The sequence below is a fragment of the Caretta caretta genome, chromosome 9 (genome assembly GCF_965140235.1).
Source record: "Caretta caretta isolate rCarCar2 chromosome 9, rCarCar1.hap1, whole genome shotgun sequence".
Taxonomy (NCBI): domain Eukaryota; kingdom Metazoa; phylum Chordata; order Testudines; family Cheloniidae; genus Caretta; species Caretta caretta.
The window spans coordinates 59,706,106-59,776,325 of NC_134214.1; the positions used below are offsets into that span (position 1 = coordinate 59,706,106).

The 70,220-nt window shown below is 56.6% G+C and overlaps 1 protein-coding gene across 2 annotated transcripts; it reads right to left on the reverse strand.

Annotated features, from left to right (window-relative positions):
• Window positions 1-8,946: 8,946 nt before the first annotated feature.
• TSC22D3 (TSC22 domain family member 3) lies at window positions 8,947-58,964 on the reverse strand. Of its 2 annotated transcripts, none has more exons than XM_048863522.2 (3): window positions 58,518-58,964; window positions 11,131-11,182; window positions 8,947-10,235 (listed from the first exon to the last, which is right to left on the reverse strand). In XM_048863522.2, exons 1-3 carry the CDS (start codon window positions 58,829-58,831, stop codon window positions 9,990-9,992), a joined length of 612 nt encoding a protein of 203 aa, XP_048719479.1. In that variant the 5' UTR covers window positions 58,832-58,964; the 3' UTR covers window positions 8,947-9,989. The 2 variants fall into 2 exon arrangements, with proteins under 2 accessions (XP_048719479.1, XP_048719480.1); XM_048863523.2 differs by lacking the exon at window positions 58,518-58,964 and adding an exon at window positions 11,311-11,606.
• Between the last annotated feature and the right edge of the window lie 11,256 nt (window positions 58,965-70,220).

Below are 70,220 nucleotides of genomic sequence, written 5' to 3' on the forward strand. Positions count from 1 at the left end.
TCACTCCTGGGGGCCTGGACACAGCCAGGACGCTGAGCAAAGGCCGGGTCCCCAGCAGGAGCTGTGCAGCAGGGCTGGGAGCGCAGCCGCAGGCTGCACTGGCTTAGGCATCCGCCTTAGTGAACTCGTTTCCTGTTGCCAGCCCTGGTGGTGTTCCTGGGCCAGCTGCCAGCGCTAGGCTACACACAGGCGGCACCCTCATGTGGGGACATGTGCAGCCAGCAGGAGAGTGACGGGATTGCTGCGCCATGGGCCATTGGCTGGCACCGAGTCATGCCACGCCTGGAAAATAGCAACCAAGCTGCAAGTATGTGTTCTCACAAACAAGCCGTTTCTGAGAATCCAGATACGGCAGATTAACCCTTCGGGGCCTGGACGCTGCCTGGGTACTGGGAGGGACAGGTGGCTGCAGCCTGGGCTGGTGAATGACACAGGGACAGCCATTAACCCTACCTAGCCTAGTGTGCCAGGACAGCGCGGTCCCTTGGTAACAGGGCAGATGTCATTTTGGGGACTACAGACAGATGTCTCCAATGGCTCTGTGAATGGGACAGTGGGGGGCGGGAGCAGAACGCAAAGTCCCTGACACATGTGGGCAGTCCTGGCCCCCTGCAGGCTGGTAAGGCCAATGCCCAGAGCGCGAGCTGGGAGCTGGGCAGTGCCACCTGGGCCAGGGGGTGATGCTCAGGGCAGAGGGCACTGCCCATGGCGTGGAGGGCTGCCCTGCCTGGCCCCTGCACTTTGGCCACTGCTCAGCTCTGAAAACCCATCCGTTTTGCCCGTGGCCTGCTGTGGTGAGCCAGAGCCGACGGCTGAGCCGGGGCTAGCTGCCATGCTCAGCTACGCACACCCGCATGTGGGCACACGTGCAGCCAGCAGGAGGGCCATCTGCTCCGTGGGCCATGCACCGTTGGCTGGAGCCACATCATGCCAGGCTGGAGAACATTGCCCAGGCTCTGGGTATCTTGTGTTTTCTAAATCAAGCCACTTCTAAGCATCCCCAAGCCGGCAGGTAAACCCTTCGTGGCCTGCTGATATCCCAGCCTCTGTGGAGAGCAGCACTAAACCACCAGAGCCCAAGATCTCCAGGGGACATTCTGGGGAGAGGGCAGAAAGGGGCGGGAAGCCGGGCTGGGCAGGCACAGGCGGGAAGAGCCTTGCAGCACTACAGAGACACGCCCCCTGCAGGCTGCTCTGCTGGAGCCATCCCCTGGGGTGAGCAGATCCCCCCACAAACCCCCCCCCGCCCCCGATGCTCCCCTGAGGCCACTCAAAGATAAGTGTGATCTGGGGCAGGCTGACAGCCCTGGGGCCAGCCTGGGCAGCCTTGTAGTCCATGTTGTGCCAAGCCTCTGCCCCCTCCCGCACAGTGGGAGCTGGGGATGTGGGCTAGCGCTCCATCTGTGGTGGGCAGGGCCACGCTAGACCCTGGATCACTGCTGCTGCCTCTGAGAGCCTGGCAGCCGCTTACCCATCTCCTGCCATGCAGTGAAGCAGCAGCCACATTGCTGGGGCTGAGCCAGGAGCGCTGTGCAGCGGGGCTGGGCAGAGCTGCCAGCCACATGGGGGACACGCGCAGGCAGCAGCAGGGCGGGGTCAGGCAGTGTCAGGCCAGGCAGCTGGTTGGGCTCAGCTGGAAATACCAGTGAGGGCGTTCCTGGGGCTGTCCTGTCCTGCCAGCACCTGCCTGGTGATGCTACTGCCCTGGGAACACCCAGCAGGGAAGGGGCTCAGGACCGGCAGTCAGAGGAACAGCTAGTGCAGAGGGCATGGAGGGTGGGAGGGACACACAGGGTGCAGGAAGGGGTTGGGGGCACAGGCAGCAGTGGGGTAAAGAAGTGAGTGCTGGGAGATGGAGAGAAGTCTGATGGGGTGAGTGTGGTGACTGAACTGATCCCCCAAACCATATGGCTTCACTGTAGGGGCTGTATGTGAGTGGCTGGACAGACAGACAGACAGCGGGGGGTGGAGGGGTGAGCAATGGACAGTTGGACAGTTGAAGAGTATGGATGGACAGATGGACAGCATGTGTGTGTGGATGGACAGATGGACAGTGTGTGTGTGTGTGTGTGTAGATGGACAGATGGACAGTGTGGGGGTGGATGGACAGACGGTCAGTGTGTGGATGGACAGACGGAGAATCTCGAGGTCATGGAGACACGAGGGGGGGCTGGTTACAGTCTCAGGCTGGGAGGGCGCCACAACCCCTCCAGAACGTGCCATGTTCCCCAACCGGCCAGGCTGGCCAAGCGAGCAGCACAACTCCAGGATGCAGATCCCAGGCCTGAGCCCCAACCCATGCTCCTGTTGGTTCAGGGGCTTTCCACAGCCCCCCCAAAACAATGCACCTCCGGCTTAGCACCCCTCTTTGTGCACAGTGTGAGTACCAGCGTGTGTGTGCTGGCAGCAGTGGGGGCGGGGATGCACCAGCCCGGGGGCAGCAGGGGAGAGGCTGCATTGGCGTGTGGCACCTGGGTGCTGCAGAGCCATGAGCAGTGGCGGGTGGGGAGTGTCCCCTCCAAATCCGCAGCGAGCGCAGCTCCCCTCCCCAATGCCCGTGGCTGGGCCTGGGTTTGTCTGTTTGCGCAGCATTGCCCAGGGAACTAATGATCTTGGAGCTCTCTGGCTCTTCTGCCACTTCCCCTCCTGGCATCACTGACTCCCCAGGGCTGGCTCTGAAACCTCCCTGGGCCCAGCTGTGCTGGATGTGGCATCAGAGCCCAACAGCAACAGGAGAGGGGCTGCCAGGTGCCAGCAAGAGCCCAGCCACCTACCAGCGCCCCCAGGCCCGGGCACTGCCAGCCCCACAGGTGAATCCCCAGCCAGCCTCGGAAATGCAGCCTCTGCTTATAACAATGGATGTAATTCTAACTCCTAGTGCCCACCCAGCCCTGGGCACCCCCGAGCTCTGCCGATGCCCCTCAACCTCTCTGCTATCCCCGCGCTGGGCTCCACAAACAGCTCTAGCCTCTGCTGATGCCCCTCAGTCCTGGCCCACAGCCCACCCCTAGTCTAGCCTTGGGCCTTACCCAAGCTATGACTGACACCCTCTGCACCCCCACTGTGCTGCGTTTTTGCATTAGAAACTGTCTGCAAGGGACTCTCTAGGCCCACTTGCCCCTGTGCTGCATTGCGCTCAGCCCTCAGGCAGTGCCCAGCATGCATGACTGGCATTCATGAGCCAGGGGCTCTACGGTTCCCTGCCATTGGACCCCTCACCTTTGGGGCATCTGTAAATTGCCTGACCTGGGGCTGGGCTGTCAGCCTCCAGCCTGAGCAGGGCTGTGCTGGCTCCTGCACCTCGGGATGGGGGGTGACAGCACTCAGGCATGAACAGGGAAAGGGGAACATGGGATTGGCTGGAAGGCAAAGCCACCTCTGTCCCGCAGCGTGAGTGGGGTGGAGCCCCTCCCTGTGCAGGGGAAGGGGAGCCTGCCCGGACATGCAGGGCTGGCTGCTCACCAGCTGCTTGGGGAGCACCATCCCCACTGTGTTGGGTCCCCCATTTGCAGCTGCATTGTCCAGCACCTCCTGCCAGGTGCAGGGCTGAGCATGTGCTGCCTCCCAGCGCCATGCACTTCGAGGGGCTGCAGGCCTGGAGCCAGGGGACTGGGAAGCTGGGAGCCAGGAGAGTTTAGCTGGGGGGCTCAGCCTGGCTATGGGCCCTGGTGACAAAGCCAGCTGGAGCCGGGGACGCTCTGAGCCGTGGGAGCTAGTGTGGCCTGCCACCATCACTACATGCAGGCTGGCCGGGAATCAGGAGTGACACACCCACCTGGGATGTCTGTGAGACCCCCCCTGGGGCACCTGCAAACCCAGCTCCAGCAGGCACAGCCTGTCTCGCCCATGTGCTGAGCCCAAGGGCAGGAGGACGCATGAGCCACATGCCTGCAACTCTTCATCAGCCACTCGCTAGGGCGAGCACAACCAGGGTTCAAGCCTCGTGGGGCATTTCAGGGGGTGTTTCCCATGGGGCTGCGACTCCCACCTGCGTTACGCCTCCCACCCTTACAATCACTCTGTTGTGGAGGGGACATCAGACCCGGGCAAAATCATGGCAAAGCTGATATAGGATTCAATCGAAAAAGCCTTAAGGCTGGACCAGGGTTTTGCGGCGACTTGTCAAACCAACCTGCTGTCTGTCTAGGGTGCATTCGGACCATGTAGCTGGACTAGACCTTTGTAACGCATTTGATTTAGTACTGCACAATGGTCAGCTTACAAAACGATCATTGCAAGTTTGCCCTAAACCCATGTGGGGTAGTGATTAAGAACTAGGGACCTGACAGATCTCACCATGTAGTTCTTGCTGCAGAGCCATCATGAACTAGGGTGTTGAAGTGGGGCACATAGGGCTCCATTCTGTGTTCGGTGTGTTCAGTGCCAACATGGGCCATTTGCAGCTGAAATGAAGCTGGGCAGCGCAGTAATGAGCACTGAGTCACATAGCAGGTGCAGAATCACTGGGAAGCTGGGCCCAGTCAAACAAAATGCAATGCCAAGTCATGCACCAAGGAGCGCAGGCTGCACCCCTAGGCTGGGGACCAGGAGAGCAGTGACGGGGAAGGATTTAGGGGACCTAGTGGACAAGCACCCGCACACAAACTCCTAATGCAACACTGTGGCAGGAAAAGGGCTCGCGCCCTGAGGGCCCAGGGGAGTAGCGCATAGGCGTTGGGAGGTGACCCCCCCGGGGAGCAGCAGAGCACCCCCTGGTTCTTTCTGCTTGTCATTCCCTGGGAAGCTCGCCCTCTACCCCAACCCAGCCTCACCACCCCATGCCTTGCCTCTTTCCATGACCCATCGCTCCAGGTGTCCCCGCAGCCAAGCCCCACTGAGCACAGAGGTGGCCGTGCCTGCATTTGTTACCCTGGAGCCGCTCTCCCGAAGGTGCCCAAAGCATTCCCTCCAGCCCTGCGGGGACGGCTGCCACTGGCTGCACAGACAGCTGCAGCCTCTGGGCACCACGTGCGGCTGCAGCCTGGCAGGTCCCCGTGTGCATGGCGCAGGGGGCTTGGCTCAGCATGGACGGGGGTAGAGTGCAGAAGGGGGCAACTGGGTGACAGTCTGGCAGGATGCTGCAGCCCAGTCCTGCCCTGGAGTGATGCCAGTGCGGAGTCCCAGGACCCTAAGCAGGAGTGAGGGTGGGTGGGGATGGGATCGAACAGACCTGGCTAAGCAGAGCCGTCTTGACCCTGAAGCTGAGAGCAGCTGTGGGGGAAGGTGGCTGGGGCTGGAAAGCCCCTTTCTGGGCAGCTCCCTGGGCAGCGTGGTAGGTGCCAGCTGGTCATGGGCTGGGAAGTTGGGCAGCGGGTGGAGGGGGAGGGGTGGGCACCACACTGCTAAGCCAGCCCACTGCAGGGCCTGGGGCACTGTTGCCCCAGGTAGGTCAGAGGCTGCACTGGAGGCTGAGGTGCTGGGAACAGAAGAAGTGGGGTCAGCATCTTTGCCAGGTGCCCTTCCCCCGCTGGGGACTGAAGGGAAGGGGTGCTTTGGCTGTTGGGGGGTGGGCTCTGGAAATGGCAAAGCCCTGGCTGCTCATTTGGCCCCCAGGGGCCAGGACAGGGTTGTTCCCTGGCGGATAGGATCCCTCAGAGCTTGCCCAGGGGTGTGCCTCCCAATCAGCCTGAGTCGCAGTGCATCCTGATCCCTGCACCCCCTTGTATCCCCAGATTGCTGCCCTCCCTGGGCTCCTGGCTCCAGCACAGGGACAGTCCAGCCCTTTCCAACCTGCACACAATGGTCTTTTTGCTTTCTTCCCAGCAGGACCCATCCTGGCATGGCTCCCCCAGGTTCATCCCAGCAACATCCACTGATGATCACAGCTAGAGAGGAGCACCGGTAAGGGATGATAGGGGGACATTCTTCACCCCATAAGAACAGCCATCCTGGGTCAGATCAAAGGTCCATCAAGCCCAGTATCCTGTCCTCTGACAGTGGAAGGTGCCCCAAAGGGAATAAACCGACAGGTTATCATCAAGCGGTCCATGTCCTGTCACCCAATCCCAGCTTCTGGCAAACAGGCTAGGGACACCATTCCTGCCCATCCTGACTAATAGCCATTGATGGACCTATCTTCCATGAATCTATCTAGCTCCCTTTTGAACCCCGTTATAATATTGGCCTTCACAACACCCTCTGGCAAGGAGTTCCAGAGGTTGACAGTGCATTGCATGAAAAAATACTTTCTTGTGTTTGTTTTAAACCTGCTACCTACTAATTTCATTTGGTGGCCCCTTGTTCTTGTATTATGAGAAAGCGTAAATAACACTTCCTTATTTACTTTCTCTATATCACTCATGATTTTATAGACGTCTATCATATCCCCCCTTAGTCGCCTCTTTTCCAGGCTGAAAAGTCCCAGTCTTATTAATCTCTCCTCATACGGAAGCCGATCTATACCCCTAATAATTTCTGTTGCCCTTTTCTGAACCTTTTCCAATTCCAATATATCTTTTTTGAGATGGGGTGACCACATCTGCACGCAGTTTTCAAGGGGTGGGCGTACCATGAATTTATACAGAGGCAACATATTTACTGTCTTATTATCTATCCCTTTCTTAATGATTCCCAACATTCTGTTCGCTTTTTTGACTGCTGCTGCACATTGAGTGGATGTTTTCAGAGAACTATCCGCAATGACTCCAAGATCTCTTTACTGAGTGGTAACAGCTAATTTAGACCCCATCATTTTCTATGTATAGTTGGGATTATGTTTTCCAATGTGCATTACTTTGCATTTATCAACATTGAATTTCATCTGCCATTTTGTTGCCCAGTCACCCAGTTTTGAGAGATCCTTTTGTAGCTCTTCTCAGTCTGCTTTGGACTTAACTATCTTGAGTAGTTTTGTATCATCTGCAAATTTTGTTTACCCCTTTTTCCAGATCCTTTATGAATGTTAAATAGGACTGGGCCCAGTACAGATTCCTGGGGGACACCACTATTTACCTCTCTCCATTCTGAAAACTGACCATTTATTCCTACCCTTTGTTTCCTATCTTTTAACTAGTTACTGATCCATGAGAGGACCTTCTCTCTTATCCCATGACTGCTTATTTTGCTTAAGAGCCTTTGGTGAGGGACCTTGTCAAAGGCTTTCTGAAAATCTAAGTACACTATACCCACTGGATCTCCTTTGTTCACATGCTTGTTGACCCCCACAAAGAATTCTAGTAGATTGGTGAGGCATGATTTCCCTTTACAAAAACTATGTTGACTACATCCCAACAAATTGTGTTCATCTATGTATCTGACAATTTTGTTCTTTACAATAGTTTCAACCAATTTGCCCAGTACTGAAGTGAGGCTTACTGGCCTGTAATTGTCGGGATCACCTCTGGAGCCCTTTTTTAAAAATTGGTGTCACATTAGCTATCCTCCAGTCATTTGGTACAGAAGCTGATTTAAATGATAGGTTAGAGACTACAGTCAGTAGTCCTGCAATTTCACATTTGAGTTCCCTCAGAACTCTTGGGTGAATACCATCAGGTCCTGGAGACTTATTACTGTTTAGTTTATCAATTTGTTCCAAAACCTCCTCTAATGACACCTCAATTTGGGACAGTTCCTCAGATCTATCACCCCAAAAGAATGGCTCAGGTTTGGGAATCTCTCTCACATCCTCAACAGTGAAGACCGATGCAAAGAATTAACTTAGTTTCTCCGCAATGGCCTTATCGTCTCCTTTAGCATCTCAATCATCCAGTTGCCCCACTTGCTGTTTAGCAGGCTTTCTGCTTCTGATGTATTTAAAATAAATTTTGCTATTACTTTTGGAGTCTTTGGCTAGCTGTTCTTCAAATTCTTTTTTTGTCTTTCCAATTATATTTTTACACTTCATTTGCCAATGTTTATGTTCTTTTCTATTTTCCTCATTAGGACTTATCTTCCACTTTTTAAAGGGTCCCTTTTTGCCTCTCACTGCTTCTTTTACTTCGTTGTTTTACCCCAGGAGCTGTGACCCTCTCATTGCACCCTCATACAGCCCCCCTCTCCTCTCCCCAACGCCAGCTCCATGCAGCGCCTGCAGCCCAGCCCAGTGCTCGTCTGGCTTCTGACCGCACCGTCTGAAGGATCTTCCTCCAGGGGCACCAGTCCCCTTCTGTGGGCTTGAAAATCCCTCTCAAACTGGATTTGAGCTGTTTGGGAGCCCAGGCCTGGGACAGCAGGGGCTGCGGGTCAGGACTGAGGGGCACTGATAAAGCTGTGTGGGAGCCCAGGGCTGGGACACTAAGAGGGTGCCGGTCAGGATTGAGGGGCACCAGCAGAGCTATGAATGAGGACTCCAATGCATCCGTGCTCGTCTCTCACTTTCAGTCCCTTTCCAGGCCCCCGTGTCTCCCTTTTGTAACAGCCCAGCACCCAATGCCCCTGCACACCTGTCCCCTCCCCCACCACACACTCCAGGCCCCCTCGGCTCACCCCTGCTCTCATCTCGCAGGCTGCAGTGAGGATGGGGCCCCCCTACAAGGCTCCAAGCCTTAGCCCATTAGGCTGAAATGCAGAGGGGGCTGGGATCACTGACTCCCCCACTCACCCCCCCCCATCCCCCGACTCAGGGGCTTCATGTTGGAAGCCAGCAGCATCCAGCGCTAAAGGGAGTTTCCAGTGACTGGCTGAAGGCACTGCATCCCATGCTGCATCCCACTGGAGAGCAGCCCAGGAATGTGTGGGTGTGGGCAGGGGGAGCTCCCTGACAGAACCACACCACAAATGTCACCAGCTGGCCTGTATCTGGTCACTGCACACAGGGGCCAGGGTGTCCCTCCCTGCGCAGCCTGAACCTCAGCCCACATCCCACCAAAGCTTTTGGAGTCTGTCCCCCCCCCCCCATCCATTCCCCTTCCCCACGGGGCACTGATCCTCTCCCATCAACACTGTTCCACCCCCACCCTTCCCACTACCCAGCCCCTCCCCCATTACAAAGACACGCCTCTCTGCATGTATTATCAAAAGTAGAGTTTATTGCCATTTCTAGCTAGATTCACACAGTCATGTTAATGCTCTGACAGTCTAAATCGAGAGTGACGCCCTGTCCCCTCCGCGAGAGCCGTCTCGAGGGGGGGACGCTCACGGAGCAAATAACCTCGGCTCTCGGCCCCCGAGGGGCCGGGCCATCCCGTCCACGGCAGGCGGGTCTCATTGGCATGTTTCATTATAAAATCTCTGCTGTGGGTGTCCTGTGGCCCTGCTCTGGGCGGGCTGGGGGACGGGGAATCTCCCTCCTGGAGGGGTCTGTACACAGACCGAGCTATGTATAAAAATCTATCCCACAGCGAGACAGCTCCAGTCACCCATTTCCAAACACCATCCAAGCGGCCCGCCTCCACACTCAGCTGGAATCCCCAGCGGGCCCCAGGCATATAGCTATGGGCAGCAGCATCCATAGAGCCCCCCACGAGCCCCAGGCTTCGGTAGCCATCCCCAGCAGTGGTTGTGTGTATACGTTCCTTAGATGCAGCTAAGGATATAAAGATCCCTGCACTAACGAAACAAAGCTTTCCTTGTAATCCCCAACCTGTGGTGTGCACAAGCCATGCACTGTCCACAGCCGCCAACACAAAGGTGCTGACGAGGTCAGTTTTTGGTTCCTACCCCAGGCCCATTCCAGGGTGGCAGGAGGGGCAGATTTGTATCTCTCCTCAGCAACAACTGGCTTCCTCCAAGGATCAGTCTTTGTCAAGTGCAGCAGGAGCCCTGCTGAACGGTGCAGCGAGGGCACATGACCGGATGTGCAGCCCCTGCACTCTCACGGACGTGCGAAGAGGCCCCCCATGGGGGTCGTCTGGCTGTGCAGTGTCCCAACATGACACCTCGCTCCTTCAGAGCCAGTCAGTGTCCCAGCAGCTGGGGCAGCGCCCCTGGCACATCTCGTAGCTCTCGCTAGCTTGGGAAGTTCTCCACATGAGATGAGGGAGGAAACAACTTTTAAGGAGATTAAGTAGAAAGAGTTCAGTGGCTCTGCCCACTCCGAGGACAGAGCCACCTTACACCGCAGAACCCCCGGTGTGCTGGGCCGGGGCAGCTGCCCCGCCCGTCTGCTCCTCTGCAGACAGCCCCTCTGCTGGCAGCCGGGACTGGAATTTCTCCAGCTGCTCAGGGCTGGCCAGGGTTTTCAAGAGGCTGTTCTCTCGCTCCAGCTGGGAGTTCTTCTCCACCAGTTCTTTGATCTGCTCCTTGAGGATCTCCACCTCCTCCCTCACGGCATACATCAGGTGGTTTTTCACTAGATCCTAGGAGACAACCAAAGGCAGGGTTACCAAACTATTCCGCCCCAACTCCCAAGCTCAGCTATGGACTCCGGCTGCAGTCCAGGAGCAGCTGGGCTCTGTGCTGCCGTCACCAATGCTCAGAGCTAGCCTGAGCTCCCAGCTAAGCCGGCTGAATCCAGCTGTCTGGCTGCAGCAGGGTCAGTGGTTATGGGGCTCTGGCTAAAGGTCTCTCATGGGGCAGGAAGCAGGAGATGCTATTAGCACAGTTTAGCAAGGGGCATGTCTACCAGGGACACTGCACACCGTTCAACATGCAGCAGACTTTGTAACAACTCCCTGGCGCCTTCTCCAGGTCTCTGAGCCCAGCTCTCTGCCCTTCTCAGTAGGGCTCAGCGGCCACACGGGGGCTGGGATCTGCTACCAAGCACACCGTCCCTCTAGCCCAGGGCAAGATCACTGCGCTCTTTCCCCCGCAAGAGGAAAAACAATTTTAGAGTCTGATGTGCCACAGCCCTTGGCATGGCTGGCGTGAAGCCACGGCGCTGGGAGAAGAACCTTGTTGCTTTTCCAGCAAGGCCTCTGCCAGCTCCCAGGCACTCTAGGGGCAAGGGGAGTAGGGTGCCGTGTCCTGCCTCTGGCTGCAGGGCGTGGGCCTGGGGCTCCGGGACGCCGCCGGGGGTCCCGCCTGCGCTTTGGGATCCCCGACCCGCCTGGCGTGCTGAAGCGGTCAGCGAGCTTCGCTAGCGGCAGACAAAGGCGGGCGTGCGCCCCGCAGCGATCCCGGGGAAGGGGGCAGGCGGGAGCCCTATTGCATCAGCCCAGGGAGCCCTGCCCCTGCCCCGCGGGGTGACCACGTATTGCATCAGCCCAGGGGGCCCTGCCCCTGCGCCGCGGGGTGACCCCAGCCCGTGCTCACCATCGCCTGCTCGATCTTGTTGTCAATCGCCACCACGCTGGCTCCGGAGGCGCTGAAAGACACAAGAAGGCGGCGGCCAGTTAGCAGCGAGCCCGATCCGCAGAGCCCGATCCGCAGCGAGCCCCGCTGCACCCCCCAGCCCGGCGCCCCCCGCGCGGAGCCCCCCAGCCCGGCCCCTACCTGTTGTCCAGCTTGACGGAGACCACGTCCCCGCCGAGGAGCGAGGAGAAGAAGGAGATGGAGAAGTTATGCAGCTGGTACACGGCCACCTCCATGGCGGACTGGTAGAGCTCGGTGCTCATGGCCACGGCGCACAGGGGCAGGGCTAGCGGGCTCTCGCCGCTCGGGACCGGCAGGGCGCTCGGGGGCTGACGGAGCCGACCGCGGGCCGGACGCAGGGCAAGGGGCGGGCAGGGGCCGGACGAGCGCACAACGACAAGCGCGAGCCGGGCTGAAGCCACCAGTGGGGGCTCTCCGAGCGCCACCACCTTATATAGGAGGCTCCTGCTGGCGTCACATGGTGTCAGGCTGCGGCTGGGTGGGGCGAGGCTGCGGCTCTGCCATGTCCCCGCCCTGAACCCTGGGGCGAGCTCAGGGAGCTTTCCGCGCCCCCCCCCCCCCCCCCCCCCCTGCAAACAGTGCGTCGGGAGAGGGTATGCGGGGAAGGGGGGTGAACTCCGCCGTGCAGAATTTTCCCTACACACAAGCTCTGGAGAGCTCCGCCCGCTGCAAGGGCTTTGCTAGCAGTCTCGTTCTCTGCTTGAAGCTGCTGTGTGTAGACCCCCGGCGCTATTAACCACCCCCCCCCCGAGGGTTTTACCCCCAATACACACGGATGTTGAGGGTCGTTTTGCATGTTGCAAAACCATTGCATCATTGGACACGCAAGTGTCCGGGATAACAATACCTGCCCCCCTCCCAGAGATTTCTGCAGCTTCCAATATTTCAGTCAGACCCGGTTCAAGGGGCCCGCTGCAAAGCACACGAACCCGGCCCCGACCCGTCCTCTTGTTGATCGGGAAAATAAAACAGCTTTTCGCCTTTCCCCCCGGGCTTGCAAGCGCGCCAAACCCGGCGGCCAAAGCGAGTGTAAAAATGTGCATGCGAAACAAAACAATTCCCGCTAATAACGCCCGAAGAATGGCAGGCTCGAGACGGCGCCCAGGAGCTACTACACCCCAGAAGTAGGTCGCTTCTTAACCAGAGTTACATAAGCTTCCACCAAAACATGTTTTGACTTTCGAGTCCAACAGCTTCCAACGGCGCCTGCTGGTGATTCCCTCCCTTCCTCGCGGGCGCAAAGCGACCCCCGGCGGTTGGTAGCTGCATGGGCAGGCCGAAGATGCCTAAGAGGACGAGCCTTAGGAAGATGCTGCTCCCCCAAGGGGATGCAACAAGAGTTATTGCGCCTGTGGGCAGCAGCTTTTGTGCCAGGCTGCTCTGGGCCATACGAGCCAGCGGCGCAGGCTCTGGGCTGCATAAACGGACGAGAGCCTTGGTGGCCACAGTGTGCTCTTGTCACCAGCGTGTTTTCCCCAGGAGCCCCTGAACTGCACATGCGAGAGGGCTGGGTGGGTACCATGACCAGATGGGTACCATGAGTGCCAGAGGAGAGATAGGGTCACTCCTCCTGCAGAACAGACACTTGCATCATGGCGGTGAATCATGGGCTGCACGTGTGTATTGAACACAGGTGTAGGGCTACTAAACCCTGAGCTCCTCCATCTGCCATGCTAAAGTGGGGGACCCGCAGGGTAGCATGCTCTGTGCAGATATAGTGTGTAATGTCCTGGCTTTGTGGGTCTGTGTCTGAGAGCACGATGCTGCTATCTAGTGCACTGGGCCCACACCCAGGATAAGAGGCCTACTACTGCTACTACCACCTGTGTGTCAGCTGGCATGGTTGTGGAGTCGGAGAAGCAGGGTTACGGCTCAGCGGTGTGCGTGTGCATGACATTTACACAGTCTGTCAGCAGCCCCGGGGCTCCTTACACTGCAGGCCCCAATCGGAGCTCTCACTGGAGAGGGGGATATTTATAACACATGTTGCATCCCAGTGTCCTTGCGGGACCCTACCCTCCCAGCAATGCTGAGCAATGGGCTGACTGGGCTCAGAGATGCCAAGCAAGGTACGGTCCCTGCCCCAAGGTACTCGGCCTCTCACCAGACAGCCAGCAATTCTCTGTGAGGTCCCTCGAGCTGGGCCTGCTGGCTGTTTCCAGCCCAGCTTTCGCTAGGAGAGAGGGCTGCTTTTGGCTCAGACATTTGCATACTTGGATGTGTTTGCTCATGTACTCACTCCATAGTGCTGTGTTAGCTCCCTTCTCTCTGCTCTCTGGCACCCAGCGGCACCGAGTGACCTGAGCAGCAATGGACGAATGCAGCAGCCCATCCTTCCGGGAACGTGCACTCTGCTCCTGGATCTCTGCCCTCCTGGCGCCGAGGGATGCTCCTCTGCTTTCCCTGTTCCACAGCATGCCCAGCCAACAGGAACCGGCCTCCTCGGGCACTCCAGCAAGGCCTCTGTGTGCTAGCACATGGGTGCGTTTTCCTAGAGCGGTTCTGAGTGGCTGATGTCTGAGTGGCTGGGGTATCTGCAGTTCAGAGGAGGGCTGTGCCTCTATCCCCATGTCTGTGGGATCCCCCTAATATAGGGTGACAAGATGTCCCGATTTTATAGGGACAGTCCATATTTTTGGGTCTTTTTCTTATATAGGCCCCTAATACCCCCCACCCCCTGTCCCAATTTTTCACACTTGCTGTCTGGTCACTCTACCCTAATAGCTCAGAGCAGGCCCCGCGGAGCCAGGCGCTTCACAGACACCCAGGGAGTCAAGGCCAGCCTTCTACTAATAAACTAGAGCTGCCAGCAAGCCTGAGCTGCTCAAGAGCCTGTCCCTACCACAGCCACCAGAGGCCCCCCACAGCCACAGCAGGTCACGAGGAGCGGGAAAGGCAGCGGGGCCGGGGCCACATCTCGTGGGTTCAGTAGAGCACCAGACACCCCAGCAGCAGTGCAGTACAGCCCCCACCCCAGTTCACACTCACGTGGGCAGAGGTGGGTGCTGCTGGCCCCCCGGGGAGATAAGCGTCCCCATGGGCAGTGCATGGAGAACCCGGGCGCTATCTCCCTCGTGCGGAGGGGCAACCCTGCAGCTCCTGGACATGGGGACTCCTTATCTGGGTGGCTCAGCCGGTGAGCACAGCCTGCTGGGCCGGTGCGGGTGCTGGCCACTGTTTGGATTCCAGAGGGTGGGGCAGTTATCGGGGTGAAGGCAGCAGGTGTGGACACTGATCTCGGACCCTGCTCGGAGTGGGCCAGGGAGACCAGGTTGTGATTGGGGGCACGGCGCCCTCAGCACCGTGTGGGGTTTGGCAGCCGCCCTCTGCAGAGCTGGGGCAAAAACCAGCTGGCTCTGGCAAAGCCTGGAGACCAGGCCTGATGCAGCTTCCCCACGGCCCAGAGAGCAGACCCTATGCTGCTCCAAGGAGAACCCGACATTCCCCTGACACTCATGCAGCTCTGCCATGGCCCAGAGAGCCACCCCTAACGCTGCCCCCCACCAGCTAACATACAGCCAGAGCATCAGCAAATGGTATGCTCAGAGGGCCTTTGACTCTGCTCTCTGTACAGCTGCCCTCCAGGGCAGAGCCCTGTGTAAGCTGGGAAGGTGCCTATGGGTCAGCTAAGCCTGGGCCAGGGGGTGTGGGAGCCCAGGCCCAGCACAGGGCTCTCTGCAGTGTGGGTGTGGCTAGGCTGGAAAGCTCTGACAGGCAGCAGGCTGCACGGCAGACGGACTGCCCTGCCCCAGCCTAATCCTTCCCGGAGCAGCCCTGCTGCCGCTGACTGGATTTTTAGTGCCTCCTGGCAAAGCACTGAGACCGCCTGGTCTGCCATTCCCCATGAAAGGTATTAACCTCAGGGCACCCACAGCCGGAGAGCTAGGGATTATTCCCAGCTTCTGTGCCCTGCCTCCCTCCACAGGCCAGCACCTGCCATTGGCACCTCCAGACCCAGCGCTTGGTCGCAGTCATTCCCAGATGAACTTGAAAGCTTCAAAGGCAGCCAGGGAAGAGCAGCGAGGCTCCAGGAGCCCAGGTCTCTGCCTCTGAATGAGCTGAGCTGAGGGCACCCAGTGGCTGGTCATGGTGCATTCAAGATGCAGCCTTTCTGGAGGGCAGTCTGGGATGCAGCAGGCTCCAGGATCTGTCTCACTGGCCCCTTCTCCTCCCTGGGGAGCTGCGCACTGACACGGGATGGAATAATCACTTGAACACCTTCCACCCAAGGGTCATGCTACACCTTACGAAGTAGAACTGGGACCATAATCTCAACATTATAAATGGGGAAACTGAGGCACAGAGCAGGGGAGCGATCAAGCAGCAAAGCTGAGAATAGAGCCTGAGTGCCCTGCTCTAAGCAGTGGCAAACAATGCCTCCCAGGACAGGGAATAGAAGCCAGATTTCCAAAGGTCAATCCTTTCTCTCATCACCCAACCACACACCCCTCCCAGAGCTAGGAAAAGAACCCAGGAGTCCTGACTCACAGCACCCTGCTCTAACCATTAGATCCAAGTCAATTCCCAAAGCTAAGAATGGAACCCAGGCCACCTAGACCCCCCTGCTCTTACCACTAGACCACTCTGTCCCTCTCAGATGGACTCCCGTATGCTAATGCATTACCAGGCCATTCAGACAAATGTGAGCACTAATTCTGTCCCTACTAACCCCCAGTGGACACCTTGAACCTGGGGCTGCCTGGATCTAGCCCTTGGACCCCAGCCCCAGGAATGTCCTGGCAGGTCCCAAGCAGCAGAGACATATCATGGCAGGAGAGAGTGGAAGGGATCGTCTGGCCTCCCTGTCACAGATCCCTCCACCACCCTGACAGCACACGTGGTGTCCCATGGCTTTGCTCAGTCTGCACCTGTAAAAGCTCTTGACCCTTGCCAGGTGACCCTGACCCACAGCAGGGGCCTGGGGCCAGGAGATCAAGCTCAGTCCCTTCCCAGCGTTCCTGGGTCTCAGCCCTTTGTTACTGAATCTCTGGTCACCCTGGAAGGGATCCTGGCAAGGAAAGGCAGCTGCAAGCCTGGACCTCCCTGGAAGCCAGTGGCACTGTGGAAAACCTGAAGGAGATGGCATTCTCTGTGCTGGGGCTGGCCAGTGGCAGGGGCATCCAAAGAACTGACTGAAATGCCCCATGATGAGAAGAAAAGGCTGGCTCCGGATCTGTTGGGAGCAGCTTCTGGAATCTGTGCATGGGCAGAAATGGCTCAAGGTAAAATCAGAGTGGTCCTGGGGTCAGCAGCCCTCCGAGGGGGGTCAGGGCCGAGCTGCCGCCCTGGATCCTGGGGTAACAAATTGGCCCAGAAGAAACCTGCCCCCTACACACAGGCTGCCCAAGCTCAGTCAGAACGGACCCCTGGAAGAAGCGGCCTCTGAGGAGAAGGGGCAGGAGGGGCCACCCTGGAGTGAGAGTGGTCCCAGGAGTAGGCCAGGGAAAGGAACTAGGAGGTTCCCAAGAGAAGGAACATGTGACGGAACCAAGAATATCCTGAAAGGAGGAACCAGAGGCTGTTCATCAGGGGAAGGGAGTGGAGCAGCCTAGGGGTCCTGGCCCTCTACGTGGGGCTTGGCCTGGAGTACCCATGGCTGAAGCACCACACAGTATTGGATTGCCCCTGAGATGGGCCTGAACACGGACTGCCTCTGGATATGTTAATCTTGTCATCAATACGTGAGGTCCTGCAGGGTGCTCTAACGCTCAGGTGGGCTGGTTTATACCTGTCTAGACCTGGGTGAGGGGAAACAAGGCAGGGTTTGCATACAGTATCAGGCCTAAACACTAGGTGGCAGGGAGGTGGAGCCGGTGTGCCCACAAGATCCTAAACCTTTAGACGCCGGGACACGGAAACTATTGTGCAAAACTCAGACAGTGCTCATTGGACCATGTGAAATACTGGCCCAGCAAGGAGCTTCTCACGGTGACATGCTTCACATGCATCTAGAAACGCTGACTTGGCTCAAGTGCGATCCATTCCCCAAGCTAAATATGACATGCTCAAAGAAGAAACACAAAATGCTCCACCCTGCCGACAGCTCGAGAGAGAAATTCTGGATGGACCAGGACGATCCGGGTCAGCAGAAGAAACCCAGACACTTGGATCTTCCTGGGACTATCCAGCAGAAATGACCGTATGTGACGAGGTTCTCCACAGAGGTCACTGTGTCAGACTAGCACACAGAAATGCCGATCAGAGTCCACAACGTTTAATTGGGAAGTGGAAGAACAGACCCAAGATGTCCTATGCTGGCCCGGCAAGAATGCCGCTATTGAAGATAAGGTATCCAAGTGTGAAAGCCATACTCAAGGCAGGAAGCCAAATGCAAAAGAACCAGTGAAACCGCATACAATTTCTGATCACCCTTGGTGCCGAGCTGACGCATATCTATGCACATTAAACAGGAATGATTGCCACTTATTAGAGGACTTCTCTACAGGGATATTTTCATCAACTAGCACCATAAATGGTAAATTGTAACAGATAATGGCTCTCAATCACAGCATATCCTTTTGCTATATCAGTTCTCATCTCTCTTATCCCTCTTCCCCCCGCCGCCCAATCAAGCCCTAACCACGCACAGTCAAATAGGTTAGCTGAAAAGGCATGACCAATGTTAACAAAATATTGGTAGGAGTCTCAAGTGACCCGCCCTTAGCACTGTCAGGGGATCGCAGCACGCTGTTCAGAGATGTACAGGCAGAGGAGCACAAATTCAATGTCCACGTTGCACGTGCTCCCTGAATCAAAGACAATGGCAGGAGTTACCGTGGAGCTCTAGGACAAGAAACCAAGAGAGAAGAAATCCCAAGACAAGAATGCCAGGAAGGAGTGCTGGATTCCAGATACAGGGATGGGCCACCTGCCCATGCACCAGCAAAACTGGTTGTCCCAGGGTCACCTCAATTCTAGGGCCAGGCGGGACCACTGTGATCACTAACTGAGCTCCTGTATAGCACAGTCAGAGGATGTGCCATAAGTACCCGAGGATGAGCCCTGCAGCAGGAACAGAGATAGCTAACCCAAGCCAAGCAGGACTCTGGCTCTCTGCTCCTTGAGATGCCCAGGGTGTTCCTGGTAGCGTCTCTGTGCTGGCAGAAATAACCCAGTGATGAGCAGCAAAGAGACTGCAGGCAGCCAATCCCCCTCCACAGGAGATGGTCAGGGATCAGAGGGGGCCTTGAGATCAGAGGCCACTGGGGTTCAGAGATGGGAATCATTGCCAGATGCCCAGAATCCCCCTCTAATCAGTGGGGATCAGCTCATCTCTCCTGCCCTCCACCCTCGTCGGCTCTACTGTGGCATGTTAATAATTGGCTCCATTAGCTCCTGGAGGGCGGGCCAGGTAGGGTCCCCAACTTTCTAGTCACACAAAACTAGGGTTAGGCCTGCCCCTTCCCCAAGGCCCCACCCTGGCCCCAGCCCTTCCCTGAGCCCCACCCCCTACTCACTACATTCCCCATCCCTCAGTGGCTCACTGTCCCCGACCCTCACTCACTTTCACTGGGCTGGGGAGGGGGTTGGGGTGCGGGAGAGGATGAGGCCTCTGGGCTGGGGGTGTTGGCTCTGGGGTAGGGCCAGAAATGAGGGGTTCAGGGTGTGGTAGGGGGCTCCGGGCTGGGGCAGGGAGTTGGGGTGTGGGAGGAGGTGAGGGCTCCGGCTGGAGGTGTAGGCTCTGGGCTGGGGCTGGGAATGAGGGGTTTTGGGTGCAGGAGGGGGCTCTAGGCTGGGGGGTGGTGCCGAGTGATTTGGAGTGCAGGAGGGGGCTGCGTGTTGAGGCAGGGGGTTGGGGTGCAAGAGGGGGTACGAGCTCTGGACTGGGGGTGAGGGCTCTGGGGTGCAGGAGGGTGCTCTGGGTTGGGGGGGGCTCAGCTCAGGACTGGGGCAGGGGATTGGGGCTCGGGGTTGGAGCATGGGCTTATCTCAGGCGGCTACTGGTCAGCGGCACAGCGTGGGGGCTAAGGAAGGCTGCCTGCCTATCCTGCGCACGCCACGGAAGCTGCCAGCAGGTCTGGGTCCTAGGTGGGGGGGCCCAGGAGGCTCCAGGTGCCGCTCTCACCCGGAGGCTCCAGGTGCCGCTCTCACCCGGAGGCACCACCCGCAGGTTAGAGCTGGTGCTTGGGGTGGGGGCAGCGTGTGGAGCCCCGTGGCTAGGAGTTGGACCTGCTGGCTACTTCGGGGACAGGTAGGGACTAGCCTGCCTTAGCGCCCCAGCACCACTGACCAGACTTTTAACAGCCCAGTCGGCGGTGCTGACCGGAGCCGCCAAGGTCCCTTTTTGACATGGTGTTCCAGTCGAAAACCGGACACCTGGACACCCTAGTTCAGGCTGATGTTCTGGTTTGGTTGTATGTGATCTGAAAGCAGAAGGGAAGAGGTAAAGCTGCTGGAGCCTGTGCACTGCCCTTGCCCCTCACAGGGGACTGACCTCTGAAACCCCGGCCTGCACTGTCTCCTCCAGTATTCCTGGGGTCCAGGCCTCTTCTATGATCCCTCCTTAGCCTTGCTTTGGTGTGGGGGCAGGGCCCACCACAGCAGCTGGGGGGTGAGGCAAGGAGAATGCATGGGCATTTATAGGTCTATCTACACTGCAGTGTGAGCCTTGGGTTAGTAGAACTCGAGTTGACAGACCCTGGGTTTGGTAACCTAAGGCTTGAGCGTCTACACTCATTTGTAACCCCAGGTTAGGAATTGTTGCACCGTGGGTACCAACAGCATCTGCACTGCATTATGTGGGCCTGAGTGCCCCCCGCACACACACACACAAATCCCAGACTGCCTAGCCAAAATATAGCCACTGTAGCCCTCTGTCTGTGGGGGAGCAGGCAGAGTTTGGGGGAGCTCAGAGCCGCTTTGGGGGCCAGGCTGGGTTCAGAGGGAGCAGGATGAGTTTGGGGGAGCCCCTGTAAGTATGGCTGACATTCTTTATTCCCAGACATACACATGTACATTTAGCCCTATTAAAATGTGGACTGTTTGCTGGCACCCAGTTTACCAAGCTGTCATGCACCAGCCATGTTTCTTGGCTTTCCCCTGTCACAAGATCATTCGGCACCCGAGAAAAAGAAAAACATCCCCAGCATGAGAGAAAGCAGCCAGGAAACCAAGCAAAAGCAGCTTTGCCAGCGGGAGGGCAAGGCACGGGCAGATGTCACCTCTGACATACACCGGCGCAACTCCACTGCCGCTGCCCTATCACTCTAGGCCACGCGGCCCTCTGCCATCACATCCCCCCTCCCAGTGCAGTGAGCCACCTGCCCAGCCGGGCCAGCACCAATACCACAGGCCGCCTCCACACTGGCTCAGGGAGAAGACACTCTCTGTCTGCAGCAGCCCGCTGTAGTGACCAGGCCTGGGCATCACAGGGAGGCAGGGTCTTACGTGCCGCCCCAGAGCCTTTTCCACCACCACCCCCCCCCCCAAGAATATTTGATCCTTTTCTGCTCCTGGCTTCCACGCTTCGTAGCCAACCTAAGCTGGCTCCTGTGTCAGCTGATCGACATCAGCAGTGGAAGACAGGCCGGCCTCCCGGGTTCTGTTAACACCCGAGGGGTTAGGGAGGCTGCAGTCAGCCTGTCAGAACCAATCCCGGGCCAGAGCTGGGGAGCACAGGGTCCTGGGTGGTGGAAAAGCCAGCCCCAGCTGGGGATCAGAGCCACGTCCATCATGATGCCCTCCCAGATCTAAGCACCCTGTCCACTGCCTACCCTTTTTGTCCCCAGTGTTGGAGTCACCATCCTGCTGTCTTTCACCCCCGTATCCAGATGTCACACGTGGTGCAATGTTCCTTGGTAGGCACCATCGTCGATGTACCATCGCCAGCTCGACTAGCCCACCCCCTCGGTGGCAAACAGCAAGTACCTCACGGGCACATCCCTTCTGGGATCTGCACCCCACCCTTCCCTGGCGGCACACCCTGATTGTGACATTGGCTGCGGCTGAGAAGAATCCAATCAACGTCCATTTCAGGAGCCCACTGCGGCCTATGCTCTGAAGTCAGGAGGAGTCTGTTTCACAGCTGTCTCTGCTACAGGTCTCTGGGCCCCATGCTCTTGGACACAGCGAACTGCCCTGCTCCTGGGAGAGCCTCAGGCTCAGTAAGCTGCTGCTTCACTTGCCCCATTGGTTTTATGCTCATTGGAAGGCTCAGGCCAGAGAACCAGCCACACCAGGCAGGAGGGCAAAGTGTCCCAGGCCCAGTCCGCACGCTGCGCTTCCCTAACAGTGAGACCGATTTAACAAAACCAGAGCAAAGCCCTGTGTGGCTGCTCCAATGTTGTGTTAAACCTGGCTCATAGCAGTTCAGCTTGTGCGAGTGAGTGTGTGTTAACTGGAACCACACCGCTAATTAAACGGGGCACCCCTAGGTGCTATAGGCTGGGAACCCAGCACTGCTAGGTGTGCTAGGTGTTCAATTTGCTTTCCCCATCCCCAGATTGGAGCCTCCCCACAGCTTGGGGTTTGGTTTATGCTCGTCTCTGCTGTAACCCAGTGATGTGGGAAGTTCATGAGATCTGGTTAGAGATGTGCCCCCCATCTGGCTTCTCTAGCTGAGACCTGGCCCCCTTCCTGGAATAAGTTCTCAGTGGGTTTCCTGGCCGCCTGCTCCTGCTCCAGCCAGATGCCTCAGAGGACACTGGTGGCCTCTGGACATCCCAGCCCCGCTGCAGGAACATGCAGTTCAGACTCATGTCTGGGGCATGGGTTTGGGTGGGGTGATGCCCAGCACCAACTGCTGGCCAGGCTTCTTGCTGGACCATCAGCTCCTCCGTGAGCAGCACTAAGGGCATGGCTGCCTCGCTGGGTTCGCCCCAGAGCACTGCTTGCAGCTCGCTTTCCATGGCACAGCACATGCGGGCAGCTAGGGGACAAGGAGGTCGATGCTGCCCGGAACCCAGAGCTCGGGCTCACTGCAGTCCTGGCATTTATTCCGGGATCACCCATCTGGCACAGCCAGCCTCCCTCTGCTTTTGTCTGCACCAGGGCATAATTCCTCCTGGGCCGCTTGAAAACGGTGTAAACCTGAAACATTCTGACAGCAGAGGAGCAGGAGAGTCCAGACAATAATGTCCTGCTGCAACAGTGCTTAGGAAGAGCCAGATGGGGCCCCCAGACCATCATCATGCCCTATGCGTGGCTGAGCACAGCAGCGGGGGCGCCGCTCCTGGAGCAGGGAGAGGGGAGAAAGATTTCCAGCGTTGAAAGCAATTTTCCCTGTAATTCACTTTATACCTTAACAAACCCCAGCACTGCACCAGGATTTTCTCCTCCGTTCCTTCCCAGCTCTGCTGCTCAGCCATGCACTCAGAAGTGTCTAGACTTCAGGCTATGAGTCCTTAGCCAGCATTGCTCCATAAGAGAGAGGTGGGCACGGGTTGTGCAGCGGATAGAGCACTAGGCTGGCAGAGGGGCTTTGTTCCTGACCCTGGCTCTCTGTGCCTCAATTTCCTCACTGATACCTTGGGGTAATGAGAGCCACCTCTGTAAAGCACTCAGGGACCAGTATTGAGGGCTCTTCTCTCCCTTTCTTTATTATTCCTCATGTCTCCGTTTCTAAGCCCCCTTGTTCAATCAACAAAGGAAACAGGGCTCCTATTAATTAAACTCACAGCTGGCCCCTGTGCTGCCTGCCAGTCCCAGCAGAGAGGTCCAGGGCTGAATAGGCCCCAGGGACTCAATTCCCTTCCCACCAGACCAGGGTGGAGACACATGGGCAGGGGGCAGTGTTCGGGGGGGAGGGGGTACTGCACAAAGCAAAGGACTCTGGCAGGCTCAGGGGAGATTACCCGATTCCCCCTCTGCTGAGGAGTTTCCTGCTCTGCTGTGATATGGCCTGTTTCCAGCAAACTACCCGAGAGCCCAGAGACCATGGCTGCTTCTGCCTGAGACAAACCACCAGCATTAGCTCCACCCCTGAGCACCCCTCACTGTCCAGATGTTGCTGGGCGCGACGCTTCGCCCAGATGAGCAGCGTGGCTGGCGACGGACACCACTGGACTCACAAGCAGTGCTGCTGCGACAGGCTGGGCTGGTGGCCCAAACACAGTAACAAGCAAGACGCTTGGACACAAGGCGCTAAGGACGGATGACACTGTTTGGCCACAGTAAGAACAGACCAGAACCTTTGCTTCCTGATAGTGCGTTTGGCACTGCTGGGAACTAGGACACCTGGGTTCTATTCCTGACTCCGCCACTGACCTTAGCCAAGTCCCTTCCTTTCTCTGTCTCGCTGTTCCCACCTGTAACGTGGGGGATAGTGATCCTGAGCTACCTTCTAAAGCAGGTGGGGAGCGGGGCAGGTGGGGAGGGGAGCTGCAGAGGTTACTCAGTCTCCTGTAGACAAGCCATGTGCCTTTTCCTACCCTGAGCACCTCTCGTGCAGGTCTCCCCGGCTCTGGGATTTGGGCCATGCCGCAGGTCTGGCGGCTTGTTTGCTTGGCCACGTGGCAAGGAACGTGAACAAGCTGCCTGTGGAAGCAGGGAGGTGAGCGGCCTGTCGTTTCCCACGCAGCCAGCGCAGACGGGGCAGAGCAGGGAGGCTGGTGCAGAACGCAGATGAGCACTGCCCCCTCAAATGCTTTCCCCAGCAGACTGGAGCTTTGTGACAACAGTTCCATAAATAGATCCCTGCAGCCCTTCCTGTTCCCTAGGTGCCCAGGCTGTCTGCCCAGCCCTGGGCTGCTCAGGAGGCCATGGTGTGTGCTGGGAGCTGGGCTTCCAGTCCAGTCTCATGAGGCCACGCTAGCGAAAATGTCAATAACATTTGTGTTAATTTAAAACGAGTTTTATTGGGCCTTTGGCTGGGGCCGCCCTGCAGGCTAGTGGCGTGATCCTTGGCCTGTCGGCTCAGCTATCCAGGCCAAACACAACATGGCGGCCGGGTTTGGAGCCAATACACTCAGCAGCTAGCACCAGGAGGCCAGGTGGAGTGTGTGTGTGTTGGGGGTGGGGGTGGGGAAGGGTGTCAGGGAGCTGCCAAAGGGCGGGGCGGGGGAGGTGGTGTTCTTTCACCCACTAGACAGGGAGAGCTCCTGGCCTACAGGCTGCACTGATGTATGTACCAGGCTGCTGTGTGCGCACAAGGACATCGGGGTCACTGTTCCTGGGTGTGGGGTACCTGGGGTGGGGTGTCACTGCTCCTGTCTACATGGGTGTCTGGGGCTTTTGCTATTTGGAGCAGTGGAAAGGGTTGTGCTTTGTATGCGAGTGGTTACAAACGCAAATCCTGTCTACTCTACTAGTGGCAGCGCGTAGTGCCTAGAGTACCATACGGGGAGTCCAAAGACCTGGGTTCGATTCCCGGCCCTGCTGCTGGCCTGTTGGGTGACCTTGGTCCAGTTGCAGCCCCTTGCCGTGCCTCAGTTTCCCCATCTGGAACATGGAGATAATGATCCTGAGATTCCCACCTGAGCAATGGGCTTTTCCCACCTGATCCAAAGGGAGCTACAATCCATCTACCTACAGCCTGTCTCCCCCACACCTGGACGATGTAAACACCAGCCCATCGTGCCAGTGGTCCAACCCAAATGAGGGCTGGGGAACCCCACCCCTCCACCTGTGGAGACTCCCTCTGGATCCAGCCTGGGGCAGCTGCTGACTGCGCCCCACACCTGGCCATCACAGAGGGACAGGACCTGCAAGCCAGACTGGGAGCTCCTTTGTGGCTGAGTATGGGGCAGTGCTGCTGGGCTCAGGGGGACCCACAAAGGGACCCTTGAGAAACAGAGAGCCCCCTGCAGGGAGGTTCTGCTTGCCCTGCCCTGACCCTCTCCTGGCGCTTGGGGAGGGATGGGGGAATTCAGCAGCAAATGTTTTAAACTGCCCATTCCTCCCGCATGCTTATTAACAAGAGGAATCTCATGTGGCCCCGCTCTGTGGGGTATAGCTAAATAGCTGCTCGGCTGCTGCTGTCCACAGCCCGGGCACCCTGGGAAGGAGCATGTGATGCTGTTTGATTAGCTGCTTATTCATGGCTGGATAATAGAGCCATTCCACTTTGCTGAGTGCTGCCCGGCCGGTCTCTCCCTGTGGTCTGCGCGGTTTCCCTGTGCTGTGGTCAGGGCAGAGAACAGGAGGGGAGCCCGAGGTAGCAGCTTCCTCACACAGGAAGCTTCAGGCCGGGAGCAAGTACCACTGCCAGCCCTGGACTCCCTGCCTGCCACAGTGGGACTAGAGCAAGCAGTGGGAGTCAATGTCACCGCCCCAGACAGACCCCCTCACCCAGACCCATCCACAGTGCCCACAAGGACACTGCACCTGTAATCATCAGCCCTGGCATCAGGAGATCTCAACACACTTTACAAAGGAGGCCAGGATCATTATCCCCATGTGGCAGATGGGGAAACTGAGGCACCGTCTGAGCCCCTGGGTGAGGCAAAGCGACTCACTCCAAGTGGCAGAGCTGAAATAGAATCCACGCTTCTTGGGTCCACTGCTCTATCCACTAGGCCCTGCTGCTGAGGGGACTGAAACAGCACATCAGCTGAGAAGCAGTCTGGGAAGTGAAACTTGGGGCTCAGGGGGCCCCGGCACTGAGATGTGTTACCAAGGCCAGGGGCTTGTCCAGTCGCACATTTCTTTCCTTCCCGGCTACTGCCCGGAGAATGAGCCACGTGCTCCACTGGCCCAAGAAATCTGACTGTTTCAGGCCTGCCCCAGTGGGAGGCAGGCGTTGTGGCTGGTGCCCTTGGGGTGCCCAGCCCAGCCTGACACTGGGGACCTGGATGGGGGGAACCAACCCCAGTCTCAGCCCTCTCTCATCTCCAAATCCCAGCCCTCTCCAAGGGCTTAATTAAGACGTCTCCCTGACCCCCCGCTTCAACCACAGGTCCCTCCTCCCTCCCCTAGCTCCTAGGAGCCACCATCTCCCCCCTGCCTCCCCGCTGCTAGGCCAAGACCCCGCTCCCAGGCTGTGCAGGAAAAGCAGGCCAGCAATTCTTGCAGAGGACTGCAGCTGTCTCATAGGCGCTCATAGGCATAGGCGCCAGGAGTCACAGAAGCCCAGCCTGGCCACTGCTGGGTATGGTCTCCCCAGTCCTATGCCCCCAGCTCCAGTAGGAGCTGACACCAGTGGGCTGGTCACCTGGCCAGCTCCATTCCCCTCTTATTTGCCCTGCTCCTGTTGTGTGTAAAGGTGTTGCTGTCAGGGACAGGGTCAGTGTAAACACCTCAATATCAGTGCCAGTCACTGTAGTGAAATGAATCACCGTTAATGAGCACTGGCCTGATGCCATTGGGAGCAGGGCCATCCCGGACCAGCTATCCATCAAGCCGTGACACAGGCAGGGGCTATGACTGATGAGCCAACAAGGGAGTGATCACTGCACAGAAACCTGCCTCCCGCACACCAGACAAACCCAGGGCACCCGTGCCCCCCCTCCCTGAGCCAGGCAAACCCCAGACACCGCTGCCCCCCACACCAGGCAAACCCGGGCACCGCTGCCCCCCCCACGCCAGGCAAACCGGGTACCGCTGCCCTGCAAATAGTGCTGGTGGAGGAGAGAGATATTCCCCTGCCCCAGCTGTTGCAGGAAAGGGTCCCTGCACTGCGGAAGGTGAGATTGGCCCTGGAGAGAGGGATCAGGCAGAACAAGCCTCTGTTACTAACGGGGATACAGTTTTGAATAGGGAGCCAGCAACTCCCAGGATCCACTGCTGCCCACAGGGGTCAACCGATGAGATTAACAGGCAGCAGGCTTCAAACAAGTGAGAGGAAGTGCTTTATCCCATGCACAGTCACCCTGTGGAACTCACTGTCAGGGGACATTGTGAGGCCAAAACTATAACTGGGTTAAAAAAAAAAAACAGATAAATTCCTGGAGGATGGGGCCAGCAATGGCTATTAGCCAGGATTGGCAGGGATCCAGCCTCATGCTCTGGGTGTCCCTAGCCTCTGACTGCCAGAAGCTGGGAGTGGAGGACGGGGATGGATCACTTGATTGCCTGTTGTATTCATTTGTCCTAAAGCACCTGGAACTGGCTGCTGTAGGGAGACAGGATACTGGGCTAGATGGACCTTTGGTCTGACCCAGTATGGCCGTTCTTGTGTTCAGGGATGGACAGTAACAAGAGGGTCTAGCTTTGGCTTGGGCTAGTGGGAGCATGGCATGCTGGGATAATACCAGCCGGGGGCTGGGGGAGTCCATCCCCCACAGCACCCCCACACCTCTGAGCCACATTCATCGAGTGCCGCATGTGGGAGACACTGCCTCTGCCAGCTGCAGCCTCTCCTCTGCGGATTGTGTGGCCAGCCCTGCTGCTGGGCCGGAGCCGCCGTCGCAGGGAATGCAGCGCTCCTGGTTACACACTCCCAAGACACAGCTGCTTGGAGCACATCGGAGTCCTCAGCCATGGAGGATTACATCCTGGAGGTTACATAAAATGCCCTTGTGGGGCCACCAGCTTCACACCCACGCTCGGTGACCTCGCCCTCGACCGGGCTGCCCTGCTTTCTGTGAATGCCCCTCCGCAGGGATCTCAATGGGGCTGGCTTGATGCCTGGCCCAGGGAGCGACTCCTGGACTGTGGGGAGATCTCTTGGATTCCCCACCCGGGACCGAGCGTTCTCAGCTCCCCTGGAGCCAATGGCAGAAGCTCTCAGCACCCAGCCACCCAGCACACTGGGACAGCAGTGCAGAGTATTAGGTTCCCTGGCACCTCCCAACATGACCCTTGGCTTTCAGCAGCTTGTAGCTCTGCCAGCAACTGGCGGGGTAGGCAGGTCAATGCCTGGCTGTTCCCCCCAGGCAGCATCTTGTATGGGGCACAATTTGCATTTTTATTTTTAACCTCAAACCCAGCCCAAGGAAACTACTTTCAAAAAACAACTCCCAAGAGCTGCCCCCGGCTGGCAGAATATCACAGAGCAGGCTGCAAGGCCAGGCACTTCGCAGCTAGGTCATGCCAGGGGAACACTTCAAAGCGCTATGGTACAGACCCGGCCACGCAGCCTGTGCCTCTCACCCTAAGGGGCCCCCCACTCTTGATTCTGACCACTCTGGCTCAGGGGAGGGCAGGGAGGCTGTGATGATCAGCGATGGGCTGCCTGCTCCTGTGGGCAGCACGCAGCACCTGCCCCCTCCCAAGAGTCTGGCATTGCAGGGCAGCGAGGCTGATCTCACAGAGTTCGGGATGGCTGGGAACCCTCCCTGGCCTGTGATGAAACAAAAGCACAAAGCCAGGCAGATCCCGCAACAAGAACAACCATATCCCATTCTGAGTCTCACAGCACCCACTCTATGTCGTTCTGCCCAGATCCATCCTATTGCAGCTCCCAGAGACCCCCGGCCCCGCCAGCCCCTAGCAGAGACTCCCTGTATGAGTGCAGAAACAATACTGCAAAGGGGGTTCGTCTCTAGCTCCATGTTACTGATGGGAAAACTGAGGCACGGACAGGGGCTGTGACCTCCTCGAGGTCACACAGATTCAGTGGCAGAGCCAGAAATAGAAGCCAGGAGTTCTGACTTCCAGGCCTGCCTGCTCTAACCCACTACACCCCACTCCCTCCTAGATCTGGGAGTAGAACCCAGAAGCCTTGGCACCCACCCCCCGGCTCTAACAACTAGACCCTACTCCCCTCCCAGAGCCAGGGATAGAACCCAGGAGTCCTGACTACAAGCCTCCAGTCTAACTGCCATGATACTGTGCCCCGCATAGGCACTGTCTCTGTGGTTGCTCTGCGGCTGGAGCACCCACCGGAAAAAAATAGTGGGTGCTTAGCACCCACCGGCAGCCCTGTGGATCAGCTCCTCCCCCTCCCCCCAGCCCTTCCATCCACCACGATCAGCTGTTCAGTGGCGTGCATGCAGGAGATGGCGTGCAGGAGATGCTGCGGGGCAGGGGCAGGAAGAGGCAATGGGGGGAGGCAGGGCGGGGCCAGGAAGAGGTTGGGTGGGGCCTGGGGCCTAGCAGGGGTTGAGCTCTCCCTGGGAATGCAGGGAGTTGACGTCTTGTGTCTAGCTCGGCTGCAGTTGGATGGGTAACCCCTGGCCATATTTGCAGGAATGACACTATACATTGTATTTGATTCACTCTCCCCTAGGGGTGGCAGCAGCATAGAACCACAGAAGTGTAGGGCTGGAAGGGACGTCGATCGGTCATCTAGTCCAGGCCCCTGTACTGAGACAGGGCTAAGTATTATCTAGCGTCTAGGTTCTAGACCATTAATGGGTGTTTGTCTAACCTGCTCTTAACAACCTCCAGTGACAGAAATTCACAACCTCCCTAGGCAATATGTTCTAGTGTTTAACCACCCTGACAATTAGGAAGTTTTAACTAATGGCCAACCTAAACCTCCTTCCCTGCAATTTAAGCCCATTGCTTCTTGTCCGGTCCAAAGGTTAAGGAGAACAATTTATCACCCTCCTCTCTATAACAACTTTTCACTGACTTGAAGACTGTTATGTCCCCCCTCAGTCTTCTATTCTCCAGGCAAAACAAACACAGTTTTTCAAGCTTTCTTCAGAGGCCATGTTTTCTAGATCTTTCGTCATTTTTATTGTTCTGCTCTGCACTTTCTCCAATTTGTCCACATCTTTCCTGAAGCGCAGTGCCCAGAACTGGACACAATACTCTATTTGTGGCCTAATCATTGCGGAGTAAGGTGGAAGAATTACTTCCCCTGTCTTGCTTACAACACTCCTACTACTACATCCCAGAGTGGATTGCCCTTTTTTTTTTTTTTGCAAGTGTTGCACTGTTGACTCATATTTAGTTTGCGATCTTCTCTGACCCCCAAATCCCTTTCTCCAGTACTCCTTCCTATGCAGTCATTTCCCATGTTGTATGTGTGAAACTGATTATTTCTTCCTATGTGGGGTACTTTCATATTCACCAATAAGGATAAATACAATCTTCCATAAGACAGAGAAGGCTTTGAGGCAGGAGGGATGAGAAAGGCAGGACCGTACTACCATAGACTGAGGGAAGAGCTCCTCATTCTTCCCCTTGACTTTCCCCACCCCCAGAAGCCTTCTGGGGTAGTCAATGGGGAGGTTTCCCAGTCCCAGCTTCCCTCTCATGGAGCCTACAGGGTGATACCTGGGGGGTGGGAGATATCTGAGAACTGACAAATGCAGCGTGCTCGCGAGCCCTGCCGGGACAGCCTGGCCCATGACCCGCACAGGGCAGCAAAGGCACGGGGAGAGGGTACAGAATGACATGTGTCAGGCTGCGTTTGTGCAGCAAGGTATGAGCAAAGAGAGGCAGGTGAAGTCAGCTGCTCCCCGACACATGTCATGTGGAGACCCTGCCTGGCAGTGGGCACAGCATCTGCTGCTGCCAGGTAGGACTGTGCAGTCCCAGGGAGAGGGGCCAGATTGCACTAGCTAGGAGCCGGCTCAGCTAGCCCAACCCCTGGCGGTGCCGGGTGCTTCAGAAGAGGGTGTGCAACACCCAGAAACCCTCAACTGTGTACCCCACATAGGGGAAGCCCTTCCTGGCCCTCAGCTTCAGCCCTGGGGCAAGAGAACAGTCGCCTTCTCTCTTGCTTTCCAACTGCTTCTTCCCAGTGTTCCTGGCCTGGGGCCCTGCGATCAGAGAGAACGGAACCAGGGCTTGGATCAGAGCTGAGGCGCTGCTGGGTCCTCGTGCCCAGGGGGAGGTGTGGCCCTGAGTGGGTAGCCCTGATGCTAGGAGAACTCCCATCCCAGCACGGCAGCTGATGCCTCAAGAGGGCAAAGACGGAGAAAGGAGAGCAAGGAGGCTAGGAGCCCTTCCTCACCCCCCTTGAGAGTCTCTACTCTGCACCCTGGAAGCGCCTTCCTCCCAGGACACAGCTGGGATCAAACCCTGCTGCTCCTAAGACAGCCAAAGGCTGGTTCCCACTCTCCTCTGGCCTTCTCCTGTCAGCTTCTCAGACAGCACCAGGGGCATCAGTAAAGGAGAAGAGCAAAGGGAAGCTGGGGCTGGAGGCTGCTCTCTGAACACAGCCCCCTGCGTGCTGGAGGAGCTGCACAGGGCCCTTTGGAGCCTCCGTTCACTGGCAACCAAGCCTGGCTCAGTCCTGGTGGCCCCCTGGCTAGGGCTGGAGCCCGGCTCAGCACGCAGCATTGGACGCTTGCTGGGTGCACCGCGCAGGCAGAGTGCTCAGCCCCTGGGGAGAAGGGCCCCTCTGTGGCTAGGCTCAGAGAAGGAGCCCTGGGCAGGACTTGGGGAGGGGAGTTTGCACTGGGGACCAGAAAAGAAAACATCCAGCATGGCCCAAGAGGTCTGATCTTAGTGGAGAGGGCCACTGCCCGAGCCCCCTGTGGGCTGCGCAAACGTCGTGCTCCTCTCCCATCACTCCAACCCCCCACGGGCACCTTGCTGGCTCCCTTTTGCTTAGAACAACTCTGATCCAGTCCCTCATCTTTCCCACCCACAGCTCTGCACTCGCTGCACCCCACTGCTGCTTACACCCCCACATTCTGCCCAGCAGATGGGCACACAGGGCCAGCACCATCATCCCACTGTGTGCTCCAGCACACTCGCCCTCCCCCTGCCTGCTGGGCTTCTTAGCACACAGCAGCATGGTTGCTTTAAAGGACACACACATCTTGGCTTCAGCCCATCATTCGCTGCTCCTGGAACTGTCCCCACTCCTAGGCCTCTCTCCTCCTTCCGACCTGCTGCTCTGGAGGCCTCCTGCCCGGATCCCCTGGCCAACACCACACACTGCCTGGCCCCTGGCTGCCGTCTCAGCCCTTTGGGGCAGCTGAGCAGCCAAAGCTTCCATCTCCGGCTCCAGGAGTCACCCCATGGACATCCCAGGTGTATCATCCTGAGAAAAGTCCCATCTCCCAGCATGGGGCTCAGGCTGCATGTGCTCAGATGCAAAAGTTTTCAGCACAGGCAAATACCAGAGACAGAGGCAGCGCTGTGATGTGCTACTGATCTCAGCCAGAGGGAATCAGAATGGTTTGAGTGTGTGTCATAGCACCTGTACTGCCGAGAGCTAATAGTGATTTTCCTTGCGCTCCAGGGCAAGCAGGCCATCCCGTGGGAGCAGCAGCGCCTGAGTTGTGCCCTGGCTGGAGCTGTGACATTTTGGGAGAGGAACCATGCCATTCCTAAGCATCACTCATTTGTTAGGACAAGTCCAATGGACACCCTGCTGTAGTTACGCTGTATGGTGAGTCTGATGCATCAGTGCTGTATGGCTCCGTGCAAAGAGGCCCCTCGGGGAAATACACCCAGGGCAAAGTCCTTGCCTTGAGGCACAGATGTCTCCTTCCTGCCACAGACAAGGGGACAGCTGGCCACGCGTGCCCCATGCTGCCCACTGTCCCTGAGAGTCTGTCCCTCTCTCTTCCCCCATAGGGAAACAGCTTTCCCAGCAAAGACCTCATGTTCCTGGGGTACAGCAATCGCTGGCAGGGGGGCACTGCCCCTGTGCACAGGTTATGGGGACCCCTTGCTTTCCTCTCCCTAAAAAGTGAGTGGCTGTGGAATTGGTTCTGTCTGGTGAGCAGCAGGTTGCCGGTGTGCCTCCCACAGAGCGCACCCGGCCTGCGTTATCAGCACCGAGGTGCCATGGTGACAGATTAGATGAGGCAGGACAGACAGACGAGCTAGAAGTCACTTTGCAAATGCTTTGTGAAGCGAACACAAATTCACGCCCACGTCTGCAGTGTCAAACCTGACTGGATTTGTCAGCCGAGGCCCGTTCACGCTCATTTGGGGCACTTTGTAGTTATTCTGGGAACAATAACACCAGCTGAGATGGAATAGAACGCAAGCCTGACGCCGATTGTCATTCTCGCCAGAACAGAAAAGGCCTCCCTAATGAGCCAGATCTCAGAGGTGGCTGCAGAGACCACGCGCTTCACTTGTAAGAGAAAATAATACAGATAAAGCCCAAACCTCAGGCCAAGTTAGTTAACCAACACAGGTGCACGCACAGGCATGTACATAGATACGCGCACGTACACGCACGCATGCCTCTAATGCAGCAAGTGCAGGAGCACTTCTCTGCCCTCCATGGAAAAGGCCAAGGGCTCCATGCCCTAGCCCTGCAGCTCCCCCAAGATCCATGGGTATTTTGGGGGATCTGCCGGGAGACATGGTAACTTTCCACAGGGTGAAGGATGCACTAAGCAGGATCCTCACTGCCTTGAGGCCCTTTTAAATGCTTCATGGTAGCAGCTCTGGGTTGTTCCCCTCCTAGGGCTCAGTTCAATGGCAGGAAGGTCCTCTGGAGGGGCCAAGGCATGGGAAATGTTTATTGCATTTCCTCTGAGCCACTGGAGAGCAATAAAGGAAAGAATTTAAGCCAAGCAAATGCTGGCTGCTCAGTGAGGCAAAATCTTCAGCTTAAAAGGGTCACAGAGGAGGGGAGTGGAAAGCCACCAAAGAAAACTTCCCCTTTAATGGCCTGAAATGGTGCAGCCTGTAGCCTGGCTGGCCAGAGTGGGTTGGAGAGCTCACGGCAGGCAGAGAACGAGATGGCAGTGGAGGGTGGGGGTCAATGAAGATGGTGAGATCTGGGCACTGGGGTGGGACCCACGAGTCCTAGGTTCAGGCCCTCCCTCTGGGGCAGATTTCCTTTATGGCCCTGGGGAAGTCACTTGAGCTCCCTGGGCTGTAAAACGGGACCAGTAAACCTTCCTCCATCTCATTATTAGATTGGAAGCTCCCTGTGTAGAGAGTGGCTCTCCCCAGACCTAGGCAGCACCCAGCATGATGCCCCCCGCCTTAGGGGCTGTGGGTAACCGTAACACACCCCGTAAGCGGGCTTGCTGCCAGCAAGTTGCTGGAGCATGACCAGCTCAGCCCAGCAGTGAGTCACGGAGGGGACAAGGTGGTATTATTAGCTAGTAATGAATGAAGATTGCAGCAGCCAGAACATGCTGGGTACGAGCCAGGCCCAGAGAAGGACCACAAGGGCTGCAGGAAAGTGGGCGAGCCAGTGGTGGCTGGAATTCAGTGCTGATGAGGGGACAACTCAGCTCCTAGCCCTGCAGGGCAGGGGGGAAGCCCAAAGAGGGCCGTTCAGAGCGATCTGTGGGGATGGAACTATGGAGCAATGGGACAAGATGGAGCTAAGGAACATTGCTGCTGAATCCTAGAAAGCGTGTAGGAGCGGACTGGAGTGGGTCCACCTGCTGGCCTGCCTTCTCTGGTCCCTGGCCCCAGCACAGGCTGTACCAGCAGCTGGAGGAGGAGAAAATCGCCACAAATGCACACAGAACCCTGACCCAGCCGTAACTAGCCTACGCCCTGCAGCGGCTGGGGCAGGGGGGCGAGGGCCCTGCCTTACCATGGTTAAAACACCTGACTGGTCATGCCATTATCCCATCCCCCGAGCATCGAGGGGAACATCAGCACTGCCACAGCCCTGGGGAATGCACTGCGGGGAAGGATCCCCCCATGTGACAGGATCCCCCCCTGGCTGCACGGGCCATGCTGCACTCCCCTGCTCTCTTTGCAGGGTGCTATGACCCAGAAAGTCCTGCAACAATTCAAACCAGGACGGGGAGCACGTTGAAAGAGTGGGATTTCGGCCTGTCATTGATGCCCCCCTGGGAACCCCCACGAGAGGCAGAGGGGATGGGGGAGGGGAGGCATGCAGGCTGCCTGGGGAATCTAATGGAGCCCAGGGGAGACGACGTTGCCAAGGGATGTGCAGAAAGGATCCGTAACGCGTGGGAGGCTCCAGAGTGCATCTGACCCCTTCTGCCAGCTGCTTTTGCTGCTTCACCGTCCCCTCCAGCCCCCCATGCAAACATCACACCTTCTGCCTCCCTCGCACTTAGACCCATGTGCAGGCACCGCTGACCTGGGCTGAATTCATGACTCGCCCAAGGCTCCACACTGAGGCAGCAGCAGAGCATGAAATGGAACCCAGGAGTCCTGACTCCCAGCCCCCTGTTATAACCACTAGACAATTCTTCCATCCCCACCTCAAGGGTGTCCTGAGAGAGCTGGTCAGTGGATGGGACTGAGCAGGGCCAAGCAAGCAGGAGCTCCCCTGGTCCAAGCTGGGCAGAGCAGCCCCCAGGGTCCCAGGGCACATGATCCGGAAGGGCAGGGATTCCAAACGGCGAATCTGCTCACCGTTCCGAGGCCACGACATCCCACCCAGATACAAGCCTCCTGTCCCACAGCTTCCCAGACATCTGACCCCCACAGGCCCAGACTGCAAGGGGGAGCCCCCCCACCAGCAGTATCAGCACTCCCAACCCTGCACGAGGCTGGGCCTCCATCAGCAGCCAGCAGGACAGGGCCCAGGTTTGGTGCCAGTGTGAAGGAGAGCTCACCCCAAGCACAACAGCAGCCTGGCTTCCCCTGCAGTGCAGGTGTGGGCTGTGTGCCCAGTGCCCAGGCCCGAGCAGAGGAGCATGGCGCATGGCCTCATGGCGCCGGATGCTGGGAGAACGCCGGGATGCCAGCTGCGAGCCAGCTGGCTGTCGTTTCCTCGTCTGAAGGGCCAGTGTGTCCTGGAGGGGCTGTTTACCGATGATTTGGCACTGCTTGGTGCTCAGCCTGTTGCGACTGCTTCCCAGCAGGTATCCGAGGGGCTGGTGCAGGAGCCAAGCCAGGCCTGGTATCTCCACTCATCAGCCATGTGTTACCCACTGCCAATGGGCCTCAGGGCTCCCCAGCCACAGCCGCAAGCCCCAACCTGAGGCTGGCTCCTGCTCACCTGCCCGCAGTGGGGCTGCCTGCAACAGGAAGGATTCCAGCAACAAGAGCCAGGGGAGGGATCAAATTGTCCTGCCTCAAAACAGACAGACACATCCCCACAGGGGTCCAGAGGGAACTTGGCCTGGGGCAACTTCTCCCACAATGGCCTGATGCCGGGCATCAGGTACCTTCCTCTGAAGCAGCTGGAGATGGACACTGTCAGAACAGGACACTAGGCTAGAGATCCAGCTGACAATTCCCATGTGAGACTCAGGGTTCGTCTACACTTACCCACCACTGTAGATATTCCACCTCTCCAAGAGGCGGTACTCAGGTTGATGGAATAATTATTCCATTGCCCTAGCACTGTTTACACTGGGGGGAAGTATCATAGAATATCAGGGTTGGAAGAGACTTCAGGAGTTCATCTAGTCTAACCCCCTGCTCAAAGCAGGACCAATCCCCAACTAAATCATCCCAGCCAGGGCTTTGTCAAGCCTGACCTTGAAAACCTCTGAGGAAGGAGTAGCATCCGTGTTAGTCTGTATCCGCACAAATACTCCTTTTCTTTTTTCTAAGGAAGGAGATTCCACCACCTCCCTAGGTAACGCATTCCAGTGTTTCACCACCCTCCTAGTGAAATAGTGTTCGTAATATCCAACCTAAACCTCCCCTTACTGCAACCTGAGACCATTACTCCTCCTTCTGTCATCTGCTACCACTGAAAACAGTCTAGATCCATCCTCTTCGGAATCCCCTTTCAGGTAGTTGAAAGCAGCTATCAAATCCCCGCTCATTCTTCTCTTCTGCAGACTAAACAATCCCAGTTCCCTCAGCCTCTCCTCATAAGCCATGTGTTCCAGTCCCCTAATCATTTTTGTTGCCCTCCGCTGGACTCTTTCCAATTTTTCCATATCCTTCTTGTAATGTGGGGCCCAAAACTGGACACACTACTCCAGGTGAGGCTTCATCAAGGCTGAATAGAGGGGAACAATCACGTCCCTCGATCTGCTGGCAATGCCCCTACTTATACAGCCCGAAATGCCATTGGCCTTCTTGGCAACAAGGGCACACTGTTGACTCATATCCAGCTTCTCCTCCACTGTAACCCCTAGGTCCTTTTCGGCAGAACTGCTGCCTAGTCATTTGGTCCCTAGTCTGTAGAGGTGCATGGGATTCTTCTGTCCTAACTGCAGGATTCTGCACTTGTCCTTGTTGAACCTCGTCAGATTTCTTTTGGCCCAATCCTCTAATTTGTCTAGGTCCCCCTGTATCCTATCCCGACCCTCCAGCGTATCTACCACTCCTCCCAGTTTAGTGTCATCTGCAAATCTGCTGACGGTGCAATCCACACCATCCTCCAGATCATTAATGAAGATACTGAACAAAACCGGCACCACGACCGACCCTTGGGGCACTCCGCTTGATACTGGCTGCCAACTAGACATGGAGCCATTGATCACTACCCATTGAGCCTGACGATCTAGCCAACTTTCTATCCACCTTATAGTCCATTCATCCAGCCCATACTTCTTTAACTTGCTGGCAAGAATACTGTGGGAGACCATATCAAAAGCTTTGCTAAAGTCAAGGAATAGCACATCCACTGCTTTCCCCTCATCCACAGGGCCAGTTATCTCATCATAGAAGGCAATTAGGTTAGTCAGGCATGACTTGTCCTTGGAGGGCAAGTGGGTACAGCCTGTTTCTAGGTGGGTGGGTGGGGGGGGGGGTGGATTTTTCACTCCCCTGAGAGTCGTAGGTACACTGATGTAAATTCCTAGTGTATACCATGGCTGAGTCCCTCACGCCTCTGCCAAATTCAGGGCCTGATCCTGATCCTCCTGCAAGTCCAGCCAGGAGCTGAATTCCAGAGGTGTTCCTATCCCTGCAGTGGGGCACAGCCCGACCATGTCCAAACCCCACTTCCAGCCCAGAGCCCCTGCTAACGAAAACCTCTGGCAGTGCTGCAGCTGGACCTGCGGCTCTGTGCTAATGCCTGAGAGTAGGGAAGTGAAACTGCCTAGACACGCAGGCCAGGCGGGGTGCGGCGTCCACGCGGGGCACGACATCCATGCACAACGCGGTGCTGTTAACGCAAGGCACTTAGGGCCACACTTCTAAAGAGATATACGCACCTGAAGCTGCAGATAGGTCTGGGCCAGATAGGTGTGGGATTTTCAAAAATGCCTTCAACTCTTTGTGTCCACACAACCCCTGGAGACTGGCATCAACCCTGGAGCCTGCAGCAGCTGGGTGAGAAGCAAGGGGGCGCTTTGCATTTGCCACAGGCCCGCAGCACTCCATCTGCTCCGGTGATTGGGAAGACTCCGGGCTGCGACTTGGGTCAGCAGTCTGTCCAAGTCTCACCAGACCCTGGAAACTGCTCCTGGCCCCTCTGCAAATCCCAGGCCGACAGCCTTCCCCATGGCTGTGCTGCACAGCTGCCTCCAGAAGCTCAGTGGGAATATAGGCAAAGGGGCAGGGCTGGGGAATCTGAGCCCCCTACTCCCCAGCACTCCTGCTGAGAGTTGCAGTGGGGCCAGGAGCCTCTCCAACCCAGAGCAGTCATGGGGAGAGCTAGTGCCCGTAACCCAGGTTGTGATGCTCTCTTGTCCCCCGGGGATTCAAGAAACAAATTGAAATTAATTAACTAATTACCCAACATCTCTTACAGCTGTGATGAAGCAGCTGTGGCACACACAAACCAGCAAACCCAGCCAGCTAAGGAGCTCTCAGTAGCTCTTCGGACAGGCCTGGGGGAGGAGAAATGACACCCCCTCCCCACCCATGCAATGGCTGAAGCGACAGGCACCGCTGCAGGCAAGGGGAGTCTAGCAACTCCCTGGAGAGCATCCATGCGCTTCGGGAGGCTGCCAAGGGCCCCCGCCTGCCCGGCGGAACAGAGGCAGCTCTGTGGCAGGCAAGGCTGGCGGGGGCTGCTAGTCTGGCAGCCTCGCTCTCACCAACGGCCTCAGCGGATCGCAAGGGGCTGGCACCAACCGCAGACCCGGGGCTTCTCCAACCTGTTGTGTTTGAAAGGCTGTGGGAGGGGGAGCGAGACAGCTGGCAGGCTCCCCTCTCCAGCTGTTGGGCAGGCTGCTTCCTTTGATAAAGCACTTGGCAGTACTCCCAGTTCTGTGTTTTCTGGCATGTGCGCGCAGAACAGGCCTGCACAGAGCTGCGGCTTTGCTCTCTTGCTTTCCACTTTCCCAGTGGCCCCCCCGCCCCCCCCATGCACGCGCTGCCCCCTGCTGGGCAGGGGGGGTCCCTGCTGCCCCTGTGGCTGGGAGAGGTGGCAGGTTCCAGGACTAGGTCTCCAGAGGGTGTGGGTGAGTGGCTGTGCCAGCCAGAGCCCTCCCCCCACAGCACCCCCCCTCCACTCCCCAGCTCTTTCCCTTTTCTTGGTGCTGTAACTAGGAAGCCCCCCATACCTCAGCCTCCTTCCCCCCCCCTTCCCCCGACAGCGTCCTGGTGGGGACGGAAGGGCATGCTGTGCATGTTAATGGCCCTGCTAGCACACAGCCGTTTCACGCCTGCCTGCCAGCCTGAGCCTGCATCTACTGGACTCCCAAGGCAACTGACTGGATCCTGTCCTGCCATGTGAGAGCTGGTCCTAGGATCGGGGATCCCACATGGGAGGAGGCTGCTGGGTCCCATGGCAGAGGGTTTGTCCTGGGCATGCACCACAGGGTGAGGGGTGTGGCATCTAGGCCCAGATCCTCCAAGGCTCATCGACACCTAGGCCCTGACTCCTACTGTGGCCCTAGCGACAGGCCGACTGGCCCGGCCAGAAGATGAGCCTGCAGCAGAGCGCCGGACCCCAGCCCCCAGGGCGGCTCAGATCCGGGTCACAACTTGATACCAAAATCTCTATACTGGCCGCAGTGGGACCCCAGACCAGAACGTCGCAAACCCCTGGGGCTCTGATCAGAACCAACCCGATCCTTTGGCCCAAACTCAGACAGAATCAGAATCTCATCCCAGGGCCTCAAGAAAGGGCCTGGCACTGCCTAGGAGGGCAAAGTGGGACAGAGTCAGGAGCTTTGGGAAAGGGTCCCTGTTTCTGGGGCCTCTCCAGGGCCCTGGGGACTAAGGTAGGCCACGGGTGAGGGGACCAGGGGTCAGGCACACGCTCTGCCAGTGAGCCCTACTCAGCAGGTCCCTGATGTCTCATGCGGGCGGCCCCCCTCCAGGCACTGCAGCGCTGGTTGATGGTGCCAGAGCACAATGGGGCATGTCCCCCCGAGCCACAGTCAGCAGTGGGGCTCCCAGCCCTGCTGGCAGCATGGCCACAACCCATGGGATCCCACGGCCAAGACTGTTCAGCCAGGCACCCCCAGCATGCCCTGCCCCCCCTCACTGCCCACCACAATGCCCAGCTGCCTGTTGGAACATGGCAAGCCCTAGATTCCTGGGATCACCCTGCCCAGAACCCTCCTCGCCACTCCAGGTATCTCACTCTTGGAACAGAACGGGCTGCTTTCGAAGGTCAGTGTCCTGGAGAGCGGCGCACCGGACCCGGGTCATCTCATGTAACGAGAACAGGGAAGGTCAGAGCTGCTCCACACAAGAGTGTCACACACTGAGATGGGGGCTTTCCCCAGCCCTCCCCCTCTGCCTCCTACATTCTGATCTGGAGGTCCCAGGTTCAATCCCCACTGGCCACGACCCACCAGAGACAGGGCCTTATGCAAATAACAGCTGGTCAGCAACATGGGGAGGAAATTAAATTAAGCTAAGCCTGGGTTAAAGAGCTTGGTGGGCAATTCCCCGGAGGATGTCCCAGGCCTGAGCTCCCTGCAGCCCAAGGGGGTCACGGAAAGCCTAGGATCCAAGGGGTAACTGGGTGTTTGCTTGTTCCCAGTGGGATGCTGGGGCACGAATGGGAGCAGATGCTCAGCGAGTCACTCGCCCGCACTGGCAGGGCCCTTCTCCTGGAGCACTGAGCAGGGGTTCTCAGATGGGGCAGTGGCAGGGGAGCCAAGGTGGGGGGCTGGTCCAACCCGCCTCCCCCTGGCCTGGTCAGATCCAGAGAGGCAGTGGCGTGTTAGGAGAGGCTTGGATGAGGAACGAGCACTGCCCCCTGCTGTTACTCAGATCAAATCCAAACTCCCAGCACTGTCCATGCTGCTCACGCCCTAGGCTACAGGCCCAGTGATTCCTAGGTAGGTTCCTGCCCCGCATGGTGATGGGGAAACGCCCGTGTTGCCCCCGGGCTAGGACAGAGCAGACGCTAGCCAAGCAGCCTGAGGGCCGGTTCTCAGGCAGAGGGCCGGTTCTCAGCTGTTTGGTTTGCCCCAGAGGGAAGACATGCCCCAGAGGAAGCCATTCCCCAGGTAGGGCCCTTGGTGCCCCAGGAAGGAACCACCAAGCAATTTGCACTAGTAAGCCAAAGGCACAGAGCCACGCTTAGCGCCGGCAGCTGCTGTTCTGCAGCGTGCGGGGAGCAGTCGTGCCATTAATTGAGGGGTAGCATGTTATATAATGAGAAGAGAGAGGCCAGGAAGCTGCCAGCACGGGGAGAGAACAGGGAACTGAAACCCACTGATCAAACCCAGGTTGCTGCGTTCCCAGCCCACGCCAGCCAGCTTTCAAGCAAACCCTTAAATTCCATCTCTTTTCTTTCCTCTAAAATGAAAAGGAGTACTAGTGGCACCTTAGAGACTAACCAATTTATTTGAGCATAAGCTTTCATGAGCTACAGCTCACTTCATCGGATGCATTGGATGTAGCTCACGAAAGCTTATGCGCAAATAAATTGGTTAGTCTCTAAGGTGCCACAAGTACTCCTTTTCTTTTTGTGAATACAGACTAACACGGCTGTTACTCTGAAACTTTTCTTTCCTCTGTTGATGCTTCAAAGGTTATGGCCAAGCACAAAGCACCAGCAGCAGCTTCGTGTGGCTCTGGGGTTCTTAGTCAGTCTGGCAAAGATCGGTGCCTGTGAGACAGGAGCAGTAGTGCCAGGCTGTACAAAGAAAGGGACGGAAAAGCAGACAGCTCTGCTGGTGCCCCTCAATCCCGATCCACAGCCCCTGCTCCTCCAGACTTGGGCTCCCCCACTGTTCTGCTGACACTCTCAATCCCAACCTGCAGTTCCCACCCCTGGGTACCCATACACACAGCTCTGTCACTGTTTCTGAACCCCACAGCTCCCTCTCTGGCCCCACTATTTCATCCTTGGATCCCCACACCCACTGATGCCCCTGAATCCCAGCCTGGGCCTCTAGTTTGGGAACTGCCCCCTGCACCCAGTGGCAGGCTCTCCAGAACCAGCAGACACTCATTCGGACCAGGACATCAGCCCAGTACCAGACGTATTTCACTAGGGTCCTCACAGGCTGCACACCAAGCAGAGAGAGTGCTAATCAGGGGCACTCAGGATTGCCTCCCTGCGCCCGCCGCCATGCCCACTGCTCTCGCTGGTCAGAGGCCTGCTGGAAGAGACTCTCCCCCTGGGTGGCTAAGCACACTGATTCCAAATCCTGGAGGCTCTCCAGGCATCAGGTGGCGCATCTTGGCACCTAGTGGCCAGCAGGATGGAAGGGCTCACGGCAGGTGTGAGGGCGGAGCATGCCGCTTCATAAGTGGTGTATTTCCAGTGGTGTGTTGTTAACGAGTCCTCCCGTTGCATAACGTCTGGCTCACTGCTTCCTGGGCCGCTGCCAGCATGGGGATGAGTCACCCAGCGTGGCCAGCAATCCCCTTTGTGCAGGGAGAAGCGGGGACAAATAAGGAATGAAGCATGCAAGAGGCTCAGCTCTGGCTCCCCCCATGCAGCAGTGCATGCAGGACATGGCGACTCCACACTGGCTGGAGACAGTCTGATTCAATATGGCAGCTACCAGCCACTGGGCAGCATCAAAGCCTCACTTGTTGTCTGAAAGCCTGTTCCCAGGACCTCTCCAGCCCAATCTGAGCCAGGCTAAGAGATTCATCCCAGCACCTGAGGGCTCCATCAGGCTGAGCCTCTGGAGGCACTTCAGCGAGCTTGGCCAGAATTGGAGGTGGCTCTGTGATCTATCGACAGAGCCGCAGGCCATTGTCCTGGCCCGCTCAGCTGAGTCTCCTTGCAAGAGGTCGGCCAAGGATACGCACAAACTTCCCTTTTGCATGCACCAGGGCTGAGCCGGTTATTAATATCCTGCTTGGCCTTTGCAAAGAATCCTGGGTATTTTAAGCTGGGACACTGAGTTAAAACTCTTCCCTTGCTGACATTTAACACAACAAGCCATCTGCTGGGCTTGTACCTGTAGCGTCTGTTGGAAAGCCCCAAGCTTGGCAAAGAGCCACGGTCCAGCCCACATGGGGCGGGCTGCTGGCCCCCGCTGCCTTGCACTGCGTCTAGCCACTCGGCATCGTGTTCCCAGATGTCACCCAGCGAGGCGCATTTCTTCCCATAAATGGTCAACTGTATTGGACAAGGGTGTGTGCACCGCTGCCCTCTGCTGGGTACAATCGGTTCTGCACAACCATGTGTCAAGCCCTGGCTGCAAATGGGGAGTCTCTCCTTGCTCAAGCTTCTGGAGTGAGAGGATTGCAGCTCTATCTCTGCTGCCTCATAAAGCTCCAGTCCCCAACCCGGGCAATGTCCTAAACAGCTCTAAAGCACTCGCTGCCGGGTTATCACACTAACGGGTTTAACGAGCGTTGGCATTTCTAAGCCTCCTGCCACTGGTGAACATCCAGCTGCCAAGAGACCCCTATCCTGGGTGTCCCGGTGTCAGAGCACCCCACGAACAGCTTCCCCTCCACTCACAAGGTTGCAGGGCGAACGCTACACTTAACACTGAAACCACGGAGCATGACATAGACGCCCCCTCACGCCAGCACGAATGCAGGAGGGAAACCGGCTTTCCAGGCTCCCACTAGACAGCAAGACGGACTCTGGTCAGGTCAGGGCTGCCAGTCGAAGGCGAGTGTTTTAAATGGCTGGGGGACCCCCAAACAAAGGGCAAATGTTGTATCCCGCCTCAGGTTCAAGCACTCACTGAATGCAGTGGGAGTCTGCCCAGAGCAAAAAAATGAGCGAGGGGCTCAGCATGCGGCCCCAGGATTTGTGCTGTTCAGAGCTGCCTGTGGAGTAATTTCCCTCAACTGCCCCACCCTGGGTCATCATTTACCGGGACAGCAAAATCCCCTGAAATATATTTAGAGAGAGAGAATGACAAACTTCTGTCCTGCGTCCAGCAACGTGCTACTCTGCACAAATATACCTCCGTGCCGACCAGCGAGCTACGGCCCGGGGACAGCGTGCAGCCTTTTAATAACTCTTGCGCGTGTACACACACACGGTGAGTGTCCTGCGGGGCGGCAGCCCAGGAGGTATGCAGCTCTGGGCCATGCCGCAGGCTCCAGGATGGGTGATGACCCAGACAGATCACAAGCTGTATAAAGGCAGGATTAAAGGGTAATCCTGCCAAAAGAGGACTTGCTCCAGAAACCCGAGCCCCCACGGCTCCAATGAAAGGCAATCAGATGTACTAGCACAGCAGCTTGAGATGCAGGGGCACAGGGCGGAAAGAGATCGGTTTTTGGTTTTCTACCCATGGCTCCTCCTTGGGGCTGGATTTGTGAATGCGGGAAGTTGTCAGATTTGCAATTTTCCGAGCGCCTGCTTGGACATGGAACAATGACTAATGAACAAACACTGTGGAGGCTCCTCTGATCTCCAGAATAGAACACACTCATAAAGGAAGGTCTTATTTGTTCTCTAGACAGCTGCCTGTTCTCCTGGGCCTTTTATTACCTACTATGCCCCTCAGGGAGAGCAACACTTCTGCAGGAGCAGCACCAGAACGATACACATGTGCCCTGCACACCCATCTCCGTCATACACACCCACCATTCACATGGCATGTACATAAACACACTCGCACCAGCACAACTACAATGACATATGCACACACCATGCACCCTGCATACAGGTATCTCTCACACTAGAGCCAGGAGCAGGAAGCACAAAGTATCCGTGAATTGCCAAGTGAGGAACCTTGCCAGTTTCCCTCGCTGTTGTCCATAATCTCTGGTGTTTGTTCATTCACAAACATTCACATGAAGACAGTGAGATTTCCCCAGAGCAGGGCAGAGAAGTTTGCAGGCGACCCCATCAGAAGCCCTCACACAATGATTTATCTACAACAGGTTTATCAATGGGCTAGGAGCAGGTAGATCACAAAGAGAGAAAGGGAGCTTCTTAGTCCACACCAGCGGCCCTAAGCAACAACCTATGGCCAACCACGACCAGCAGCCTCATCACAGAAATGCCACTAGCTGCAGTTCCCCACCCAGCCTGTTCCTCTCCTAGCTGAGGAGAGAGGAGAAACTTACAAACCATGCAACCTGCTTGCAGATAACTCAGCAGAGCAAAGGGGGGGCCTTCAGCCTGTCAACTGTTCACGGAGAACGGTTCCCCCAGTCCCTCCACAGACTCCACCTGCAGGTGTGAGCACTAGCGAGTGCATGCACGCATACATACACCCACACCCCCCAAAAGTCAAAGGCTCTTTGCACAGCCATGCTCAGAGCCCAGGCAGGAAAGCTGGCGCCCTAAGGCGCTTTGCGACCATGGTCACAACAGGGGCCGGCACTTTCAGCAGCGTTCATGGACTTTACAGAGCTGCGCAGAGAAGGCACTGTACTGACTAGCACCCCCGCTGCTGACTAGTCAGGGGGAACCCCAACAAACATGGAAGGGTTTCTTATAGGCACATAGGGTTTGCCAAAGTGTTCAGATCTCTGGTGCGTCCTGCCAGAGCAGCCTCCTGTGACCTGACGTGTCTGGGACCGAGCAGGTGCAGTCACGCCTGCTACTGGCTGGGTGGGAAAGCTCGGACCACAGGCTGCATGCTGTCCTTTGGGGAGCAGGCCCCTGGGCGTGCCTACGTGTGACCGTGTGTCCAGGGCTGCGTGCGTGCGCAGCTGGGGGAGAGCACATTTGCACACACGTGTACTGCCACTGACAGAAAGTGCTCCTTGAAAACGGGGAAGTGAGAGTCACTCCCAGCCTGGACACCTTGGGTGTGCAAGTCCTGGGCCTCCCTTGAAGGACCTGAGCAGGGACAGGATTCGAGCCGTTGGAGGACACTTGATGCCCATGGGAGACTTTCCCAGTCACCCAGCCCCAGGCATTGGAAGCCGCATTCTCCCCCTTGCACAGATGGGACTGGGGCCCAGAGCAACACAGGTAATGGGCTCAAGATCACACAGGGAGCCTGGAGGCAGAGCCAGGAATCAACCCCAAGTCTCCAGAGCCCCCAGCCAACGCCCTCCCCCCACCCTTCCCCTCCTGTGCCTGACAGGGTTTGCCCTGCCCACGCTGCTCTCCAGAACACCCTGGGCTCCCTGTCTAGGCCCTGACATTTGCCAGCCTGTCTCAGTTTCTCTCTCTCCCTCCCCCACCTCGTCCCCATCCTTGGTTCATGGCCCACGCTGTTCAAATGGTCCTTTGTTGTTCTCAGGGCCGGGCAGCTGCTTGCCCCTGCACAGTGGGCCCCAGATCCAGGGAGTGCAGCCAGCTCTCCTCCATGGTGACCAGGGCGTTCCCGGGGTGCACGTGCAGGGAGGGGATCCCCAGAGGGGAGAGGCAAAGATGCTGTCTGGGACCTTCCCTGCCCCGTACCAGGTGGGAGTCAACACCAGGGCAGCTTGTGCCTATCTAGCAGCAACCCCAACCCCCACGCAGAAGGGACTGAGCCAATGCCTAGACCCAGAAGGCAGCTCTGTACCCAATCCACAGCCCAGCTCCACTGTGCGGGGCCTGCCTCCAACACAGGCCAAACCAAACAGTTGCAAAGTCCCCGGGAAGTCAGAGAGATGAACTGTTCTCGGCACGCCCAGCACCCGCTGCCCTCCTGGGCAGAGTCCTCTCCCCTTGCCAAGCGAGCCTGGGGCCTGGTTCTTTCACAGGATAACAGATGAGCACCAGGGGCGGTGGCAGTGGCTATCGTGGGTGACAAGCTGCGCTAACACACGACCACTCATTTATTAGCTAGCACTCGCCTGTACCAGCCACATCCATCCCAAATGGGGCGGCACTTTCCCACTCCTCAGCACAAGGTGATCCATCTATAGCCACATCCCCCGCCCGGCTGCTGCCACGGCTCACTCGCTGCTCACGCTAGACCCTATTCATAGCCTCAGTGACACTGCAATTCCTAATCCCCCGGAAGCTGGCCTGCCGCTGAGGGGTCTCAGCTGTGCGGGTGGGCAACATGTTGCGATTTCCAAGCTGCGCCATAGGGGCGGCAGGGTGGTTCTTGCAGCACCACAGTAAAAGTTTTCCAGGCATGGTCTAGGAGTTAAAGCACAGGGCTGGCAGCCGGCTTTACTTGGCTCTGTTCCTGGCTCCACCACTGATCTGCAACCTTCCATGTGTTCCTTTGCCCACCCCATACCTCAGTTTCCCCCTCTGTAAGAGGCAGCGACCTGTAGCAGACTCCCACCTATGGAGGGGACGTGCTGAGTGGTGGTGTTGTTCTAGACCCATCGGGGCGGGGGTGGAGCTGTGGGTTGGCACACCGTCCTAGGAAGCTCTCACAGCACCACCAGTCCCAGACAGTGCAGGGCTCTAACATGCTGCAGGCCCTGTTGGCAGGACACAGGACGACAGACTTGGGAGGAGTGGCAGCTCTCTGGGGAGCAGCATGGAAATCCTGTACTAATAGCAACACTTAGCACGGCCGCAGCCCCTGCAAACGCTGACGAATGTCATCCCATTCGCCTGAGTTTACAACTGCCAGTTTGTCCACATGCTTGAGCAGGGGCAGCAACCTCTGCTGAGGACTGGCATGGGCCAGGGGTGGGTGGGAACTGGGACTGAGGGGCATCAGCAGAGCTCCATGGGGGAGCCCAGCACTGTAGTAGCAGGGGATGCAGAAGATCAGGATTGAGGGTTGTAAGCCAAGCTGTATGTGGGGAGCCAGGGCTGGAATAGTGGGGGGCGGGAGCTGCAGGTGAGGATTTAGGGACATCAGCAGAGCTGGTCGGAACACCTAGGACAGCATGGAAGCTACAGGTCAGAGCTGGGGTGGGGGGCACCCGGACAGGGAGCGTACCTGCCAAGTCCTGTGATGTATTGCCAGGTCTCAGAGATGCTGACACTACCAGCATCTGCATTGTGCCTGGCTCTAGCCCACCCACCCCTGACTTGCCAAGGGACTGCATAGACAAAGAAGTGTTAAAGCAAGAGGGTCCCTGTAAGTGAAGTCCCTTCTGGCTGTGAACCTGATGCGTGAGGCCTGGGCAGTGCCGTTTTCCTCCGGGATATTTTCAGTAGAGCTAAAGCAAACTGGCCGGAGCTTGACTTTATACAAATGTCTCCCCAAAAATCACATAGGCTTGTCCTAAATCTGCACCGTCCATGCAAATCTGTGGGAGGGGCAGATCTCCTTTTACACCAATGTCACCTGGATTTGCATCCCAGAGCCATTTTCTTTAAGTGCAACAAGCAACCCTGTAAACTAGACAGAGAAAGGCCAAAGGAACAATGGGCCAGGGTGGGAATTTGGCTCTGCATGCTCTCTGGTGGACCTCTGCAGTGTCTTTGCCAGAACTTCATCTGTGTTTGTACGGTGCCTGGCACATAGGGTCCCAATTCTGAGAGGCAGCACCAAACCCTACCGGAATGGAAAGGTGAAATACTAGTTCTTATTAATCTTCGCTGAGTCTGAGAGCCAGGGGGGCCTAGATGTATTGAACCGGATTTCCCAGTGCCCTGCACCATCGTAAAATGGAAGCGAAGCCCTGTGCAGCACTGACACCCACCTGGCATTACACACGAGATGCAAGCAGTGGAGAATTAGGCCCATGATGTCTCCAGCACAGACAGACAGACTTGGGGGGGCTCTTTCCTCCAGCGTGTTCCGGGCACAGCTGAAGGGGACCTGTGGCTCCCCAGGAGCTCAGTTCAGGACCTCTCATTGCTCAGGGGTGGGTTGGGGCAGCAGAGACAACTCCCCCACTCTGCACGGTGCTCCCTGCAGTTCCTTAGCATGCTGCTGTCTCGGGGCGCAAGTCCTGGCAAAGCTCCATTCCCCTCTTCCATGGGTCCTTGCAGCTGTAGGGGCAGCCTGCAGAGACCATGGCAATGGGCAAACAGCAGTAGTTTTGTGATGGGATTTCTGCCGCAGCTGATAAGGAAACAGAACTGTATGCCCCCATACACATCGTAGTCACTTCCTCTCTGGGTCTCCATTTCCTTGTGTGAAACCTGAGTAGAATGATGTGGTCCCCCCCCCCACACACACACAACACCTGTCCACTTAGGGATCTCAAAGCACCCTTACCCTGGGGTGCCCACGGCGCAGGAGCTGAATGTGACTCAGCCATGGCCTCACAGCAAGTGAGCGACAAAGACAGCTGTCAGCCTGGGACCTCCGGACACCGAATGTCAGCCACAGCAAGGCAAGGTTCATTAGTGCGGGCAAAGTGCCTGGAGAGGATACAACCAGAATCCATAGCACCGCCCCCCACAGAAGGGCTCAGCTTCATCACCTCCCACAGAGCAGTATGAGCCTCTAGGCATTTCTGCGACCCCCCATGGCTCTATGACCGAACTCTCCACAGACATCACTGACCAGCCCGCAGCACCCACCACCAGGGGAAGCAGCTTCTTCTCATGTCCAACACATGGGGCGCTGAGCACAGAGTGGGAAGGGACTCACTGGGGAAGTCAGTGGCAGAGCCAGAGTTGCACCTGGGGCTCTTGAATGGCAGCCCAGTGCTTTAGCCCCAAGGCCAGCCTTCCAGCTGCAGGGCATGGGCACAGTAGGGCTCAAGTTTGCAGCCAGGTGGAGTCTGGTGCCAGGCTCTCCTTCCGCCCGTCACTAGGTTACCCATGCAATGTGGTGCAGGGAGGGGCTATTAGTTTAGTTCAATGTATTTCCTCCATGTGCTGGGCCCACACACTGGGTGTACTCATCCCTTCCCCCTCCGCCCCCCATACACATCTAAATACACAATGACCAACTGCACACAAGGAACCCAGCATGGGAGAGGCAGGGTGGCCACCTGAGAACAAGGCTGTCCCTGTGGTTAAGTGCCAGCACAGGCTGTGAGGTGATCATTCCTGGCTCCTTGGGGGACCTTGGGCGAGCTGCGTGGGTGGTGTGGTGATAAGTTAGTTAATGGCTGTGTGTACTCAGATACAGTCTTGATAGGGGTAGTATAAATAGACAGGGTGACTTTAGCCAGCATGGCTGCTCACAGCTCCTCCAGGTGATCTGGGCCAATAAAAGCTTTATAGCAGCCCCCTTGTCCCCCTGGATGGTGTGCAAAGGTCGTTTTTTTGCTCAAGTGCAGAGGGGCACACAGCTGCATCACTCCTCCCCCCTAGGTGTCCGTGCCGCTCTGCCTTCTGGCTGCACGCCCTGGGTCTCACCTGCGCAGAGGGATCCACAGTGGTTACGGCTCTAGGTGCCCACTATCATGCCTGGGGTTGGTGGGGTTCTCTGGTGGAGCTGTTGCGTGGATCCCCAGGCACCACACCCCCAGTGGTTGGGGTTACGCTGGGACGAGTGCAGCATTTTAACCAGCTGAATCCTGGCAGAGGAAAATGCCAGGCTGGGGAGGGAGACAAATGGCCTTTGTAAGGTTTCCAAGTATAAAACAAATACAGTGCTGGCCCTTTAACACTCCTCCCATCCTGCTAGGATGGGGGTTCCTTACAGGAAGTTGGGTTATTCCGGGGAACTCCCCCTCACAGCACGATGGGTTCAGTGCCCCAGGAAGGCATACGGACATGAGGTGTCAGGGGGCTGTGCACACAGCGTGCCGTTAGCATACAGCCTGCAGTTTGGGGGGTGTATGCCAGCCCTAGGGTGAATCACGCATTGTTAGAACCATCTAAGCAAAGGGACAGGGAGGAGTCTGACTATAATGGGCCAGATCAGAACCCAGATCTGGGGAACAGCCGGGCTCAGTGCACACCTCTAGGTAACCAGGATCAGCTCTTCACCGTTACCCAGGGGCCTGGCTCTTAGCCCCAACTCTGCCAGCTATGAGGGGCATCTCCATCCAGAGAGCGCTGGCCAGGAAAATGGGACTATGGAGCAGAGCACTAGGTGCCCCCTGCAGCAGCCCGGGCAATTTAAAGGACAAGTGGCAGATTCCCCAGCCAAGTGTCTCACACGCCCGCTGTGCCTTGGGCCATCATTGCTTTAGTGAGCATTGTGACAGGGTGTTCGCCCCACGCAAGGCCTGAAGGGGCTAAGATGGCTACGGGGGCCAATTAACTGCCCAGACTGCACATGGGGAAGGAGTCAGGGAGCAGGGATTGAAGAACAGGCTCAGCTGGGCAGGAACAGGCAGGGCCTATACAAGCCAGGAAGCTGGCAACAGAAGGGGCTGGAGGGAAGGAGTCTCCAGTCACTCCCTGGGAGAAGGGAGGGGTGCCTGAGGCTAGAGGCAAGTATCCTACGATCCCTGGGAGGAGGGAGTGTGGCTTGCCGAGTCCAGAGAAGGAGGAGAGCCAGAGTAGTAGGCAAGGCTCAGGGGAAAAGCAGCAAGGTCTGGAGTAGCTCAAATCTGGCTGCCAATGAGAGGGCCCCTGAGCCGGGACCGGGGGTAGAGGATGGGTCTGGGTCCCCCTACCAGCTGCTGATGAAGGGGCACTGATGGGGTGGTGAGCAGAAAGACTGCCTGAGCCTGTTTGTCAAGATACCCTGGAAGGAGGGAACACGTATGGTGACCCAACCAGAGTGAGCAGCGTCACAAAGAGGAGGCTGCGGTTCCTGGAGTGAGAGGGGCTGCAGCGTCGCCAGAGGAGGGCGCAATGCCTGACCAGAGCTTGGCCAGGAAGAGGTGCCACCAGCGATGAGCCCCATGAGATGCATACATATGGAATCGCTGCAATGACAGGGCTATTGACTGCTGGTGGAATGCAGGCCTGGTTTTGGTCTGTTGTACAGAGTGCGATGTGTGTACTGAAATCCTGGGTGTGTACACGCATGTCTCTACAGTCATGTCCAGTGTTTCGTGTTGCCTGGTGGGTGCAGAATGTGGTATGTGTAGTTTTTACACTGTGCAGTGTGTTGTTTGGCATATCCTGAGTTGTTCCTGTATCTTGGTGCAGTGTTTTATACTGTACAGTAGGTGGTATGGTTGAGTGGGCAGAGTGGATTGTGCTGGGTGTGCACTGGGGTCTGCACGTTGTGGCACACTGTGTAGCATAGAATGTGCAGTTTTGTGCAACGTGGCACATGTAATGGGTAGCATGTGTAATGTATGTAACTGTGTGTATGTAGTGTGCAGTGTTGAATGTGCAGTGCATGATGCTATATAATGTGTTGGGTGGAGGGGTGTTTGCACTGTGGTTTGTGTTATGTGTGCCATGGGTGTGGCGTGTGCTGCTCATGTTCGGTGTGCTCTGCTCCGTGCAGCGGGTGGAGGCGCGTGCACAGCATGCACACAGTGCTGTTAGGTGCAGCGGGCTGCAGAGGGGTCTGTACAGTGCTAACCACGGTTGACATCCCCCCAGCACCAGCTGCCTGTCACTGGCCGGCCCCGCCCCTCAGCGCTCCCCTCCCCCGCCCCCGCATGCTGTACACGTGCCGCCCTCCCCGGCCGGCAGCCCGACCTCCACCAATCAGCGCCTGGCTCCGGCAGGGGCCGCCCTGTTGAATAAGAAGCCTCCGCGCCTGGCGCCCCACGTGCCCGGAGCCCCGCCCAGCCCCAGCAGCCGGGCCGTACCGAAGAGGCCCCTGCACGAGCCGGGGGGGCGGGGCTGGCATCTCTGGAGTCTGGAAGCCCGGCCTGGCACCGCCCCGAACCAGCCCTGCCCGCGCTGTACACGGGCTGGGCACGGCCCTAGCCAGACCCGCTCCCCGCGATCCCCTCCGCGCTGCCGCTGCCAGCGGGCGCTGAGCCGGATCAGAGGCGGGAGTGGGCTGGCTGTGCCGGGCTACTGGGAGCGCAGCAGTGGCGGGGCTGGGTTTAGGGAGCAGGGTAGGGAGGCGCAGGGTCTTTCCAAGGCCAGGAGAGACTCCTGCCGTTCGGTAGCAAACAGGAACAGCCGCCGCTCACTGAACGCAGCAGACTCCAGCTCATCCCCACACACGTGTTCGCCAACCCCCCAGTGCCTTCCTGGAATGTGCTTGCTGTAGCTGTCCCAGTCCTAACAGCTCTATGCTGCCCTTTAAACGCTGCTACCCCTGCCCATCTCCTCCTGCATCCTTCCCTCAGTAGGACCCAAGGTGCAGAAAAGCGATGGGAGCAAGTGGTGCAGCTACCCTGCAAAAGCTGGCCACCCAGTGAGCACATCAGGGGAGCACCTGATGCCCCAGCCCACTGGCACCCCATGTGCTGCTGCATGAATGGACAGTTCGGCCCTTTGGAGACTGCGGATGTGCACTGAATGCGCCCTAATCTAGCACAGGGCTGGCGGGCTGGAAAACGCCAGTGACCTAAGGGCTAATGGCTCCACACAATGATTATATCTTAGCTGCAAGCTAGGCTCAGGAGATGTCAACGCCCTGTTATGTCTCTCCTGCAGTCTATCATCCAGGCTCTGTTCAGGGCAGAGCGTATGGTCTCCAGTGAGGAGGCCTCCACCCCTGATCTTGGGAGACAGTTCCACAATCTAACTCTGGCCCCTGCCTCAATTTCTTTCACACAGCTTTATCCTATTACAGCCCCATGGATTCACCAGGCAGCACCTCTACCTTCACATGCTCCGCTTCTCTGAAGACACTCACCTACACCTGCTCATGCTCCCTGGCTGATTTGACATGTTTGAGGCATTTAGCTCTTTTCAGGTTTCTGCTCCAGTCCCTCTGTCCCCTGGATCATTCTTGTTGCTCCTCTCTCAATTCCCTCACATTTCTCATTATCCTTCGGGTTCCATATTGCCCAGAGCCGATCACACAATCCTGCTGGGATGGGCGTCTCCCCAAGGACTCCCCTCCCTGCACCAGGACAGGAGGACTGTGTGCGCACAGCCCCCAAACTGGCATCCCCTTGCTTCTTGCTGCATTGCAACCCCTTAGCTCCTTACAAAAGGCCCAGGTGGCATTAATTACTCTAAGGAGCTGGAGCGAGAACAGGGTGTCGCAACAGCTCTGAGCAGATCCAGGGCCCTCAGAGAGCCAAGCCCAGAGCCTGGCTCTGGGGTGGGAGCCAGAAGCCAAGACAGTGGAGCCAGCCACAGCATATCCAGGCCTCTGCGAGAGCCAGGGGAAGCCAATCAGGCCTGCCAGAGTCCTTGAGCTCTAGAGGTGCAGAGCTGGTGGGGGCATGCGCTGGGCCAAAGGCAGTCTCAGGTCACTTGCCCACCCCTGTAAAAAAGGCACAGCAGCCCAATGCTGTGCGGAGGGGCTGGGGGAAGAAGTGCTAAACACTAGCTTGGCTTGTGACAAGAGCGTGTGGGGCTTAGGGCTGGCCTGGGGACCCCATTTCCAGCTCCATGCCGCCGCCCAGGCTCCAGCTTAAACCCTTCACCCCGAACCACCTGAAACAACTCACAGAGAGCCAATGGTCAGAGCTGGGCCAAGACTCCACTGTCCACCGCCAGTCACGTGGTCATAAGTGTCTCAAGGGGTGATGCTGCCCCTCCACTCCTCCATGCTGCTGCCTACGCAGTCAGACTCAGCTGGGTCTGGGATGGGTGATCCTGGGGTGAGCCACACAACCAGGGAAGCGACTGGCTGCTGAGCTCCCTTCTCCTGCATTCTCAGAGCCACAGGCCAGGGAACAGCCTCGTGCCCTCACTGACACACATGGGCGTGAAACAAATCAAGGCTCCCTGCTTACTCTCCAGGCAGGAGGGTTTCCCCATCTGCTTGGCAGAGGTGTGAAGGCCTGCCTTCTCCCCAGCCGGGCTATGCAGCTGAGGAAAGTGTGCATATGCAGTAGGCTGTGCAACACGCCTGGAAGCAACACTCCCAGGACAGAGCGATGAGGCCTGGCCAGTACCTCCCAGGCTGGTAGGCCCCGATGCTCAAAGAGATTTCATTGAGGCCCTAACTTCCACTGAAATCAATGCCAGAAGAAGCCAGACTCCCTTTGAGAATCTGGGCTGAGAGGCCTGCGCAGAGCCATCCCAGCGCCAGGCTCGGAGCGCTGTACAAAGCGGGGTGGGGTGGAGTGTGTGTGTCCTGAGCATGGATGGGGGCAGACACTTAGAACTGAACTGCCCCACTCCAGACACAGTTGCAGGGGCTCTCTCCATCCCAAGCTGATCCAACCCCTCCCCCACAGTCTGGATCCCAGCTCCACTGCTCAAGCCCCTCCACTCCACTTCGACTGACTCCTGTGCCTGTGGCGAGCACCACCCACCTTGTCTCCTGCCCGAGTTTACCCAAGGGTGGGCGTCGTGTATCCATAAACCTTACTGATCATCCTGGATATTCTGCTGCTGACAGGCCTTCTTGTCCCCTGCCGGGATGGGAATTAATCCTCATTACCAAAGGCCATAAACCCATCCAGTGCTTCTAGGGAGCAAAGGTGCCACGGAGGTGGGCCTCAACTCTAGTGTGTCCCTAGCAGGTGGTTTATCAACGCGCCCTCACCCAGCACCCCCGAGGCAGCCCTGCCACGCTACTGGCTCTCAGTTCTCTGGGCTCGTTAGCCAGGAGGAGAAAGTTCAGGCTGAAGCAGAACAGCCACAAACAAAGATATTGGGCTTCTGCACAGTTCTAGATGCCCAAGGGCGATGCACCAGGCACTGGGCCTCAACTCCATGCAGGCAGTTCCCGTCCTGTTCAAGCACATCACCCCCAGGTGCCCACAGAACAACGGGGTGGCGTGCAGCAGGGAGCCCTCTTGGCTCAGATGATGCAGGGGCATGTTAGCAGCATGTTAGCCTGGTCAGAGAGGCAGTGCACACTAGGAATGCTTTGTCCTGCCATCCACATGCTGCACACAGGAACAAACTGAGCCTCGCAGCCCCCTGGGAGAGGAGTCAAGATCATCATCCCAGTGTTAGAGAAGAGGAAGCTGAGGTATTGTGAGGATAAGGGACTGGACCAAGGCTGCTGGTAAGTGAGCAGCAATGGAACCCAGGAGTCCTGCTCCTAGGCATGTCCTGTAGTAACCACCAACCATCCTCCCATCTAAACAGCAGTGAGCATGAAGCAGAGTGAGTAGAAGCAATATTCAGTGTGAGGAGGGTGATGCCAGGAGCTGCTGGCACTGCCCAGACCCTGCTTCTTACATGGTGGGGCTACACTGAGCTCCGCCAGGACCAAGGGCCCAGGCAGTGTCTCATTTCCCTTCCCCAGCCAGAATGCCCACAGGTTTATGGGATGGCGGTTTCCCCCGGGAGAGAGAACTCACTCTTCTCCCTGCCGTTTTCCTCTTGATTGGTTTTGTGATGGAGGAGAGGCAGCTCCTGCCTCCCGCAGGCATGGTCATTAGGGCGTGGGCAGGAATGCCTCTCGCCTTGGCTCCCAGCCCAGCTCCTGCCTTTGCCACCTGAGTGCTAGCCCCACTTATGTAAGCCCCAGGAAGAGGGACTCCACTAGGGTGGCTCTGAACAAGCAGCCTGCCTCAGTCTCTGACTGGCTGCCAACCCCGTCAACTCCACCAGGCAGCAGCGAGATGTTGGTCCTGCACTGGCGCAGGCATGAGGAGCCACGTGCACACTGGTTTGAGATGGAAACATGCATGTGCACGTGCAGCTTTGCACATGGCTGCTTGCGTGTGTTGTGCAGGCATGTGTGTCCCAGTGCACCCGTATGTACATTGACATGTGCATATGAAGATACAAGCTTACACACGTGTTTGTGTAAGCCTGTAACCCTGCATGCCGGGTTGCGTGTGTGTGTACCTGTAAGTGTACATGCAGGAATGCACATGCATGCAGATGTAAGCAGGCGTGAGGGGGAGGTTGCTGCAGAGGCAGGGAGAGGTGCTACCCAGATGCGGGTGTGCGGGAGCACAGATGTGCATATTGCCCAACTCTGACTTACCCACAACAGGTTGCTGTGGGAGGGGAACATCCCCCAGACCTTATAATGAACACAAAGCCAGGCCCCCCTTAACACAGCTGCTAATCAGGGTGTGAGCAGGCCTGTCGGGTTCCAGGGGAAGCTGTAACACCCCCCACACGCCACCATGTCACACACTTGCACCACCAGTCCACCCCTAAACACCTCCTGGGGACACAGCAAAGCAGGTGGTTCAGCCCTGATTCCTTTTTCCTTCAGGTGAGATCCCCAGGAATGTTACAGAAGCCTGGCCTGATGGAGCCAGCCCAGCTCTGTCTCCAGCTGGGACCTCGGACAAATACCGGCCCTACCTGTGCCTCAGACTGTATAAAGGAAACCAACTCCGGCACAGGAGGGTTAAAGAGCTAATGCTCCGCGAGGGAAGTGCTGAGTCAGGGCAGATAGCTCTCCCCCCGCCCCTGGCAGAGAGAGATAGCAGGGAATGCTGCCCCCCACCTCCCCACGACAGATCACCTTCCCTAGGGCTTCAGACACAGCCTGCAAAACAGCCACAGCCCGCCCAGTGTCGCCCCCGGCCCCCAGCTATTTTCCTCTCTCACACCAGTCTCTGAGGATCATCTCGGCCAGAGGTGCCACCCAGTTCTCGGGTGAATGGGACCAGAGGAAACTCCTAGGGTTGTGATGTGACTGCGCTGGTGCGGCAGTGATGCAGTTGTGCAGGGCACCCATACGCATACAGGGAGGGGACTTGGGCAGCCCCATCTCTGCACAGCCAAGAAGCCCTGATCACAGACCAACAGGCCGGTGCCCCGGAGCGCACAGGCTTGCCGTAAAACACCTTTGCTCAGGGTTGACAAAGTTACTACAGCTGGATCCACGGCCGCCTGGGAATTCGCCTTTCAAACCCCAGAAACATCACTCTGGCCAAGGCGGTTTGATCAGGGAGCACAGAGAAAACAAGGAGGAGTCCTTGTAGCACCTTAAGACTAACACATTTATTTGGGCATAAGCTTTCCTGGGATATAACCCACTTCAGAAGAGAACAGAGAGAGCACAGAGACAGGCTGCAGGCGAGCTACCAAAGCAGGCCAGGGATAGCCTGGGCTCCTGGGTTCTCCCCCCAACTCTGCCACTCACTCCCGCGGTCGCCCCGTGTGCCTCAGTTCCCCCTCCCCCAGCAGGTGATGAGGCGCAGCGCAGGGGAGGTTTAGGAAAGGGCTAGCGGCGGCCTGCATGGAGCGGCGGGTCCGAGAGCCAAGCCCAGCTCGGAGGAGCAGGGTGGGCCTGGCAGCATGACTGGAGGCAGGCGCACCATGTCCTGGGAATCACACAGGTGGCCAGTGCGTAGGGGGGAGCCGGACAGTAACCTCAACCCGAGGCTGCATACACGCAATGCCCCAGCGCTCCCAGCAGCCAGGCTGCCGGGCATCCGCCCCAGGGACCGACTAACAACACGGAGTGAACAACTCACACCCCTGGGCCCAGATCCGCCACTCTCAGCCCCCACCCGGGCTCGCCAGGACAGCGGCCTCCCCACTGCTGGGCGGTTCCCCCCGCCCGAAGTGATTTCCACGGTGCTAAGCCCAGGCTGGGGGCGCTGGATCAGCTCCTGCCCCCGATCCGAGACAGCTCAGCGGCCACCGGCCACGGAGAGGCACTTTCTGAAAGGTATGCAGGTGCCTAACGAGGCAGGCCGTGCCCTGGAGATGTACCAAAGCCCGCGGTCCCCAATCTCTGTGGGCCCAGGGCTTCCTTGGGCCCCACCCCGGGAGGAGCGGTGCGTCCTGGCCAGCCAAAGAAGGGACCCCGGCGCGCCCCGCCCGGCCTCACCTGTGGAAGAGGAGCAGGATGGAGAGCAGGGTCTGGTCGATGTTGCTGTTGCAGATGCCCTGGTTGAGCAGGTAGCAGGGGTCCCGCACCACGGGCTCCAGCGAGTCCTGCCGCATGATGCTGCTCAGCTTGTCGGCGTTCAGGTTCTCGCACACTAGCTGCGCCCGCAGCTGCCGGAAGTTGCTCACCGTGGGGCTGCCCAGGTTGTTGTTCTCGCCCCCGGCCCCCTCCTCCAGGCCGCTGCGGTTGGCCAGGTCCAGGCAGCAGCTGCAGCAGTCCAGCCCCACGGGCGAGCGGCACTCCTCTGAGGCCATCGCGGGCACCCAGCCGGCCGCGGCCGTCCACCCACCGCCCGGAGCGGCTCCCTGGGCGCCCGAGCCCGCTGCGCTTCCACAGTGGCCCTGCGCCGCCCCGCTGCTGCCCCGAGCGCCACGGGAGGAAAATAGCCACAGCGGCTGATCAGCGCCCGGCTCCAGTCAGCCCAGTGCACACGCCCAGCCCCGCCGCGGGAGCGGCTCCCCCGCCCGGGCAGCTGATTGGCGAAGGCGCCTCCACCCGGAGAGCCCTCCCCCCGCACACCCCGCCGGGAGTCCCGCTGGCCGGGCGCCCGGGAGCAGGGAAGGACAGCTCCGCCGGGGCACAGGGCAACCCCTGCGCCGAGCCCCCACGCCCTGCCCTGCCGGCGGAGCGGGGCAGCGCCCCCACGAGGGGTGGGCAGCAGGCAGGGCGGTTCCGGGCTTCCTCGGCACACAGCGCATCTATGGGGCTGAGCTCTGCCGTCTGCCCGCCTCCCCTTGGCCGGGGCAGCCCCTCCCTCCAGGCAAACACCCCCCCGCCCCTTGCCCGCCAGCCTCTGCCGCCCCAAGCTGCGTGCTAGACATTCCGGGTGCTGCCGGAAGACACGGTCCCTCCTGCTCTGCATGGAGCCAGGTTGGCATGGCAGCAGGGAGGGGGTTCTGGGACACCCCCCCCCCCGTGCCTGGCACCGACAGGCTCCCAGCGGCGGCGAATGCCACCCTGGTCCCTGTGCAGGGAAGTGACTGTAACAGCGCGGAGCGGGGTGTCTCGCCTTCCCGGTACAGAGGGGGAATTCACACTTCACATACAAACAGGCACACCCTCCCTGCCCCCAGCCACTTCCCCGCCCCTCCCTGCCCGCTTGTAATCACCAGAGGAAAGAGAACTTGGCTACAAGTGTGAAATCACCGCCACACAGCGACCGAGAATGGAGAACTGCGGGGCTCAGAGGGCAGCTACTTCTGTTATACCACAAGGATGCCCAAGAGAGGTCCTGGAACCCCCTAGGCAGACAGGCAATCCTTGGGGACCGTGTTAAGAAGAATAGACAGAGAATTCAGCAAGAGACACAAGGACAGCAGAAGGGTGTGATGTTCCCTGGAGTAAAGACACAAGAGTCACTGTAAGATTGGGTGCGTTTCTGCAAGTGACTGGCAAGTCTCCACCAGGGTGATGCACATTGGAACCAGTAAGAGGGCATCACAGGGAACTCCACAGATACCAGAGTCTTCAGGGATCTCAAAGGGGAGCTGAAGAAGAGGAAAGTCCAAGTGATCTCGGTCATTCTTCCGGTCCCAGGAGCAGAAGGCAGAACATGCTGGAGGTGAACCACTGGCCAAGAGGCTGGTGTGAAGGTGAAAGTTCTGGTTTGGTGGAACACGGGGGCATATTCCAGTGGGACAGGATTGAACGAACAGGACTGCCCGCATCTCAGAATGCGGGGTTGGTAATCTGGCTGGAGACTAGCTGGAGAAACCAGGAGGGGGTTAAACTAATGATGTAATAGAAGGAGGCTAAGGGGGCAAATGTGGAACAAATGGAACCAAACTCAGGGTGTTGTGAATATACTGAACCAAGGTGGCAAAGGTGAAGAATAGACATCTTTTAATTGCTTATATACAGTGATAAGAGTCTAGGTAACAGGAAAGAATAATTGGAAATTATCGTTGCTGAGGGAATATAGCTATAATTGGCATTATTGAAAAGCCAGGATTGGAATGACCACTGAATCTAACTAAAGGACAGGATGTGTTGTTCCTTAAGCACCAATCTGTAATGTGTGGGCCTGAAATTTTGTGATCATGGACGACTCCAGTCTGAGAGACATGCTGGAGGTTTCTTGGCTGGTAGTAAAACATAATTGGAGTTTCTAAAAATTAGAGATGATTTTCTAACACCAAACTCATTGCACCCAGCATGGAGTAACTCAATAGGATCTCACCATGAGGGATAAGCATGAACTGATCACTGAACTGAAAGTTACTGGTGGTTACTTAGGGACCATTGATCATGATGTGATTAGATTTCTTATGTGAAAATAGAAGACAGTCCTAACCACTATAAGCACTTGGTGCTTATTAAGGGCTAATTTCCCAATGCTGAGGAAAATTTGGAGCAAAATTGATTGAGGGGAAATATTTAGACAGAAAAATATGAATGAAAATGGGAGGGCAAATTGTTTAAGAGGAGCTTATTAGATGGCCAAAAAGCCATAATTTCATAATCATGAAAGAAGATGACCTTTTGTTTCAAAGCCCATCCTGGTTAAGGGGGGAAGTGAAGGCAGCAATTAGGAATATAAAACTACATACAACAAATAGAAAAAAAAAGTAGACGGCAATCAATATAAGCTGAAAGTTATGCAGTATAGAAAATTGATAAGGGAAGCTACAGATATCAGGGAAAAATCCATGGCTGTCAGGGTTAAGGACAATAAGAGGGATTTTTAAAAGAATATCACGAACAAAAGAAATCCTAGAAATGGTATAGGCCAATTATTAGATCATTATGGTAAAATTGTTAATAATAAACAAATTCTTTGTATTACCATAGTGGCTAGGAGTCCTGGTTGTGGGACAGGATGCCATTGTGCTAGGACCTGTACAAATGATAAAGAAAAGGCAGAAGTGTTCAATAAATATTTCTGTTCTGCATTTGGAAAGAGGGAGGACAATGTACTGATATCACATGAGGATGATGATATACTTTCCAGTCCATTAGTAACTAAGGAGGATGTTAAACAATATCTGCTAGGGATAAGCAGTCCTCACAGGGTTGCCAGAGGGGACCTCTGGTCTCTGATGTTAATTTTTAATAAAACTTAGAATATGGGGGAAATTCTGACTTGGGAAAGTGCTTATGTTGTGTCAATATTTAAAAGGGAGCATGCAGGAGGACCCAGATAACTATAGGACACTTAGCCTGTAGCCTGACATCAGCCCCAGGCAAAATAATGGCAGAGCTGATATGGGATCCAATCAATAAAGAATTGAAGGATGGGACTATAATTAATGCCACTTAGCATGGTTTCATGGAGAATACATCTTGTCAGACAAACCTGATTTCATTCTGTGATGAGATAACAAGTCTGGATGATAGAGGTAACCCAGTAGATGTAATGAACTTAGACTTTTGCAAGGTATTTGACTTAGTACTTCATGACATTTTGATGAAAAAACTAGCAATAAAACACATGTAAAATTGATTAAGAGCTGGCTAATGGACAGATCTCAAAAAGTAGCTATCAATAAGGAATCATCATCAAATGAGGATGCTTCTATGGGGTTGCAGGGAGAGGTATAGGCCCAAGACTATTCTGGAAGTAAATGTACAATCTCTGCTAATAACATTTGTGACTGACCCAGAGATTGGCGGAGCAGGGAACAATGATGAGGACATGGCAGTTGCACAGAGCGTTCTGGATAACTAGGGCCTATTCAAACATAATATCTCTTAATACAGCCTAATGCAAGGTCAAATCTCCAGGACCAAAGAATGGAAACCATTCCTACAGGATGAGTGGTTGTGTGCTGGAAAGCAGGATTTAGGAGTCATACAGGACAAGAAACTGAACACAAGTTCCCAGTGTGATGCTGTGGCACAGAGTCCTAAAGTGATCTTGGGATATACAAATAGGGGAGTAGGAGCAGGGAGGTGATTTTACCTCTGTATGTGGCACTGGTGCAACTGAAACTGGAATGCTGTGTCCAGTTTTGGTATGCGGAGAAGAGCCACAAAAATGATTCAAGGGGTTGGAGAAAATGCTGGATAGTGAGAGACTTAAAGGCTCAATCTATTAGCATTCTAAAAAGATCAAGATCACTTGACTATGGTGTATAAAGAACTTTGTCAGGAGAATACACTGGATGCTAAAGGGGTCTTTAAGCGAGTGGGAAAAGGTAGAACAAGAACCAATGGCTAAAATTCAAAGCCGGACAAATTCAAATTAGAAACAAGACACTACTTTTTAACAGTGAAGGTAATTAACGTTGCAACAAACTCCTCAGGGAAGTGGTGCTTTTTCCAGCTCCTGCTGTCTTCAGAGCCAGCCTGGAGGCTTTTCTGCAGGATCTCCTTTAGCCAAACACAAGTTATGGGGAGCCTCACAGGAACAATTGGGTTCAATTCTCTGGCCTGTGTGATGCTGGAGGTCAAACTAGATGATCTAATGGTCCTTTTGGCCTTGAAATCCATTAATCTACACCCAGAGCCAGCCATGTACCCTATACAGCTATTCATATGCATTGCCATACATTTACCATATATACCCACTTAAATACATGGCCATACATGCACCCTACATACCCATTCACACACACGGCCCCCTCATATACTCACAGCAATATCCAACCTCATCCACATTAAGTAGCATAGAAATATTCAGTCTTTCAACCCCCCACCCCCCCAATATATACACAGTACAAAGACCCATTCACATGCACAGCCACACATTTGTCTAGGGGCGCGTACAGACTCATTCTTGCATGCAGTGCCTCCCCCACCTCCTGTGGTGACTCCCAGTACAGCAAGTACACTCTGCTTGTGGTGTCTGCCTGCCATGTTCCTCAGATGCACTGTTTGGGGGACACAGAGAGAGAAAAGCACTAGTAAATGAAAGTTTAACCCTGCCTGATCGTCTTCCCTGCTCTGCAGGCTGGGGTGTGTGGGGGAACAGGTGTTCTCAAACCTGGCCGGAATGGGTAGGAGAACCCTGGCATGCATGGCCTTAGCTGTCTACACCCACACACACAAAGTAATCAATCTATATATGTTTAGTGGGAATAGAGCTCAGCTGAGAAGGAACAGGCAGGGCAAACACTGTCAGGGATGGTCTAGATAATACTTAGTCCTGCCATGAGCGTAGGGGACTGGACTAGATGACTTCTCGAGGTTGCTGCCAGCTCTATGATTCTATATATTCCCATACACACACAGGGTCAGGCACCTGTGGAACACACACACACACACCCCCACATCCCTGGGTCTGTCTTGTCTATTTAGATTCAGATCCCAGTGTCCCATTCCCCCTGCTGGGCTGTTCAGGTGCTATGGAGCTCAGGGAATAGCAATGGGAGGCTGGAATCTCAGGCTGGACTAAACATGAATTTGCATCTGCAAAAAATAAAGCCCACTGCCCCACAAATTCCCATCTGTGCTTCGGCTCCATGAGAGGCAACGTCATGTCATCACTCACACTCAGGATGTGACAGCTTGGTCCCACTAGATAAAGTGAAGCTGGTGGCTGTCTCTGCATAGGTCCTGATGCTGGAGGAACTCAGGGTCACCTCCCCTGCTCTCTCCCACCTGGGCCTATTCTGCATGTGGAGCGTGGCGCTGGGGTGTGCTGAGAACACATTGTCCAGTCTGCTGCTGGCAAACTGGGCCTTCCAAGCAGAACAAGCAGCCGAGTGGTTTTATCTTAATTCCCATTGGAAAGCAGTTCCTGTAAACAGGGGAAATGGCCTGTGAGAGTCATGCAGGGGTACAGGGGAGAGAGGTGCTGATTTACTGCCCCTGGCTAGGGCTGTGCGCTGCTCAGGTCACTTGCTCTGGGATGTCCTATGTATATAGCCTGGCATGATTCCCTCTGGCTACAGGGAGCACTTTGTTCTTACCAGTGTCGGACAGAGGCAAATTCCCTGCAGAAGTTCTGGGAGGCTGCTGCCACCTTGGGGAGAGAGTTGATATGACATTGTCCTGGATCTGAGGGTAGGACAGGTTCGGGTGGCAATGGGGAGGGTTTGTAACTGTGCGGCTGCTCTCAGGTGGACGGGGCTTACTGAGAGTGGCCAGTGTGTTCCCCTTTCTTTTCTGTCTCTATTGTTCTCCACTCCCCTTAAGAAATGCCTCAAACCCCATCACCTCCCCAGTGCAACCCCACATCCATGGCTCCCTTGGCAGCTCCCCAGGACTGCCCCTCACCTTGAGTTACGTGGGAGACTCCTGATTTTGATGGGATGATCCTGGAGCCTCCAGGGCATGGCAAGCGGCACAGAATATCTGCAGGGTGGGAGCGACGCGGTCAAGTCCCCCACTGGGACTGGGCATAGCAGGAACGTTCAGCATACCTGGAACATGGGGCTATCGCCTCCAGGCACAGCATGTTCTGCCTTCTGCTGCCATGACACCATGTTGCCACATCATTGTGATGATGGTGCAGACTTGGGACATTATGCTGGCCTGGAGGGGAAGCTGGACTCTCCCAACGCTGTGTCTGGCAGGCCAACAGGAGTCCCTTGCTGGAGCCGTGGAGTTAGCGTCACAAATAGGCCAGTAAGAACCTAGTTTGGATGCTTCAGCAAAATGTGAGGACACTTACATATAATGACCTGAGGCTCCAGCAATAGCAGGGATGAGCCTGTCTACACTGCCTCAGAGGGGTGACTGCAGCACCCGTGGATATTCCTGAGCTAGCTTTCACCTCATTAGCTCCAAGAAGAGAAGTGAAGCCAAAGCCACAGGCTGTCCCAGGCTTTCTGGGATCCTGAGTACGTACTTGGGTGCCTAGCCCATGCTGCCATGACTTCATTGCTAGTGTTACTGGTGCTACCTAGATCCAAGCTAGCTTGGGTCTATCTACACGTGCTGCAGTAACATTTCTGATGGCAGTGTAGACAGACCCTCACTCAGACATGAGGCAGAAGAGACAGGAGCCGCCATTACTGCCCAGGCACTCACACTGCATCTGCAGCTGATGGGGTGGCAAGCACAGAGCCGATCGAGGTGTAGCACCATTTTGCTCCAACAGCTGATCTTGGGCAGCAAGTCAGAGTGCACTGCCAGCAACTTCTGCATCCTCAGCCTCTGCTGTTCCCTTATGAATGCAGCCCTGGCCACATCACTGCACTGTAACACCACCATACACCAGTAATTGCTTCATAGATTATAGGTCCAGAAGGGACTATTGTGGTCTTCTACTCTTACATCCTTATCTGAAACATGGACTTGCAAGCAGAGCTGATCAAAAACCAGGAAAATAGTTCAGATACCCCCTTCCACACCCCCAGCTCAGCAAGTATACTGTTTTTTTGTTGTTGCTGCTGCTGTTCTTTTTTAACATTTTGATTATTTTTTTTTCAAAACTTGAAATTTTCCCACCAGCTCTACAGGGTATCAAAACCCCATAGAAACTGGTGAAATTTTTAATTAAAAGTTATTTTGGGGGGGGGGGAGATCAATAAACATTTTATTTTTAATGAAAAAAATTAATAGAAAAACTGAAATTCAAAAAATCCCAATCATAAGGTCTAGATTCTGCTCTATCATCAGACATTAATCCTGAGGGACATGCAGAGCAGAGTTTATGGTGATTTACAATAGCTGAACATCTGGCCCTAAATCATCAGTGAATTTGCTGTCATGTCACCCTCCAAGCCTGGCCCAGGGAGGTATAGCTCTATGTGAAACAAGCTGGAGAAAACGCAGCTATGCTCCCCCCAAGTAACTGTGTGGCTCTGTTGGAATAACTTCAGTGATGTGTCCTAGGACTTGGATAGCCTGGAAGGGGGCAACTTGCACCCATGGTCTGCTTGTTCCCAAGTCCTATTTCCATTTCCCTATGCGCCTTCAAATTTTTCTCCTACTGAGTATGCCATTCCCTCAGGCGCAGGGTCCCGCAGCTTCTCCTCTCTCCCAGAGTTTCTTCCGTTCTCTCTAAAGCCCAGAAAGTGACTACAAACCTCCACATTACAACCCCCCCCCCCATCTGCTACCAGAACCCTGGCTTTATTATAACCCTGCCTGCTCCTTCTCATCTGGGCTCTATTCCCAATGGGGGGCTGCTTAGCCAGTTTAATTCCCCTCAGTTGTGGCCTATTAGATTAATTGGCCCCCCTTCTAAGCATTGTTAACTCTTCGCAGGCTCATGTGCAGGAAATAAAGAATTCACCAACAACCGGTAGTCTGAGAATTGTTAGTCCAAACACTTTGGTGACTCTCACCATCACATCTGGTGGGGATTTCCAATCAGACTAATGGGCTCAATTGCAAACAAATAATAGGATCCGGTCCAGTGCCGCGTTAGAAGCCCCCTGCATGTGTGTTCTGTGAGATACGGTGTTGGAGGCGTGATACCAGGTAGAGGTAGCATGGTTCAGTGGCTACAGCAATGGCCTGGGTCCTGGCACTGATTTCTTGTGTGAGTGGGTAAGAGAGAGTGAGGCCTGCATGAGAGCTTTGTTCCTGCAGCCGCGGCCCTGCTCTGCCACGCCTGGAGTTCAGGAGTCCCTGCTTTCCCTGCAGTGATGGAGACACAATGTCTGATGCCTGGAGTAGCTGAGAGACTCGGTGCCCTGCTCTGGCCTAGGTGGCAGTGCAGTGATGAGCTGCCAAAATCTTAACAACCAGTTCCCTCCTCACCCCACGAGGGGGTCCTGCCCTGCCCCCCGGGACTCCTGCCACATCCAACCCCTGTGTTCCTTGACACCCCCCTGGGACCCTTGCCCCATCAACCCCCCTCCCCTGTCCTCTGACTGCCCCCAGAACCAGGCAGGAGGGTCTCGTGGGCAACCGTAGTGGGTGCCCACTGCGCCCCTAAGAGCCAGAGGGACCTGCTGGGGGGCAAGGTGGGGAGTCCCGGCGGTGCTTACCTGGGGCAGCTCCCAGGAAGCATCCAGCAGGTTCCTCTGGCTCCTAGGGGCAGGGGAACGTAGCTGGGGGGGAGCAGCCGTTCCCCCCACCAATCACATCAAAAGTGGCACCTTAGGCACCGACTCCCTGGGTGCTCCGGGGCTGGAGCCCCCACGGGGAGAATTTGGTGGGTGCAGAGCCCCCACCAGCAGCTCCCCGCCCCGCGCCCGGCCCCAACTCACCTCCGCTCCGCCTCCTCCCCTGAACGCGCCGCCCCCGCTCTGCTTCTCCACCCCCCTCCGCCCCCAGCTTCCCGCAAATCAGCTGTTTGCGCGGGAAGCCGGGGAGGGCTGAGAAGCAGGCGGTGGCTTCGCACTCAGGTCCAGGGAGGTGGAGGTGAGCTGGGGCGGGGAGTGGTTCCCCTGTGCGCCCCCCAGGTTACCTACTGCGGCGCGGGCGGCCCTCCTTGCGCCCGCCCCAGCTCACCTCCACTCCGCCTCCACCTCCCTGGGCCTGAGCGCGAAGCCACCTCCTGCTTCTCAGCCCTCCCAGGCTTCCTGCGCGAACAGCTGATTCATGGGAAGCCAGGACTGGGGGGGGCAGAGAAGCAGAGCGGGGCGGTGCATTCAGGGGAGGAGACGGAGGCGGAGTGGAGGTGAAGTGAACTGGGGCCGGGCACGGGGCAGGGCGCTGCCGGTGTGTGCTCTGCAACCACCAAATTTTCCCCGTGGGTGCTTCAGCCCCGGAGCACCCACGGAGATGGCACCTAAGGAGCCACTTTTGGCTAGTTGTTCAATTTAGAAGCCCTTTTAGAACTGGTTGTCCTGCGAGGGACAACCGGTTCTAAAAGGGCTTCTAAATTTAAGAACCGGTTCCAGCTCACCACTGTGGCAGTGGGATGAGGATGCAGGTGAAAGGCTGATGAGCTTGTCAGGGGGGGGAGGAAGTAAGAGCCAGATCCAAAAAGGTATTTAGGTGCCTCACCCAATGGGAGTTAGGCACCTAAATATCTTTGAGGATCTGGGCCTGACTCACAGAGACTCTGGGTCTGGCTGTGTTTACGCTGCTGTAGCTGCACCCACACACGCCCTGTGTGCAGATGCCCTGCACCACTGTCAGTGTGACACTTTTTCGGCCTGAAATCTGAGGTCTCGTGCTGGTGCAAGTCACTTTGGCTAGAGGGGCCACCGCCCCCACCAGCGACAGGAGTGCAGCCCCAGTGCACAGGGCCGAGCTGTGGTGGGGGTGCAGTTGGAGTGGCAGAGGCCATACAGCACAATGTCTGTGTCTCTGTTGTGGGGCCTGGGTCCATTCTGGTTCAGCAGCTCCTGAGACCCTGCCCTTCACAGGCTTTGCTCCCTGACTGCCTGGATCCACTGCCCCTCTAGAAGCCCCTTTATGCCAGTGGGCAAAGGGCGCACCCAGCACACTGCTGTCAGAATACGTAGCCAGACAGTGCCTGGTAAGGTATCATATGAACGGGTCACATGTCGGTCATGAATAGCATGGCATGGTGTATGTACAGGGGGTGTACAAAGAGTTATGTATGTGTGGAAATATCTTCTTACAACAGTCGATCAACAAGCCTGGCCTAGACAAAGGGCTATGGATTTACTTGCCTGCCTGGCTTGAGCTGACAGGCGGATGAGACAACAGCAGGGCTTGATCACAAGCAAAGGACTGTGAAGGGACATTTGCATTTAAGATAAACAAAGTGATCAAGCCAATTGACGAGATGCTGAAGAAGGGGTTTGATGCCTGCGCTGCAAAGAACAAGCTGTAGGGGAGAGTAGCTCTGTATGGGGTTACTTTTCAAAGGATCTATTTCAAAGGTTTGCTGGGCAATACAAGGGCAGGATGGGGCCTCCTTGGGTCCATCGCTGATGGGACAAAGGGATCAGCACCCCCTGGGTCTGGGAACGGTGGATCCTCCCACCTGAGGGGCTGGAATTGCTGGTAGCTGGATGAGTGAGAATGCTGCTGAGGCAAACTGTAGCTTGCTGGAGTTAAGGGTCAGTTGCTAAAAAGTGAGCTGTGTTGCTTTTGTTTGTAACCAGCCCAGTATCACTGACATCTCTGCCCTTGGTTAATAAACGTGTTCTTAGTTTTACTATAAACAGTCACAGTGCTGTATATTAAAGTACCACGGGGGTTCGCAGCTAGACTAAGAGGCTGTGCAGTGGCCATAGGAATTCCTGTGAGTGTCCAGTGATGGGGCTGGCGCTGCAGAGAGACAGACGTCTTGGAGGAGCTTGGGCACTGGGCTTTGCTGACTGGTCCCTGCAAGGCATGGTGAAGCCTGGCAGAGTCTCAAGGAGTTTGCTGGGGAGGTGGAGAGACAGGCGTGGCAGGGATCTGACACACAGGTTAAGCTCCAGCAAAGCTCTCTCTTGCTGAGGCAAGGGGGTAACATTGGCTCAGGGTTCTGAGTGCCTTGAGAGTTTCACCCCCACCCCACAGAAGTGAGCTCTAGGCCTGGCCCCAAGCATTCAGCCCAGGGCTGTTTGGTTCGGGTTGGTAGCGTTAGGCCCCAGCGCGCTCCGGACCTGCTAAGTGTGGTGATGCCAGGCTGGGAGCTGGGTGCTGGAGGAATGACAGGGCCTGTGTGTGTTCAGCAGTCTCAGGACACAGCCCCTTTCTATGCATCACAGCTCAGTCCTGGCTCTTCTTTATGGTGAAGGGCACTACACAGGGCTCATCCCATTCACTGTGGGTCACCCATCAGCAGGGAGCGCTCTCTGGAATGGAAGGGCAAGGTGTTGTGAGGACAAGGGGGGTGTTTAAGGCATCCCCTTTGAACCAGATCCTGCTTTCAACTTCCTCAGTGTAAATCCAGAG

What these genes read in the sequence shown, in the direction of transcription:
- TSC22D3 (XM_048863522.2), bottom strand. Translation starts at nt 58,831, where the DNA reads ATGGCCTCAGAGGAGTGCCGCTCGCCCGTGGGGCTGGACTGCTGCAGC. An exon ending in ATCCTGCTCCTCTTCCACAG is followed by an intron (nt 11,183 to 58,517) that starts GTGAGGCCGGGC and finishes TGTGTCTTTCAG; the next exon opens with CGCCTCCGGAGCCAGCGTGG. An exon ending in ACAAGATCGAGCAGGCGATG is followed by an intron (nt 10,236 to 11,130) that starts GTGAGCACGGGC and finishes GTTGTCTCCTAG; the next exon opens with GATCTAGTGAAAAACCACCT.